Source organism: Phoenix dactylifera, chromosome 6 (assembly GCF_051530095.1).
Source record: "Phoenix dactylifera cultivar Ajwa chromosome 6, Ajwa_hap1_PhDact_Kaust_v1.1, whole genome shotgun sequence".
Taxonomy (NCBI): Eukaryota; Viridiplantae; Streptophyta; class Magnoliopsida; order Arecales; family Arecaceae; genus Phoenix; species Phoenix dactylifera.
The window spans coordinates 32530712-32591659 of record NC_143195.1 but is presented as its reverse complement, the minus strand read 5'-3'; the positions used below and the strand labels follow the sequence as shown (position 1 = coordinate 32591659).

General features: G+C 39.7%; 7 protein-coding genes and 1 non-coding gene across 16 annotated transcripts; 5 read left to right on the top strand and 3 right to left on the bottom strand.

The window, feature by feature from the left end:
- Positions 1 to 1802: 1802 nt before the first annotated feature.
- LOC148703225 (uncharacterized) lies at positions 1803 to 3054 on the top strand. Its single transcript, XM_088723331.1, has 2 exons — positions 1803 to 2909; positions 3022 to 3054. Exons 1-2 carry the CDS (start codon positions 1803 to 1805, stop codon positions 3052 to 3054), a joined length of 1140 nt encoding a protein of 379 aa, XP_088579457.1.
- A 2160-nt stretch (positions 3055 to 5214) lies between these two features.
- On the top strand, positions 5215 to 7788 carry LOC103722056 (cytochrome P450 71A1-like). Its single transcript, XM_008812488.5, has 2 exons — positions 5215 to 6260; positions 7082 to 7788. Exons 1-2 carry the CDS (start codon positions 5373 to 5375, stop codon positions 7691 to 7693), a joined length of 1500 nt encoding a protein of 499 aa, XP_008810710.3. The 5' UTR covers positions 5215 to 5372; the 3' UTR covers positions 7694 to 7788.
- A 2811-nt stretch (positions 7789 to 10599) lies between these two features.
- Positions 10600 to 14474, top strand: EMB2024 (NagB/RpiA/CoA transferase-like superfamily protein). Of its 2 annotated transcripts, none has more exons than XM_008812489.5 (5): positions 10600 to 10931; positions 11002 to 11137; positions 12067 to 12543; positions 13713 to 13763; positions 14308 to 14474. In XM_008812489.5, exons 1-4 carry the CDS (start codon positions 10747 to 10749, stop codon positions 13719 to 13721), a joined length of 807 nt encoding a protein of 268 aa, XP_008810711.3. In that variant the 5' UTR covers positions 10600 to 10746; the 3' UTR covers positions 13722 to 13763; positions 14308 to 14474. The 2 variants fall into 2 exon arrangements, with proteins under 2 accessions (XP_008810711.3, XP_008810712.3); XM_008812490.5 differs by having other exon boundaries at positions 10606 to 10931; positions 13713 to 13756.
- A 651-nt stretch (positions 14475 to 15125) lies between these two features.
- LOC113463743 (small nucleolar RNA Z102/R77) lies at positions 15126 to 15210 on the bottom strand. The gene has a single exon (XR_003388529.3). It is a non-coding gene; the product is annotated as a small nucleolar RNA Z102/R77 (small nucleolar RNA).
- Positions 15211 to 16633: 1423 nt separating this feature from the next.
- LOC103722061 (uncharacterized) lies at positions 16634 to 17271 on the bottom strand. The gene has a single exon (XM_008812494.5). The coding sequence runs from the start codon at positions 17228 to 17230 to the stop codon at positions 16769 to 16771; it is 462 nt and encodes a 153-aa protein (XP_008810716.1). The 5' UTR covers positions 17231 to 17271; the 3' UTR covers positions 16634 to 16768.
- Positions 17272 to 22359: 5088 nt separating this feature from the next.
- LOC103707730 (rab GTPase-activating protein 22-like) lies at positions 22360 to 29854 on the top strand. 6 transcript variants are annotated; one of them, XM_008792342.5, is made up of 7 exons: positions 22688 to 23324; positions 23410 to 23493; positions 24455 to 24590; positions 24679 to 24728; positions 27882 to 27935; positions 28251 to 28633; positions 28709 to 29741. In XM_008792342.5, the coding sequence occupies exons 1-7, from the start codon at positions 23197 to 23199 to the stop codon at positions 29506 to 29508; spliced, it is 1635 nt and encodes a 544-aa protein (XP_008790564.1). In that variant the 5' UTR covers positions 22688 to 23196; the 3' UTR covers positions 29509 to 29741. The 6 variants fall into 6 exon arrangements, with proteins under 6 accessions (XP_008790565.1, XP_008790563.1, XP_088579863.1 ...); XM_088723737.1 differs by lacking the exon at positions 23410 to 23493 and having other exon boundaries at positions 22602 to 23075; positions 28709 to 29854; XM_008792340.5 differs by having other exon boundaries at positions 28251 to 29854.
- A 3388-nt stretch (positions 29855 to 33242) lies between these two features.
- On the bottom strand, positions 33243 to 39598 carry LOC103707729 (cytochrome b5-like). 2 transcript variants are annotated; one of them, XM_008792338.5, is made up of 4 exons: positions 39463 to 39598; positions 39277 to 39366; positions 33962 to 34028; positions 33243 to 33784 (listed from the first exon to the last, which is right to left on the bottom strand). In XM_008792338.5, the coding sequence occupies exons 2-4, from the start codon at positions 39361 to 39363 to the stop codon at positions 33534 to 33536; spliced, it is 405 nt and encodes a 134-aa protein (XP_008790560.1). In that variant the 5' UTR covers positions 39364 to 39366; positions 39463 to 39598; the 3' UTR covers positions 33243 to 33533. The 2 variants fall into 2 exon arrangements, with proteins under 2 accessions (XP_008790560.1, XP_008790561.1); XM_008792339.5 differs by having other exon boundaries at positions 39277 to 39369; positions 39463 to 39559.
- A 4158-nt stretch (positions 39599 to 43756) lies between these two features.
- LOC103707728 (protein HLB1-like) lies at positions 43757 to 60818 on the top strand. Of its 2 annotated transcripts, XM_008792336.5 has the most exons (14): positions 43757 to 44615; positions 46070 to 46195; positions 46401 to 46470; positions 48016 to 48129; positions 49340 to 49423; positions 50178 to 50228; positions 52383 to 52412; positions 52570 to 52632; positions 52777 to 52842; positions 53025 to 53147; positions 56482 to 56517; positions 57817 to 57936; positions 59563 to 59748; positions 60442 to 60818. In XM_008792336.5, exons 1-14 carry the CDS (start codon positions 44191 to 44193, stop codon positions 60550 to 60552), a joined length of 1605 nt encoding a protein of 534 aa, XP_008790558.1. In that variant the 5' UTR covers positions 43757 to 44190; the 3' UTR covers positions 60553 to 60818. The 2 variants fall into 2 exon arrangements, with proteins under 2 accessions (XP_008790558.1, XP_088579862.1); XM_088723736.1 differs by lacking the exon at positions 56482 to 56517 and having other exon boundaries at positions 43854 to 44615.
- Positions 60819 to 60948: the final 130 nt, after the last annotated feature.

Genomic DNA, 60948 nt, shown 5'->3' with positions numbered 1-60948 from the left:
CACCAACCGACCGAGCCCATGCGCACGCGGGAGCCAACACCCAGCAACCGGCAAGCGGCCAGGCGCCCAGCGACCAGACGCCCAGCGCCCAAGCGCCCAGCGGCCAGGCCGACAGAGCCAAAGCAGCCCAAGGATCCAACCACAGACGCAGAGGTCAGGCGAAGGAAAACCAGGGCAACGCCTGGTTTGCCCATGCCAACGCGCAGCCCGCCAGACCGCGCGCGGCACGGGCAAAGCCAGTGCACCGGACCATCACAGCAGGGTCAACCCTCTGCAGAGGCAAGCACAGAAGAGTGCCAACAGCAGCCAACCCAAGCCTCTGCAGTAGCCAAAGCTTGGCCAACAGCAAGAAACCGCCGACATCCAAAACTGCAGGCCATTGCCAACAACAGCCAGAAACCGCCAGCAACCACCGCCAAGACAAGCAAGCAGCCAAACCAAAGGCAGCAACCAAATGGCAACCGAACCAAGACAGCAAGCTGTGCAAGGGGAAGTTCCAAAGGAGTTGCCACAACATGCCAACAGCCAGCCAATGCATGCCATTGTAGGGAGTCTACAAATAGATCCGAATTGAGTGGGGGGAGGGACTTTTGGACATTGAATAGTTAACCACTTGTAAGTGCATTCGGCCATTAGGCTTGGGTAGGCATATTGCCTAATTTCGGTCCTAAGGGACTTGGGCCAAGGCAGGGTAAATCAACCCCCCTTGGATTTGGCTAAGGAAGGGAACCATCAATCCCTCCTTAGATATTGTATTTCCTTTTCACTTTGAATCAAAGTTGCCTTTGATGCCTCTGCATTCTCATATGAGTTATCATCATCGGCCAACAAAGCTTTAGATTCCGAAGAGGAGTGCAAGACTCCATCCATAGCCGAGCATACTTGGAGTTTGGAGGAGCAAAGTACCGAATATCCCTTTGGCTGGCGCTATCTACATTCGGTCAAGGCGGCACACCTTGATTTGGCCAACGCCAAGAGCTAAAAGGGAACCCCTTGGTGTGGGAAGTGTATGACCGACACTTGGTCCCCACCAATTTGGTGCTTTCATTGAGAGATCTTCGTCAAGAAGAAAATCTTGAAGGTAGCGCCATTTATCTGAAGTCCCCTACAAGTAAGTCAATCAACCTTCTTCGAATTGCCATTTCCGAGTGGTAAAAGAGGGAAGGGTTACGTGAGGGAACCTTGTGGGTGTAGACCATTCCGAAATAGTTTTGCCCTTTGAATACCTTTGAAGGATTGTTCTGAATCTACAGAAAAATTATCATGGATTCCGAGGGTAACCAAAGGCTTGACGCCCTTGAAATTCAGTCCAACCGAGTGACCAAAGCCTTGGAAGAACTCTCCCATTCCATGGCTGAAATGAGGAGGGATACCAATCATAGTTTGGAGAGGTTGGAAAGGAGAGTTTCAAGTGGAGAAAAAAATACAAATAAGGAGTCTTGGCCGCATGCTAATGAGCAGGACCAAGGAAGGGGAAGTGAGGAAGAATTGGCAAGTAACCATAGTGGATGCCGGGTTAGAGAAAGAAAGAGTGAAAGAGTAAGAAGAGGGAGTCGAGTGGAAGGATTTGGGGTGTGTGTGGATCGATTTGGAAGAGGAGTTGAGTATGAAGAAACCTTTAGTGTGAGGGAGTCCGATGAGGAGCCCCGGATTGCCACTAGACTGAGTGGAAGAAGAAGAGAGGAGAGGGTGAGAATGCCCCGCCATGGTGATGTTGAAGAAGATGAGGGAGAGCCTAGAAGAGAAGTTAGAAAACCAAGGATAGACTTCCCTAAATTCAGTGGGGAGATCCTTTTGAATGGATGGACAAGGTGGAACAATTCTTCTATGTTTATGAAGTTCCACATAGGGAGAAAGTCACCCTTGCTAGTTTTCATCTTGAAGACAAAGCAAGTAAATGGTGGAGATGGTTGAGATCCATCTATGAAAAAGAAGGAAGGAGATTGGGATGGACTGCATTTGTGAAGGAGTTCATGATTCAATGGGGGCCTTCCCCTATTGTAAACTATCATGGACAATTGGCGAAAATCAAGCAAGAAGGAAGAGTGTGGCCCTATGTTGAAGAATTTCGCCACTTACAAACATTGGTGACAGGTTGGTCGGAAGAGGCCTTGATGGGTACATTCATTGACGGCTTGAAGCCTTGGATAGCCAAGGAGGTCAAGTTGAAGCAACCCAACTCCATGCAAGAGGCCATGCGGATGGCAGAAATTCTGGATGATGGCTTTCAGTCCGAGAGAAGATTGATCAAAGAGTCCATCAACCGAGAAGCCAAAGCCATGCCAACCAAAGTACCTTGGAAGGGCAAGGATGCAGTCGGTAGCAACCCAAAGAACCAGCCACAAGTGAAGCGGCTGTCAAGAGAGGAAGTCCAAGACTTCATCAAGAAAGGATTGTGCTTCAAATGTGGGGAGAAATGGGGCCGAGATCACAAGTGCAAATCAGGGCAAGCATTCCTAATTGAAGTCCAAGATGCAGAATTTGGAGATGCAGAAACCAACCATTCAAGTGATCATGATGAGGAGCAAACCCAAAATCAGCAAAGTCATATGCAGGCGGATGAAAGTGATGCAGAACTTTCCTTGAATGCATTAACAGGGGTGCCAAAACCCAGCACCATGAGATTACTTGCATGGGTCGGCCGGAATGAAGTCTCCTTGTTGGTTGACAGCGGGTCATCACACAATTTCATCAATGCAGCCATTGTGCCCAAGTTGGGATTACATCCTATGAGCATTCAGCCATTTGAAGTAAAGGTGGCCAATGGTGAAAAGCTCACATGCAAGGAAGTCATACAAGAAGTGAAGATGAACATTCAAGGGGTAAGAATCAAGGCTGATTTACATATGATTCAATTAGTAGGACTTGACATAGTTCTTGGAAATGCATGGTTACGACAAGTGGGAAAGGTGATCACTGATTTTGGCTCCATGACAATGGAATTCAAATTAGGTAGTCAAAAAAAGAAGTGGATTGCCATAGGAAATAGTGAAGTTAAACCTTGTGAGGCTTATACCTTAGAAAGACTTTGCAAGGGAGGTGCCCTATGTGTAGCCATTGTATTATCCACTCAAGACCAAACCGAACTAAATCCCATGAAAGATGAGTTAGAAGGAGTCCCTAGTTCGGTTAGGCCACTATTAGGAAGTCCACTATTTGAAATGGAGGATTATCAACCCACCACCCTTGAGGACAAGGGTGTTCTTCAAGAGGGGGGGAATGGTGAGGTTCCCCCTAATTCACCTCACCAAATCAGCCAAATCCTGAAGGCCAAGGCGGAGCAAGAGCAAGGCTCATGTCCGCCTAGTGGCCTTCTATCATTCCTTGGGGCACAACCGAGGTTCGGCCATCCTTGGCAAGCAAGGGCTGGACCATTGGCAACACCGACAGGGCACAGCAGAGGCGCGCCCAAGGCCGCAGACCTTCGGCCGGGGCACCACTGCAACCGAGCCAACCGACAGGCCACAAGGACCGAGCGCAAGGCAAACCCATTGGCCGGGAGGGCCAAGCCAGATTTCCAGCCGCGCGCAAGGATTGGATGCCTTGGGTCCAAACCATTGCGCGCGCACACCAACAGGCCACAGATATCCGGACAGGCACAGGCGCGGCCAAGGCAAGCCCAGCACAAGCCAAGGCACGCGCAAGCCAAAGACAGCCAACGGACGGCAACAGGCCACGCGCGCCAAAGCACAGCAGCCACGCGGTTAAGGGGGAACCAACGGGCGGCAACCGCCGATGCACGCCAAAGAAGCGCCGTGCGCACGGGCCCTTGGCGCCAAAGACCAACGCGCGTACAGGCCAGGAGCAACGGCCGGCAACCGCCAGCGCGCGCGGGCCCTTGGCGCCCAAGACCGGCGCGCGCACGCGCCAGAAGCAACGGGAGGCAACCGACGGCACGCGCAGGCGCGTGGCATCCAGGGCCAGCGCGCGCGCGTGCCATGCGCCGCAGAAAGCAACCGCCCGAGCGCGCCAACCACCAACCGACCGAGCCCATGCGCGCGCGGGAGCCAACACCCAGCAACCGGCAAGCGGCCAGGCGCCCAGCGGCCAGGCGCCCAGCGACCAGACGCCCAGGCGCCCAGCGCCCAGACGCCCAGCGGCCAGGCCGACAGAGCCAAAGCAGCCCAAGGATCCAACCACAGACCCAGAGGTCAGGCGAAGGAAAACCAGGGCAGCGCCTGGTTTGCCCATGCCAACGCGCAGCCCGCCAGACCGCGCGCGGCACGGGCAAAGCCAGTGCACCGGACCATCACAGCAGGGTCAACCCTCTGCAGAGGCAAGCACAGAAGAGTGCCAACAGCAGCCAACCCAAGCCTCTGCAGTAGCCAAAGCTTGGCCAACAGCAAGAAACCGCCGACATCCAAAACTGCAGGCCATTGCCAACAACAGCCAGAAACCGCCAGCAACCACCGCCAAGACAAGCAAGCAGCCAAACCAAAGGCAGCAACCAAATGGCAACCGAACCAAGACAGCAAGCTGTGCAAGGGGAAGTTCCAAAGGAGTTGCCACAACATGCCAACAGCCAGCCAATGCATGCCATTGTAGGGAGTCTACAAATAGATCCGAATTGAGTGGGGGGAGGGACTTTTGGACATTGAATAGTTAGCCACTTGTAAGTGCATTCGGCCATTAGGCTTGGGTAGGCATATTGCCTAATTTCGGTCCTAAGGGACTTGGGCCAAGGCAGGGTAAATCAACCCCCCTTGGATTTGGCTAAGGAAGGGAACCATCAATCCCTCCTTAGATATTGTATTTCCTTTTTACTTTGAATCAAAGTTGCCTTTGATGCCTCTGCATTCTCATATGAGTTGTCTTCATCGGCCAACAAAGCTTTAGATTCCGAAGAGGAGTGCAAGACTCCATCCATAGCCGAGCATACTTGGAGTTTGGAGGAGCAAAGTGCCGAATATCCCTTTGGCTGGCGCTATCTACATTCGGTCAAGGCGGCACACCTTGATTTGGCCAACGCCAAGAGCTAAGAGGGAACCCCTTGGTGTGGGAAGTGTATGACCGACACTTGGTCTCCACCACATGGGTGCCCGTTTTTACCTTAAAAACGAAAAACCCGTGCTTCAGTAGCCCCCATGCTGAGTCATTTTCTTATCGTGATAGAGTACCATACAGTCTGAAGATAACCATCACATCATCCGATTATAAAAATAAAAAACTATCGACGTGTCTTATTTCATAGCCACCCAGACTGGATGGCTCAAAATTGTACAACATCCTCCGATGCAAATAGCACGCTGCAGAAGTTCTTGAATTACAATTGGTCAGGGCAAGGACCTTAGTGCAGGTCTCCCACTGTAAATAGTGGAAAAAGGATTGATGCAGTGCTCCATGAACTCTCTACAACCCAAGTTCTGGACAAGATGTGCCTTGCAACGTTGCCGATCGGTATCCTCCTGGCAGCCCTCCTCATCTTTCTAATCCACAAAAGAGCCACCCCAAACAGATCTAAGCTTCCACCCTCCCCTCCCAAGCTTCCAATCATAGGGAACCTCCACCAGCTGGGAACTCGTCCTCACCGTGGCCTCCATGCCCTCTCCCAAAAGTATGGCCCCCTCATGCTGCTTAAACTGGGCTTCGTTCCCACCATCATCGTCTCGTCCGCCGAGGTGGCTCAAGAAGTCATGAGGACCCAAGATTCGATCTTCGCAAGTCGTCCTTCCTTGGAGCTCGCCAAACAACTACTCTACAACCGCAGGGACGTGGCCTTTGCACCCTACGGTGGGTACTGGAGGCAGATGAGAAAGCTGAGCATCGTTCACCTGCTGAGCGCCAAACGAGTGCAGTCATTTTCCAGCGTTAGGGACGACGAAGTATCGCAGGTGATCGATCGGATCGCATGTTGCTCCGCAGTTGGTCCCGTGAATTTGAGCAAGATTCTGAATTCACTTTCGAGTGGTTTGATCACCAGAATCGCTTTTGGGAGGAAGTTTCTTGGAGAGGAAAGGAGCAAGAAGGCGCAAGAGCTAGTTGAGGAGACCTCAGCCTTGTTTGGTGGCTTCTACGTGAGAGATTACTTCCCTTGGCTTGGATGGCTGGGCAAGCTGGGTGGCACGGATGGCAGGGTAAAGAGATGCTTCATTAACTGGGATGCCCTCCTTGAAGAAGTGATTCGAGACCATGAGGATCGTAAAAGAGATCAGTTTGGAGCTGACCAGAATGAGGACTTGGTCGATGTTTTGCTCGCACTTCAGAAGGATCGCACGGAAGGCTTCACCCTCGCCAGAGACGAGATCAAGGCAATCATTTTGGTAGTCTCTCCCACCTCCTTCGACACTAGCCAGTAGTTCTAGGAGTATGGATTGGCTTCAGTAAATCAAAATCCACACCAAATTTTGAGATGCATATATATTAAAAATGAATTAATTAGACTTTTCAATGGGTACAAACTCGATTGCAAATTATAAGATGTTAATAAATCTATCGCCCAGAATTTATTTCATCATAGTAAAACGAGTTTTTTTTTTTAAAAAAAAATAGTAGAGTTAGCAAGTATCCTAAAATTTGCAGCTACAGTAGATTAGTAATGATGAAGTGGAAAATTTTGCATCTTTCCTCTTTCTTTAGTAGCTCTCTATTTCACTTCATGGGGCAGCTAGCATGCAAGTCAAAAAAAACAAAAACAAAAAAACACTGTCAATTGTGGAAGGTGGTGCCGACTAATTGAGTCAGTAAAGTCTTTTGCGCTAGTGGATTTCATTAACCCTAGTTCTAACTCAAAAAAAAGGGGGGTTAATTTAATCACACATGGTCATCTGAATATTGATTAGTGGCAAGTGATTGAACAATAATCCACCTGCATTACATGTAGTATCCTCTCATCACCCCCAATGTTTGATGCATGGCGGATGTGATTGAATTGGATCCCCTTGGTGTCACGAATAAAAAGAAAAAAAAAAGAAGTCCTACACTTAGTACACGGCCTAATTTTGCTAACTACAATTAATTGATTTTAATTATTTCTATAGATTCAAGATTCTTTTAGCTAGCAAGCTATAAGTGACTCCGTGGAAATTTAAGATGCTAGCACGAGTATTGATCGCCTCCATTTTTTTTTTCCCTTTCCTTGCAGGAACTATTTGTCGCAGGAACGGACACATCATATATCGCCCTAGAATGGACAGTGGCAGAACTTGTTCGAAGCCCAAAAAGATTGAAGAGAGTGCAAGATGAGGTAAGGGAGATACTTGGAAATAAGAGCAAAGTCAAGGAAGATGACATAAGTAAAATGAGCTACTTGAAAGCAGTGATCAAGGAGAGCTTGCGCTTGCACCCTCCACTTCCATTACTAGTGCCACGAGAATCACTTGAAGCAACCAAACTACAAGGCTATGAAATCCCGAGAAACACAAGGATTCTTGTTAATGCTTGGTCCATTGGGCAGGATCCAACATCTTGGGAGGAGGCCCGTGAGTTTAGGCCAGAGAGATTTCTAAACAACCTAATAGATTTCAAGGGCAATGATTTCCACTTTATTCCATTCGGTGCAGGCCGAAGAATCTGTCCTGGAATGCACTTTGCTATCTCAACCATCGAGCTAGCTCTTGCCAATCTGTTATACAGATTTGACTGGAACTTGCCCAACAACATGAGTCCAGAGGATTTAGACATGGTGGAAGCTTATGGAATTTCGACTCGTATGAAGTCCAATCTTCTTCTTCATGCTATACCTTACAAGGCATAAAGATCGAACTCAGCTGATGTGGGCTGTTGTATGTTTGTAGTTGAAGAAAATGAAGGGATTAAAACTCGCCAATATATATGTTATGCTTCAAGAAATTTGATATAAGCATCTACCACTACAGTTCTGTTGCTATAGTATTGCTACAGTATTTTGTTGTGGTACCGTGAAAATCTATAGTTAGTAGTTTGTTCATAAATAATTCTGAGTTCAAGCTGATTAGTGTGTAATATTTGTCAAGCCTGCTATAAGTCGATCTTCATCCAAACCAAAAGTGCTTATATTCATCGTTCCTGCAAAGGTCGTGATGCATATGCCTTCTCAAGCGATCGAATACAAAGAAAGATATGTTAATGAACGATCATATGAAATTCAGAATTCGAGTATAGGTCGAGCTAGCCCTATCTAATCGGCCAAGAAATAACTGAGTTAGATTTTGTAGTTGAAGAAAATAAAGATATTAAAATTCCCCAATATGTATGTTATACTTAAGGAAATTTGACAAAAACATCGCTTGAGGAGGGCATGTTGTGTGCACCTTGCCATATTTATGGCATGGATCTTTATTTCATCACAGTCAATTACCACTTCGGTACTCTTCTATTTTAACTTTTAACTCTATAGATGGATCCTTTGGCCTACTAATGTAGCATGCGAAGTTGGCACTTATGAGCAGGCTATCAATGCTGTAGAGAGCATAGAAAAGATGATAAAAGGGCAGGTCGTCTTTGTGTTGTGTCAGAAACTTCTATAATTTCAGAATGCCTAAGCCAATCATGTACTTTTTTGCAAGTGGTTTCTTGGAGTTTTTATAACTTGTTTTTTATTAAGAGAGAAAAAGGAAAGGAAGAGAAACCAACCTGTATTATGATTATACAAATACTGACTTTTGGAGATGCACCATCCAAATGGAAAGTCTCTTCATGATCAACCTCAAATTCGTGATTAAATCCCTCAGATTCAGATGGGTTAATACCATATGCAGGTGAATGGCAGGTTTGAGAAGTAATGGGATGATTAATTGGTTTACTTCTGCAGTTGGTTATATGATTAATGAGACAAATGGTTGTGCTCATAGTTTCTTCCCAAAATTCTTTTGGCATGAAGAAAGACAAAAGTAATGCATGAGTAGTTTCCACATTATGGCGGCATTTTTGTTCAATCCCTATTTTGCCTAGGTGTCCCAAGATATTCATGAAAGCTTCAGAAACATATCCATCACCAAAGTTTGAACAAAAAACTTCATAGTTTTTGAAAATTGTGTTTTTTTTTTCATGTTTGAAAATTTTATATAAACTTTAAGAAAAATCAGACCAAGAACAAAGTAAAATATCTATAAACGAGAGTAATCATCTATGAATAGGATATAAAATTGAACTCCGCCCACAGAGGATACATAAAACAAGACATGAAAAAGGTGGAAGCAGTGACAGAATGGATACTCGAAAGAGGGAAAACATGTAGCTTATGAAGAATAAATAAAACTTATGCCCTGTCCCAACTTGCTTCACTGTCGAAAGTCCTGCACGAAATATCCAGAAATAGACTTCACTTTTTGCTGTTTCATAGTTCAGATATCATTTCCAACTTATTTTTGTGAACAAAGTTGGTTTGGTTATATCTGCTAGCTAAGAAATCCCAAACTTCTTTCGTGGTGTCAAACTTCCCACATTGCATACTGAGAGGAGGAGTCACAGTGTTGGAAATCCAGGTCAAGATCTTGTTATGTTTGATTTCAGAATATGCCTTATCTCCAGTGATATATTTCCAAAGGCTAGGCCCTTCCATTCCAATAAGCTGTTCATAAGAAAAGCCCAATTGCTATAACCGTTCTTGCCAATTTCACTAGAATGGGTTGGGAATTTGCCATGGCCATCATAAATAAATAAATAGGAATTGAATCAATTTAATAGCAGCAAGAATGACGATCATAGATAAATTTGGTGTTGGCCTTGGTATAGAGAAAATAAAAAAAACAGAAGGTAGGATAAGCTAGTGGAGGAGACAAAGAAATAGAGTGATTGATGGTACCAGAGTAATAAATGTTGGCTTTGGTACCATATTACGAAATACAATGAAGGTGGAGAACAATTAGTGATTCCTATATATTAATCACTTGAATAATTATCTGTTTAGATACAATGTAGGCCACCCATATACAGTATATTGTACAGGGAACATGTCGTATTTTTTTGATTAGTTATAAATGGAAATATTAGATAGCTGTACAAGTGAGTAAATATGGTAAATTTAGTTTATATTGTAGGAACAGTATACATGAAAGATTTTAATGTAATGTTATATAATACTAATAACATAAATTATATAACTATTGATGCTATGAGGACCATTGATACTTAACCTCATGCGCAAAATCCTATCTCACCAGCACACTTATCTTGATCCCGTGAACCCATGGTCTATATGTAATCTAACTAGATTTGGTACATAATTGTTCTAATCTCTTATTTGGTTCGCCAAAAGATTTTTTTTGCATTTTTTCTTTAAAAAGTTGATGTTGAGCGTATGATGTTTGGAAAAATAATCCTGTATATTAGTCGGTAAAAAAAAAAAGACATATTTTAAAATAACTTATATTTAGTTGCACATATATTTTTCTAAATAATTATATAAAACATTTGTAATATTTTTAATAAAAAATATTATCAATTTTATCTAAAAGTTTAAAGTTATTTTTGAAAAAAAAACTAATTTTCAGCCTCTAAAAATAGACTTTTCAATATCCCATAATATTTTTTTATAAAATATAAAATTTTATTTTTATTAAAAAAAAATTGTTTAGTTTTAAAAAATTAATAAAAATAAAAATATTTTTAAATTTTCTGTTGAGTTTTTTGTCTTCTTTTTCCGTTTTTATAACATTTCCGAATCCGGTGCTCGTTCGGATTGCACGTGAACCCGGATGTTCCAGCAACAGCAAAAAAAAAAAAAAGAAGAAAGAAAGCGCCTCGCTCTCTCACGCGGCTCCGGCCCTTTACCTTTCCAGCCAGAACCCCACTCCAAAGGCCAGGCGCGTCCGCCACTCTCGCCGGAGCATGGCATCCAACGCGAACCACGCCGAGTGCGCCAAAGGAAAGCAGAGAGTGCTGGTATCCGAGACCGAGGGGGAGCTCGCCGTGGCCTTGGCCAAGTACACGGCCGAGCTCTCCGACAAGTACGCCCGGGAGCGAGGCGCCTTCACCGTCGTCTTGTCCGGCGGCTATCTCATCCACAATATCAGGTAATTCATGGTTTATCTTGTCCGTATGGATTTTTGTTTCTTGATCTAATGGAAGGAGACAAATTTATAGGAAGCTGGTGGACTCGCCGTACAAGGAATCGGTGGATTGGGCCAAATGGCACGTCTTCTGGGTGGACGAGAGGGTCGTCAAGAAGGATCACGTTGATAGCAATTACAAACTCGCATATGATGGCTTTCTCTCCAAGGTGTACCAATCAAAACCCTTCTCCTTTTTCTATTTCTTGAATTTGTCGCTTTAAAAGTTGAAAATTTTCAATTAGGTTAATTTGGATCTTTACAACGTTGATTTTCTTGTTGAAAATTTCCTTGTCAAATCTGCAGAACTGGTTCGAAATTTTCGATTTGTTGATTTTTGGGTTGGAGTTTGATGCCATGTCGATAGTTTAGAGACTATCAAGATGGCAGGACATGTTGTATAACTATAGATCTCTCTCTTTTGTTTTGAATGGTATATAATTATAGATTTTTCTAGTTCTGAATCTATGCGGATATGAAATGTTTCTACATCTATCTTTACATGCGATGGTTCATTACCGATAAGTTGGATGGTAGTTGAATCTACAGGGTCATTATATGGATGGTAGTTGAATCTGTGATTGTTTAGGCTTGCAATGAGTTATCTATGTTCTGGGGATTTCGATTCCAGGAATTCCACTTTGGAGTTTTTTAGTCTCTAATACTTGCTCCCCAGCTTTAGGCTGTTAATTTTTATGGGATGTTCCTTTTACAATTTGTGAAATGAAACAAGGTGACCTATCAACTTTCTATTCAGCATCTTAAGTGGAGTCAGACATTTGAACTCCCCCTCTAAAACATTTATATTATTTTTATTTTCATGTCTTTTGGGTTGTGTTGTAGCATAAGGATAGCATTATGGGACTAACCAATAACTAATCCCTAGTTTCTACTCTAGTTCAGTAGTTTTTAAATCTGGCTCTTGGATCTGCTGCTGTCCAGGTTGAGAATGTGATGATGCATCCATAGGTTGCTGACTCTCAAAATGACTATACTTGCTTGAAAATTTTTATAGCTTCTGATCTTTGTCGGCACTCAATAATAGCAGAAATGTTGAGCATCTGCTTCTGACACCATCTTTCTCTTTGCTAAATGGAAGGTTCCAATTCCACCAAGTCAGGTATATTCCATCAATGACTCGCTCCCAGCTGAGGGTGCTGCCGATGACTATGAGGCCTGTTTGAAGCAGTTGGTCAAGACAGGAGTGTTGGAAGTTTCGGCATCCACAGGGTTCCCAAGGTTTGATCTAATGCTGCTGGGTATGGGTCCGGATGGGCACTTAGCTTCTCTATTCCCTGGGCACCCTCTTCTTAAGGAGAACCAGCGGTGGGTTACCTATATAAAGGACTCCCCTAAGCCGCCGCCACAGAGAATTACTTTCACATTCCCTGTAATCGATGCTTCTGCCTATATTGCAATGGTGGTTGTTGGATCTGGTGAAGTCGATGCAGTGAAGAAGGCTCTTGGGTGCAGAGATAGCTCATCTGATCTGCTGCCTGTTCAAATGGTTTCGCTTGAAGATGGGGAATTCACTTGGTTTACTGATAAAGAAGCAGTTTCTAAGCTGCAAAATAAGGCAAGCCCATGATCAACCATATATGTTTTGGAAATAGTTCTATTCTTAATAATTCTGGTGACATCTCTGCTAGAGTTGATCTAGTAATATGTGGTTAATGTTTCCAGCACAATTACATCTGCTGTCCATCTTGGTAACTGTTATACATATAAATTCCTGATGTTTGTTGGTCTAAATAACTATATGGGGCATATAATTTTTATGATTTCATTTTATAGTATTTGATATTTATTTTTTATTTAATTGGCATCATAATACCCAAAATATGGGTGACAGAGAGGGAGCATTAAAATTAGAATTAATAATACTCTGAGCCAGTGTGGTAACTGTCAACACATCGCATTCCAAAGTTTAAAAGAAAAATTCAAATATTTATAAGAAGTTTGATATGAACTGGAAGAGCATCACTTATATCTTAACTTACAACTGATGAACTTGTCTCGGATCTTAGTCAATTTGTGCCATAACTCTACCTTCAAATATATTTGAGAAAGAAAGGATCCTTTTAATATATTTCGAAAGCAGCTATGTTAATTAGATGTATAAATATATGGTAGTGACAGGGGGTCACCATGGTGTTAAGTATATTCTATATAGCACTACAAGAATACAAAAGATTACTCCTAACATTTGATAATTCCTTTTCTATTATCCGTGCAAATTTCTTTTTGAACCTTGACATATGTGAATATAAAGCAAAGTACCTACAGCATGAGTTAAAATTGGTGGAAATGTACATTACTCACAAATGAAGTGAATGAGGTGGAAGAATCAACCCTATAAAATATCAGAGTTCACTCCATATTGGTCAAAAGCAAGATTAAAGAATTTTTTGAGTAGTTCCTAAATACTGGGAATGCCTTAACTGTCAATTGCTCGGCTATATGTTATTGCCCCAAATGAGCAATTTTAATTCTCTGCTGCCAAAGTTTCGGAAAATCTTTCTCTAAAATTTTGTTCACATAAACTGTCATTTTTCTTGTTTTCAATTAAAAATCGTAGCGGATCTTCAAAATCTTTTGATGATATTTTTCATCTGTATTTGTATATTATGCTTCCCAAATAAACTGGGGACTTGTTCCGCATTGTCCATGATCATTAGTCATTTTCTTTTCTGATGACTTTTTCTTTTCTGATGACATTTTCTCTTTTTTTTTGTTACTGTTCAGGAATTCTGATTGCAGTGCGGAAGCATGGTTTGCTCCTAAATAAGGTCACAGGTCATAGGTTTATTCTTAACATATATTATGATAGCCTCGTTATGTTATGGAGAAGGTTTAACTATGTACCTGTAACCGTTGCTGTTCTATGATAAACATGGTTTCTTTTCCCACCATTCATGCAATCATTCTGATGCATGCATAACAATTGTAGGCACAACAAAGAATTTTAGGAGCAACTCATTTTGCTGGTGTCATATGTCTATCTAAAGCTGTGTAGTGCTATCCCAGCAGTGTAGCATCTCCAACAAGCCAATTCCCTGATCTCATTTAGCTTAATACATGTTCTTTTATGCATTTTGTGTATGCATACTAGTTTCTGACCCATTAAGCATGGCTCAAAATCTATATGAAAGCAGCCTGCCCCTCGTAGATTAGATCGCATTACAGACTGCAGATCAAGTAGCTGACTGAACACAAAAAAAAAAAAAAATCTTGCTTGATGACTGAACAAAAAAACTGGGGGCTTGTTCCACATTGTTCATGATCATTAGTCATTTTCTTTTCTGATGACATTTTCTTTTTTTTTTTGGTTACTGTTCAGGAATTCTGATTGCAGTGCGGAAGCATGGTTTGCTCCTAAATAAGGTCACAGGTCATAGGTTTATTCTTAAAATATGTTATGATACCTTCGTTATGTTATGGAGAAGGTTTAACTATGTACCTGTAAACGATGCTGTTCTATGATAAACATGGTTTCTTTTCCTACCATTTATGCAATCATTCTGATGCATGCATAACAATTGTAGGCACAACAAAGAGTTTTAGGAGCAACTCATTTTGCTGGTGTCATATGTCTATCTAAAGCTGTGTAGTGCTATCCCAGCAGTGTAGCATCTCCAACAAGCCAATTCCCTGATCTCATTTACCTTAATACATGTTCTTTTATGCATTTTGTGTATTCATACTAGTTTCTGACCCATTAAGCATGGCTCAAAATCTATATGAAAGCAGCCTGCCCCTTGTGGAGCTGATTAGATCGCATTACAGACTCCAGGTCAAGTAGCGGACTGAACAAAAAGAAAAAATCATGCTTGATGATGTAGTCAACTATAGATTTTTCTTCAACTATAAGAAAATAAATCAGGCAGAAAAATCTTGTCTTTCTTAAACAGAAGAATGATGCATGTACAACTGTTCCCCTTTTTAGATATAACATGCACCTTATTGCATTTGTAATACTTCCATTTGTAGGATAACAAAGCCTATAGCCATGTTATCTGTCTTAAGCTTCCAACAATCCTTTTCTGGATGCAGACCACTGCGTGGCTATTGAATGGTTTTGGAACCAGAGACTCAACAAAGGACATAGCGCTTATTATGATTTCTTTTGTTTTCTTTTTCTTCTTTTTTTTTTCCTCTCGCATCAGCTAGAGCTAATACAATGAAAGCCAGCACTCTAGCCATCAAATCTATAGAGAAACTAGTCATGATTATCATCTATGCTTGTTATGATTTCAGTATCACATTTCATGCATAGCTAGTGGAAACTTAGCAACAGAAACAATTAGAAAAGATTCCATGTACTTAATATGTTTTAATAATAAAATTATTTTCAGCAAATATTGTTGGGCATGCTAAAAGTGGTAGGTAACACTAGACCTGAGAGAGCTGAGATATCAAGTGTGGGGCAACAGGAGTATCAATCATGTTGATGCTCACATATCAGGTTTTGTTTGTATGACAGTTGTGGAGACGGAACCTAACAGCTCAGCCATCTTCCTGATACGAGAAAACACCTAACCACCATTCAGTACACTCCTCTTGTGGGGACTTTTTTTTTTCTCCCCCTCATTCCTGATAAGCTTTTTTTTTAGCACATTATCCATTCTTCCATCTCAGAAGGTTTGTCCTCACTTCCTCGTACCCTTCAGGTTCTCCAGTGTTATTATGAAAACCTTTTGTTTTTATTTGTGAAAACAAAACAACAACAAATGATGAATTTGGTACAACAAAAGTCCCGTACTCTTCTATTTCAAGGATGTATCATTGAATTGACTGACCAAAATTTGTGCTTGTAACATGCATGATTAATTGCAATGCAAAGCCACATGGCCATGTGACTGACCTAGCTCAAGATATGTATACCCTTATAGTCTATATTCATTTAGTTGGGAAGCAACCTTTTGTTAAGTCAGTGAGGTTGGTGTTTTTCTGAATTTTGGGATTTGAGGACCCTAAAAAATCTCTCCATGTCAAAGTAGCACTTATGATCATACTGCTATTAACTCCATTTATATTTGCGGCCATCCGGAATTAATTGCGTTACAGCTAACTAGATAAGAGTCATAAGACTCATGAAATACATAGTAGTTTTTATGCCATGTAAAAGAAAGCTGATGCGATGATAGGGCCTAACTACATTTAAATCAGAAGTGGGTAATTTGATGTGTGGGTTAGCATTTATCATGCCTTTCTTCAAACGGAACGAACAGAGATAGAATCAGATCGATTCCCGAAATGCCTTTTATCCCTGACTAACTCCGAATATTTGGTACCTTAATACCACTTCGGTACACTGACAAATGTTACTTCCAGAGTTAGCAACGAACTTTCTCCATGTCTCCATCTTAAATGAAAAAGCAAATTTTTGTATGGCAAGAGCAATTTTTTCTTAGAAATGTTTGCCGATGTTTTCTTATCTGAATCAACCTCGTCAGATCAAACCACATCCGCATCTTGGCATATTGACCATGATAATTTTTCATGCCCCCCGCCACATGAATGTTGCATAACTTACTTTATTATTTTTTATTTCTCAAAGAGGACAAAGTAGAGAAAAACTTGCATTGTATATATGCTATTAGCCAGCTACTCAAGAACAGGAAATCTTGAACTTGGGATGCTGACAATTTCTCTCATTGATCAAAGAAAACAGAACAGAAACATAAACATTGTCTTTCTTCTTGACGCAATATCCAATGCAAAAGAACCTTTTCTTAGTTCCAATGAATTATTTGCTCACGTAGAATGGCATATATACTAATAACAAAGAACTGCCAGTTTCAAGCACCAATCTCTCCCTCAATCTTCTTCCGCTCCTCATCCATGAAGGCCGAGACCGGGAAGGACCTTCCTATCCCCACTGCTGACTTGAAGTATATCTTCTTCCCAGCCGGGTCATCCATGATCATCTCGGTGATTGGTACCCACAGCAGCATCTGCTTGCTCCTCACCCCCGTCATCTTCTTCATCCTATTCTTCTCCACGTACGCCGTCACCACCGCCTCGTACCTCACTCGGGTATTCGTCCCTGCGAAGAAGTGCTCATAGGGGCCCTTCTGCTTCATCCACACCAACCCCGTCTCCCTCACCCCTCCACATTCTTCAAGGTCCTTGAGAGGGAGGACACCCCTCGGGAAGCCGAGCTCTTCGAGCAGCTCCACGCAGTGCCGGCGGCACTCCTCCCGTCCATAGACGATCTCGGCGCCTTCCCTCTCTTTGTCGGTCAGAGCAAGGGAGCCCATTCCTGTTGGTGTGCTGTGGGAGATAGGGAGAGGTTCTCATCGGGGGGTTTTAAAACAACGGTTTGAAGGGCATGGCGGGTGGGTGGGTGGCGGGAAGTTCAACTAACATGGCCGAGGTTGGGTCACCAATGAGAGTGGCAAGGGAGAACGGCTTTTGGAAGTCGTAAAATGGGGTCACCTAATCTTAGATTTATGAGGCTAGCAAATAAATGTTTTCGCCATGCACGTTGGATCCATGACCTTGATGTGTTTGAAGACAGATGCTGACAAAAGCATGACAACTACCTACAAAAAAATTTGGAGTGTATATAGGATAGCATTATATGTAGATTCTAATTAGGTTGGTTGGTCTCCATAGAGACATTGTTTTAGATCTGATAATAGATATACCACAAGTGATGTGTACGCAAAGATTAAGGTAATGGTAAACTAATACAATATAAATGTTTGCTTCATTAAAATGTCGGTAAACGTTAACATAGGACCGCCTTGCTGCTGCTGATAAGGTTTTCTTAGCTAATTATTTGAGGGTTTGTGGATCATGTTAAATGAGCTTTCCATTATTCTTCCAATTTTCATCAAAATGGCCAACTACTCAAGCAAAGGGAGGTGGTTATGTCACCATTCTGTGTCCTCTGAATCTATGATCCAGCAGCCTAAGGTGCTGTTTCGATGTGCTAAATAAAATAGCACCAATATTTCGTGTACTGGACACAGATCATGCTTGGAATTGGATGGTGATTTTGGAACCGGAGTACATATATTAATAGAGCACATAGCATCATGGAGTGGGTGCAGGTTTGCAAGAGCAGGTGTAAATCCATGGATATACCAGGCAGGGCACCGGCCTTGGACACGGGGAAAGATGAAGAGAAAATGATGAACTATTAAGGAAGCGGATAAACAATTCTAACACATCAAGATTAGCAGCTGTACAAGGGATGAAGAGTCCTCCTCGAAGCATAAGTTTCCGATCGCAAAACCTAATTTCTCAAGATTGTTTCCTTTTTTTTATGTTAGCTTGGCATTTCTTTGATGAAGGTCACAGCTTGCAAGTTATTGGCCATGAACGATTTGTGCTTGTTAACAGACGAATCCATAGTTTAGTGCATTTTCAAATCAGTATATTAAGTATTTTCCTAACTTGCAAATATATATTCATGTACATGTAATTTTCAAATACACAATGTTATCCTAGGTGGCCGAGAGTTCTAGATATGACTAGAAAACACTCAAAAATGTTAAAATATTTGCTATAAATTTTGGAAGGGACATTGCAACTACATAGGATTAATGTCACATAATGTTCATGTACATCATATCAACTACCACATACTCTTCTCTTCATGACTGTGTCACATTGTTATTGTCAGTGGGGACAATATAGAGAAAGGCTAGGTGCATATGGTATCAAGGAGGCCATCAATGAAGTGTGGATCAAACATTAATTTTTTACTAAAAAAACTAGAGGAGCAATTATTCTTAACCCAAAAGGGTAGTGTTTGGTTACGAAATAAATTTTTAATCCATTCCGTTGGAGGGATAAGAGCAAGCATTTAATGAGCATTGAATTTTATAATAATTTGAATGTTATCTGATTAGTGAAATAAAAAGTTAATGCATTAGGTACAAGTGCAACAGATAAGTGCTTGCATTTAACGTATACTAGATTTTATGACGGTAGATTTATCAAAGAATAAAACTACCTTTCCACTTTTTTTTGCGTGTTTAGAAAGCAGACTAAGAATAAAAAAAATATAATTGGAGGGGGTAATTTTTTTCTATTACATGGTACAAATCTATTCCACCAAATTATGGAATATAATTATACACTCTCTCCTATCTATTCCTTGTCAATATAAGGCTATTTCACCTGCCAAAAATGATGTTTAGTAGTATAACCATAGAAGAAAAGCCTTACTTTATGGTTACATCACGTACAAACACTGCTCAAGTGAGTTACATCTAATTATTTATATATTAGTTCAAGTCTCTGATAGATTTCATGATTTAGGAAGGAGGTCAATAGCAAATTTTTGAATTTGAGTTGTGTCTGGGTAGAAAAACAAAACAAAGAGAGAAATTCAACTTGAGACCTCTAAAGAGTCTCCTTTTATATAAGTCAATAGGAATCATTTTATCATGAATGAAGATATACCAACCTAAACAGAAGAAATGGTACAATTTATATGGAGTAGCAATATGATGTTGCTATTCTAGTAAATCCCAAATTCTTTTACTTATTTACAACTTATGGGCGAACAAAGCTGTGGAATAGAGAATTCAAGCATCAAAGGACCTCAATATTTTTAACCAAAATCAAGTTAGCCGAAATTTACTAGAAAGTTGTTAGTAGCACTGATGTTTGCATGTTGCTTCTTTCATAAATAATTTTGCTACACTACCATGCAAATGGATTAGCCAAATCGAAGTTAATTATCGTAAAGCTCCATTAGAAAGAAAAAAAGTTAGGGTGAAAGGAGTCAATATAGGTATGGTGCTAGTTTGGAGTTTCGTGAACCTTGAGCCCATGATAATAGTTTATAAACACAAAAGTTAAAATCCCTTGCGTATTTGGTGAGTCTCCTTAAAAATTGAAGGACCTTTATAGGTTTTAAAAAAGTTACCTCTATGAATTGTTGTTAACATAGTTTTCAAAGCAAGTAAAGGTGGCGGCCAAGATCGATAACCACTTATCCAATCTAAAATGGACCCAAACATGAAAAATAAATTCGATAAGCTATTAGGTTGGGCTTGGATTCCAAAATTAGGCCCGAAGTTATATTGGATTAAGTTTGGATTTAGATAGAATTTTTAATAGCTTGCAGTATATGTCATGCTTGCTTGTCCGTATATTGGTTCAACCTCTTCAAAATGCATAACACAACAGGAAATTATAATGCATTAATGTAGATAGGCTTCAATTATAGGCTCGAACTATTCGATAGTATCGAACTTACCTTTGCACCAGGTTGATAATCATCGATGCCTCTAAGTTATAAGTCATCAACCTGAATATTTAAAAAGTCCATAATAGGATGTGAACTATTGCATTGAAATACTATTAATTAAATATCGTGTTCGAGTTATCGCATTAAAATAGGAGGTTGGACCTCTTCAAAATGCATAACCAAAAACAAAAATCAGTCCATTAATGTAGATGGGCTTCAATTATACACTCTAAGTGTTTAGGGGTTTAAATTTAGCTTTGCACTAGACCTAAATTATTGCTACTTCCAAGTTATAACCTATCAACATGAATATCTAAAAAATTTCTAACAACATCACATTGAAGTAATATTTATTAAACTCATTTAGCATTCTATGTAGTTGTTGTATTGAAATAGTATTAATTATCAAATCTGAAATGTGTTACCGAATCTTCAAAGTGTCACATAACCATGTTTTTTTTTTTTCGGGGGGGGGGGGGGGGGGGGGGGGGGGGGAGAAATACCAAGGATTTGAACAAACCATACTAGCAGTTATTGGCAACATATAATCATATTACTTTTTAGGTTTATGGAGTGATTTAAAAAATCCATTTATTGGACACCGTAAAATATTGGCAATGCTTTCTATTAGAGCTTGAAGCATCTTATTTTACTGCATAGAATAGCTCCACATTTGAAATGTTAGACATGGGCTCTTATATGATCTTGGTTTCAAACTAACATTATTTGACAAGTTCAAGCGTGAACCAACCATGCTATTATTTATTGGCATCATATACTCACATTACTTCTCAAGTTATGGAGTGTTTAAAAATTTCACTTATTGGACCCTCGTAAAATATTAACAAAGCCTTCTATTAGAGCTTGAAGCATCTTATTTTGCCGCATAGAATAGTTCCACATTAAAAGGTTGGGCATGGACTCTTACATGATATTGATTTTGATCTGAAATTATTTCGTAAGTTAAAGCGATAATTATTAGACTCAAATCGGATCTTAGAGATAATCATAATATCATTGACCAAACTAGACCCATTTCCAACTCAGTGGGGTCTAGAGATACCAAAGTTGGACATAGCCCAACGTTATACAACAGACTCATCAAAGTTGAACAAATGTTAGATAAGACAAAATATTATCAACCAAGATAAAAAAAAACTAGTCGAACATGGATAGGCTTTAAATGACTAAATAGCAAAAGTAATCTATAAATATTGATATTAAAGAAGTTCATATCTACTCTAATCCGATGTTGAACTAAAAATGACTAATTCGTGCAGTTAGTAATTGCCTACAATACATATATAATGATTGATTCAGAATTGATGCAAGATCTATTCAGCTAGCCTAAATTAAACTTGATCAGATCAATCCACAAGCACTCTTTATTATTAAAAGAAGAAGAAAAGAAAAGGAAAAAAAGAATAGAGACAATGCTGCATGTTACCATTTTCCCACAATTGAGGGAAAGGAAGGGGAGTAGGGGCACCAAGGGTGGGTGGAGTAAATGTTGGAAGGGAGGAGGGCATAATTGCCCGGGGGTCCCGCGTCCCGGACTCTTTCCCGGGTGGTTCTATATACACCCCCCCTATTGCTAAGGACTCCTCCTCCCCATCCCCCACCTCCCCGTCCTCCTCCTCCGCCTCCCCCCTCCTACCCCTCCTGATTCCCCGCCTCCCCCATCACCCCTCCCCCTCCTCCTCCTCCTCCCCATCCCCCACCTCCCCGTCCTCCTCCTCCGCCTCCTCCTCCTCCTCCTCCGCCTCCCCCATCACCCCTCCGCCTCGTCTTCCTCCCCCCTCCCCCCTGCGCCCGCTTCCTCCTCCTCCCCATCCCCCACCTCCCCGTCCTCCTTCCTCCTCCTCCCCATCCCCCACCTCCCCCCCTCCTCCCCTCCACCTCCCCGTCCTCCCCCTCCACCTCCCCCTCCACCTCCCCTCCCCTCCACCTCCCCGTCCTCCTCCTCCGCCTCCCCCCTCCTCCTCCGCCACCTCCTCTCACTCCTCTTCCCCCACCTCCCCGTCCTCCTTCCTCCTCCTCCCCATCCCCCACCTCCCCCTCCGCCTCCCCCCGCCTCCCCGTCCTCCTCCTCCGCCTCCCCCCTCCTCCTCCGCCGGCGGGTGTTTTGGAGGGGAAGAGCGGGGTGGGGGGGGTTTGGGGGGTGTAGAGAGCAATTTAGGTGAGGGGGTGGGAAGGGTGGGGGGTAATTTAGGAATTTTTAATTTTTTAGGGTGTCCTTAGCAAATGGGGGGGTGTAGAGAGTATTTAATTTTTTTTTAATTTTTGGGGGGTGTCCTGAGCAATAGGGGGGGTGTATATAGAACCACCCCTCTTTCCCCTTTCTAGATGTTAAAGTGCGTCACATGCCACCACCCGCGTTTCCCTCTTTACAAAAGGAAAAGCGAAGCCTCCCCTCTCTCGCTCTCTCTCATCCATCCGTCCGTCCATCTTCCCATCTTTATCTTTTTCCTACACTTCTTGGGTCCACACCGACTCCTTCCCCCTCGGCTTCCTGTGACTTTGTCTCTCCCGAGCCCCCAATCTCGTCTCTGAGATCGATCGTTTTCAGTATTAACAAGTCGTCGGTGAGAATAAGAGCGATCTTTTTTTAACCTCGTCTCTACAGTGAGAGAGAGAGAGAGGGGGGGAGGTGGAGAGCGGAGGGGCGGCGGCGGCGGTGGGTGATGGTCGAAGGGGGATTGGGGCGGGCGATCGATGTGGGAGTGGGGCTGGGTGGAGCGCAAGATCGGCAGCTTGGTGGAGAAATTGGGGGCTGACGGCGGCGCTTGGGTCTTGAGGCCGGGAGGCAGCCGGTGGCATGTCGGCGTAGCGCTGGGTGTGACGGCCATGGCCGGACTCGCCTTGGCCGCCACCCTCGTCATCTCCTCCCGTAGGTAAAGAAGAGAACGAAAAAAAAAGAGAGAGAGAAGTCTCCACCCCCTTCTTCCCCGCTTCTTTTTCCCACCCCCTTTTAGGAGTAGGACAAAATAACGGAAATTTTTAGAAGAAAAATAGATGAAAGCTCTCCGAAGATCTCACACCTCGAATTCCTCCTCTTCCTCACCATCTTCATCGTCGACCATGTCGTCGTGGATCCATCTGAGATCGCTTCTCATTGTTGCCTCCTCACCTGTCCCCGATCGGTGAGTCCCCTTCTCTTTTTACCTCTTTCCTTGGTAGCTCATTCGTTGGCTTAATTTTTCTTTTCCGATTTGTTTGGAGTTCCAGTTCCGGACATCAGTTTGCTGATATCTTCAGTCTAAAGCCTCAGCCTTTGGTAATGAAGGGAGGCGAAAGAAATAGGAGTAATGGGTATTTGACTAGTTAATTTTCCATCTGTTTTGTTTCCTCTGCTGATTTGATCAAAGTATTCGATCTGCTTGCTGCTGGCTGTGTTAAATTCGGTGGCTTAGGACCTTCGGATCATTTATATTCTTTCTCTGTGACAATTTTGATGAGTACTTTGTATTCGGGTGTGTGTTTGTGTGCCGGATCACATTCTTTTATGGTAGATTGCGTTGCTTACCTTCTCATCATGTCTGTCGTTCAATTACGTGGATGGATGGATGTGATGATACCGATAGATCTATAGAAGCTGTTTCCTTCTTGTGAGCATCTGATCTATGGGAAGTATTTTCAGCACCATTACGGTGCTTCACTTCATCTTTAGTGTTTCCAATTTGGCAAAACTTTCCTAAATCCCAACATTGTGTTTGATGGTGTACTGAGCATGTGAGCATGGATTTCATAATATGACCGGTTCTTTTTGGTCCTCCATTTTGCCGGTAACGGTGATTCTTATCTTAGACATCAAAATGATGTCATCAAACTGATGTTCTCAGAGTTGTTTATCAAATGTATCATTCTATATTCTTTGCATGCACCAAATATGCTGAATGGGGTAACCTTCTGCTTTCTCTTAAGTGCTTGGTTCATTCCTAAATCATTCTGATTCAATCATTCTGATTCATCCAGTTATTGTCTGTGATTTTGATGTCTGATTGCTTCAGCATCATTTCCTTCTCTGTTTAAATTCTGGGAGCAACTAGTGACCTACTATGTAGTCAGACCACGATTAACATATACACATACAGTTCATTGTGGCTCTTAAATTTCTTTTCTATGTTAGAATGCGTTAAGAAGGTTCTGAACTTTAATGTGTAAATAGGATTTTGTAGGAACAAGTTCTTTAGAATTTTCAGTTTTTCACCTTTTTCATTAAGTTTTTATTCCTTATTGTATCTGTTGATAACTTGACTGCATATTTCTGCAGAGGTTCCCTTAAATCACCATGGTCTAGACGAAAAAGAAAACGTGCACTTACCAGGCATCAATGGTACAGTTTCTTTACACCAGAGGGAAAGCTTCGTGATGGAGGGTTGAAGTTTCTAAAAAAAGTCCGCAGTGGAGTAAGCACTGTCTATAATATCTTTTTCATGCTATTTGTGATCGTTCGAGAAATGTCCTCAATGATCTAATCATTTATTTATGGTTTAGGGAGTGGACCCAAGCATCAGAGCTGAGGTTTGGCCTTTCCTTCTGGGAGTGTAAGTTATCTCAGCTGTTGTTTTCAAAGGCTTCTATTTATTTTCATTTTAATAAAATATAGGGCCCGTTATATATTTACTTGATGGCTGTTGTTTTCATTTCATTGCAATCTGTTAATCAACCTATTTGTTTTCACTTATTATGGTTATAATTTATTTGTGCAAATCCAAATCCTGGATTTGAATGGTAAATTATTATGATAACTCCAAGACAGGCCCAAATATGGAACCAAAAATGGAAAGTAAAATTTAAAAGCAAGGAGGTTATAGATTTTTTTTTTTATTATTCAAGATCCTATAATTCCTATCAGATAAACAGGCCACAAAGGTTTCATTTATGATGATTTTTACTAACAATTTGGAAGGACTTCAGATAGGTAATATTAAAGATCATAGCCTCTCGTAACATAGTCAAAGTTATAACTGCTTACTTGAATATTCAAGGTGCTCTATTGATAGCCTATCTTCCTAGACATCTTGTCCATAATATGGTGTAGTTTATATATCAACACAAGCTATGTCATGGACATGAAATAAGGAATATCTGCATTTAATGCAAATTCAACTTTGCAATTTATTGTGCACTGTCGATTCCATCTTTCTGTTGGTGAGTAGCTGTACTGAGAGCACACATAATGGAAAACTATTCGCATACATATACTGCAAGCATTGCACTTATCGATCAACAAGTTGCTACTTTTATTCATAAGGCTGTAATTAGAAAATAATGTACAGGACTAGCATTTGTGTAGCATTCTCGTGCATATAGATAAATTGCAATTAGTTACATAAAATATTCGTCGCTAGCCACTGTTGTTGTTCTTTCTGAATTATGAGGTTGCCTTTACATTACTAAACTAGATTATCATCAGGATAAAAGAAACTTCTTCAGGAGGGCGAAAGGGACTTGAGTAGATAATGAATACTGAAGGAGTATCTGATGGATGCTTGTGTTTATGGAGCATTGCGTCTCAGCATAACTGAAATATCTGTACCATGTGAGTTTAAAGAGGAGGGAAAGAACTTGAGTTCTAAAGAGATTCTGAACAAAATTCTTGGGGCAAAGTTTCATCATGTAGAGTCTGATTGCATCTAGAAGTAGATAAATAGTACACATATATAGTTAGAGTTAAGATTGTATAGGACCTAAAATTCACTACCATATTGGGTATCAATCACCAGAGTTGAGTCATTTGAAAGGAGTAAATTCTAGACTTATGCATTGACTAAATCAATCAAATGTAATGGTTTATAAGCTGAATATTTGAGGAATTTTTTTCAAAATGAAAGGTATATGATAAAACTAGATGAGATGCAGCATTTCTTGTGCATGTGGGACACTGCCAACGGACTCTTGCATTAGGATTTAATACAAAATGCAAGTGCATATAGGACTACATAGTTTTGTCATTTCATGTAGAATCTGTTGATCAGATAACGTATATGTAACTCAAGCCTGTAACTAACATCAATAAATTAGCCAATTTTCCTCCTCATATAAAATTTTCCCAGCAATCATTTTCACTTTCTTACAAGAGGGTCTGATGGCTTATGGAGTCCCTTTTCACTTCTTTGATGTTATATCACCACTTTATTTGATTAATTTATAGGTTGGTTAACAAGCTTGCTTTCTTGATGGTTAATATTGATCTGTTTTTTCACCCCATTTTTTTGTTTTGCATCATATTTGTACAGCAACATATGGATTTTTTTTTGTTATTAATTTGTCGAATAACAAGGTTAAGAAAGCATCTTTCTTTTGCTAATTTCTCAGTTTGATATCAATATTCCATTCGATCATCACCCCTCTTGCTGCTGCACTCGTGTCCAGGTTTTCTCATATTTTGCTGTCAAAAATTGTACATCACTGCTGCTACTGACAAATAGGAATTGTTAATGTAAACCTAATCGCTGTTGAACTTAGTACTATCTGAACGTTATTGCATATGAGTTAGACTTCTCATTTCTGTATGTTCTCATGTCTATGACTTCTGCACTTGTGCTGTGAACATCTGTTGCGCCAGTATTGGCGAGAAGATGGAAAACTTGAAATTTGATTGGCAAAGTTATTGTAAACTGTCTATATTCTACACTTACAATGATGCAAGTGAGTTTTTAATTTGAATCAGATTGTACTCTTCCATCTTCAATAGATTAATAAGATAAACATGAATTATATTGCTGGATTTACTTCACTTGAGTTAATTGAAAATGAAAAGTGTTTGTGGACTGAATGGTTATGCCACTTCTTGTGTTTAGCTTGAGTTCCATATTCCATTTTAAGACAGTATGAAATATTCATCTATTTAAGTGCATTTTGTTCAAAGTTATAGTTGAATGAGGTAGATTACTGGAACATTTAGCTAGAAGAGCTTATGGGTGGATTTTTTTATGTTTGAAAGTATCAATTAAGATATAAAAAAATGATATTCATACTGTATTTTTCCTTTTCCTCCGGATTAAACTTTATGCAACTTTATTTGGAAAAGACAGTTATTGACCTTATTCATTTGGTTACTTATGAACTTCCTTCTGTCAATTCCAAAGCCTTGCCATTCTTTTCTTGTTTGACATTTGCCAAATGGCATGAATCCTCGGATATATATTGATCAGATTACTCCAGCTATTGTCTCATAAATTAACACATAATCCTGTTAAGGTTCTAGCTGTGATACTTTGATGCTTGCAAGGTTGTCTCGTTTCACATTCTATTGATACTGATTAAAGAAGATTTGGTGGCAGAAATCATAAATAATCACTTCTTTTTTTTTAATTTGTCAAGCTCATTTTCACATATGTTGCGTATATTAGCAGTGTTCGTGAATGTGACAACACGGTGATGTTTCATGCCATTCTGCAAATTTTAGACGTCATAAACTGTGATCTTCTACAAATTTGAACTTTTTGTGGTTATATGTTTAATTTGTGGGAGCTGCATGCCGTTTGTTCTCATTGTGACTTGATAGGCACGTTTAGAAACTCACTTACTGTGTTCCATTTTGCCTAGCATGCAGCATGCAAAGCTTTGTTGTATTCAAGGCACTTCAGTAAATTGATAGTGATGTGCATGATATAAGTGCTAATACTTTAAGACAGTATTGTTTATCTAGAGTTGCTAGAAGCATTTCATAAGTCTGTCATTTCATTGTGCAGCTACAACCTAAACAGTTCAAGGGCTGAAAGAAATGCTGTTAGACAACAGAAAAGGTATTTAGACTTGGTTGCTAATCTGTTTTCTAATCCATGGTTTTCTTCTTTGTGAGTTTAATTAAAGGTGATTTGAGAAATAACTTGTTTAAAAAATGTGTGCAACACAATGACCTTGAGGGAAAATGGGGATGAACAATTTGTTGTTCAACCTATCAGCTCCTCCATTTTCCCATCTGTCTGAATAGCATAGGATGCTATGCCACACCAAAGCTGTACTTAAAGTTGCACTAAGTTTTGTTTGTAATGTGAGTATATATACGCTACCAGTATTGGAGGCAAGATCAAATTCCGTTGTTTGGACTTCTAATACAGGAAAGAATATGAGAAACTAAGGAGACGGTGCCGGCGACTTCTAAAGCTAAGCAATGAGGGAGACAAGGAGTTGAAGGAAATAGTCCAAGTCAGTTATGCTGAAAGCCCCATTTTTATTGAGGGCCATGAATCTCCTGGCTCTGAAGATGTGTTTAGTGCCAGGGAGTCCCCCTCTGTCGATCGAGGAAGCCCAGTTGATGGCGGCACAGAGCAACCATCACGAGATGAGACCTCTGCCTCCAACTCATGTAATGTCGAAGAAGAAGACAAGAGTGGAATCACTCATGTCAATGATGCATCTGCAGGGGAGACTGAATCCTCCGATACTGAATCCTCTACTGAAGATGAACCTGAAAGCGATTTGATGTACTCTGCTGCAGAAGGTAACATGGAAACTGATCCTAAGTATATTAAGATTACTTCAATTAAAGGGGATAATCCTAAATCTAGTCGAACAGCTGAGGACTATGCCACATGGCAGCGTATCATCCGTTTAGATGCAATACGGGCTAATGTGGAGTGGGTCATCTACTCTCCAGCCCAAGCTTTAGTCTCTGAGGACAAGGCACTCAAGTCTGCTGTTGCTGTTGGTTTGAAGGACTATGACCACTTGGAGCCATGCAGAATCTACCATGCTGCACGCTTGGTTGCTATTCTTGAGGCATATGCACTCTATGACCCAGAAATTGGCTACTGCCAAGGTATGAGCGACCTCCTATCTCCCATACTTGCAGTCATGGAGGAGGACTACGAAGCATTCTGGTGCTTTGTGGGTTTCATGAGGAAAGCCCGGCATAACTTTAGGCTTGATGAAGTTGGCATACGGAGACAGCTGAACATTGTATCAAAGATCATCAAGTCCAAGGACTTGCACCTGTTTCGTCACTTGGAGAAACTTCAGGCAGAGGACTGCTTCTTTGTCTATAGAATGGTGGTGGTTTTGTTCCGCAGGGAGCTGACTTTTGAGCAAACTGTGTGTTTATGGGAGGTGATGTGGGCAGACCAGGCAGCAATCAGGGCAGGGATTGGGAAGTCTGCATGGGGGAGGATAAGGCTGCGGGCTCCTCCCACTGAGGACTTGCTGCTGTATGCCATTGCAGCCTGTGTTCTGCAGAGGAGGAAGCTGATCATAGAGACGTACAGCAGCATGGATGAGATCATTAGAGCGTGCAACAACATGGCAGGGCAGCTGGATGTCTGGAAGCTCTTGGATGATGCCCATGATCTAGTGGTCACCCTACATGATAAAATTGAATGACCTGGTGTTTATTCATTGTGCACCATGTTTTAGTCATCTCTCCCTTATTGGGTTCTTTGCTCTTTGCTCGCGTCAATAATACCAGTTGCTGTGATAAAGCAATACCACTGATGCCGTAGTGAAAGAGAATTTGGAGAACCCGACATTGGAGTCAATGGAGACTATCATGTTGTTCTAATACTTAAGAAGAATCATTCCAATTTATACTAGTGCAGTCAATTCCAATTCTTGCATGCTTGTTTTTTGTTTTGTACCTCTCGATTTGGTATTCGGTAAGCCTTGTAGGTGAATGGGTTGGCTAAATTTGCTACAGATGAATGAACTCAATGAAGATTTGTCATGTAAATTGCCTTTGTTGCCAGATTTCTTAAATATGTGCCCAACATCAGTTTCTTTATTCTATGGGATTACATTTTACCAGCAATACTCCAAGATCAGGAGCTGAGTAAATGTGGAGCACAACATTCTGCTTAATTTGCATATTTACATAATGTTTTGCTTAATTTGCAGAATCAAGGGGAACAACAACCCTTTTTTTTGCGCAGAAAAAGGGGGAAAATAACAGCTCTGTAGAGACTCACCCAATTAGAACAGCTAAAGAATGAACTAGACTGCAGAAGATCTAATTGATGCGACCCTGTCATTTAAGCCTGTTTCGCAAAAGCTCTAGTTGATCTACCAAAAATTCTATAGGCTTTGTATCATCCCAGATACATTGCAGATGGATAGGACCCTGCTCGATGCCTCAAAGATCTGATAGACGTGATGTCCGCTGTTTTGCATTTAACCTCGAGAATATTGGAGATTAAATTATATTGGCGGTCTTCGATTATTTTCATTAAAATTCTTTTGCTACAGTAAGGTGCTTTTGTGCATGCTGTTCCTCATTGCCCGACAGATTTATTATTCTATCTGGCCAATAGATTTAACCATGAAAGCTTGGGGCTATCCAAGTATGATGAAACGTTCTTCTTCTTCTTACTCCATGGGTATTTCATACTACATAGGTACAAATACACCCAGCGAAATCTGTAAATAATACTACATGGGTACGAATACAACGGGTATTTCATACTACATGGGTACGAATACACCTAGCGGAATCTGTAAACAGAAGGATCCAGAATGCACCAGGCAAGTTATCCTCACCAACCCATAAAGTGTCTCCTGAGTGGCTCGCAATATACGCCGCCACCTAGTTCACCGCCCCGTTTGTCTCACGATATACATGCATAGCCTGAAAAGTAAACCCCTCCCTCACCATCAACCATATATCATGGAGCAAAGGATGAACTCCTCCATCGCTGTGAGGGCCTTTTCGAACCTAGCTGATCACCGTGGCCGAGTCACCTTCCAGGAGGATGGAGCTTGCCTGAAGTATATGTTGTGCATACCGTAATCCTATCCAAGCCGCCCGCAGCTCTGCCCCTCGGACCGAGGTGTCAAAGATCTGACAATTCCTGCTGCTACCATGCTGGAGATCGGACCCCTAATAACAAAACCTGCTCCTCCCCTCCTGCCTCCGTCCAAGACTGAGCCATCAAAATTGACCTTGAGGAAGCTTGGAGGTGGGGGCTCTCAGGTGAAAAATACCGTATGAGAAGCTGCCGAAGCAGTATGGGGGCCCCAGGTGTCCCGAGCTGTCAAAGGTCTATGATCCAGATCTGCATGAAGGAACTCTGCTGCCTGTGCCCAAGCCTGCTCCATCACGAACCGTGGGAACAGGCTAAGCTCGCCGAAAACTCGGGCGTTCCTGGCCATCCATACCTGGTAAGCTATGCAGGTTGTCCTAATAGCCACAGAACTCATCTAGGGGGAAATTGACCAACGCCGGATCTCCTCCAGAAAATAATCCCTCTGGCTCCAAACTACCTCCAGAATCATGGACAGCCTCCAAACCCCCCTCGCCCAGACACACTGGAATAGTGCATGATCCACTAACTCGTCTACCTCACAATACTGGCACAAATGAGAAATGCTAACTCCACGTCGGCTCAGCGCCAAGCTCGTCGCCAAATTCTTGAGTTGAGTCAATAGACCATCGGCGGTCGGAATAATCAACCTGTGGATAAAATAATGTTAATATACGTAAGCTGGGAATAATGATACCACATTTTATGTACTTCCTTGATCCTAACAACTCGAGTTAGAAAAGTAGAAAATTCCCGCGGGGAGGTCTCGATATCAATTAATCCCCAGCGAAGGCTCCGTGCAGGCTTGTAAAGCAAACCCAAGCGACAAGCAATAAAACTGGAGCCGGATGATGCCTGAAAAAAGTTTACGAGGGCCGAGGTCGAACATTTCCATTCTTCTTTTCTTCCACGGACCATTGGATGAAAGATCCTAATCATATCACACTCGTACTATTCCATAATTGTATCTGCTTCCTACGTAGTTTTATTAACTGAAGTGAAAATTCAGCCCATTCGGTCCGACTCCTTCGACCGATAAGTAGGTGCAGCCCAGCTGCTGTGTCGCCGTTAAAAATGGATCAGTACGACTCGGCGGCACCGGTATTACGCCTCCATTGGGCGCTGGCTAACATATGATTCATAGTTTAACAGTTCTCGTCTCTAAAGGAAATGATTTTTCAAGTCATAACTCGCAAATAATTCATTAAATCCACTAAGATAAACTAATACACTTCAGTAACTTGATCTTAACAACTCAGGAAATCCAATGTCTCTAAGGACTTTCTAGGTTACACGAATGAAGGAATGATAAAAATCATCTATCTCTATTGCTGATAAAGCTACACTGGCATGCATGACTCTGGGACTTCATTTGAGGGGAGACCTGGTTGTACACCGACGATAGTAGTGCAAGATTCTTAACCGGAAATACATCTTACAACAAGTAGTTGTGGCTAAAATTAAGCCTATCACAAGTTGGCATGTAGTATAGCAAAGATCAGAACTCATATTCCTCAGCTGATTCAGATAAAATAACGAAAGCCGAGACATAGCTTTCCACTTGATTTAGAATGGTCCAATTCTAATAGGACAAGAACTCCCCACCTACAAAAGAGGCTCAGAATACTATATGTCTACATATGCATCGCAGAATATTCTACACTATTCTTCTCTCTCTTCAGCTATTTCCTAAAGCCTCGTCTCACTTCATCATCAAAGGGATCTTCCAAATCAGCTCTCACAACCTTCTTTTTCTTTTCTTTTTGTGTGCTAATCAGCATTTCTCTACAGAAAATCAATACTTCATACCCTTGACATTTTATGCCCTACAACAGATGGATCGATACATTTCAAACCTTCTATATGATCCGACCAGATTTTGGGGGGCAACACTAACCACATTCCATCTCTGGCCTTTGCTAGCTTAATAAGGTTCTGAAGGTGCATTCTAGTTTCTAGCTGGAAGTAGCCTTGCTGAGTCCACTTGCAGAAGCCTATTGCCTAACACATTCACTATCTAAATGCCAATGTTATTCAAGCAAAATTGTAGATGAGTGACTCCTAAACCATATGCTCCAAAGGCTTTTGAGATAACAAAAGACCATTCACCTTGATGTTTACAGAACCACAAATTAAGAGATTTCCATAAGCACTTAATAGAGAACGTAGAAGGACACCTAGCTCGCGAAAAAAACATGACAAGAGGAAGAAAAGTTTCAAAAGCCTAGAAAACAAGGTTAGCCATTAGATCTCCAGTTAGAGACCAGAAGCATCTCCAACATGTAAAAATAAATTCCTGCACTACTTAAACAGAAGGAAAGATTAAGAAAGCCTAGACAGCATTAGTTCATTATATTTTTTTCTTGCTGAAATTGTAATAGCTCAAAATTCATCCTCAGTTCACTTGGAGATGTTCCAGCTTTAACACAGGAAACTCCAAAGTGCAAATTAAAAGGAATCAAGATAACAATGAAGTTCTGACTGGCACACCACTAATTCATTGCGACCATCAGGATGGTTGAATGGTGTTGCAGTTTAATTACTTTAAATTATCAGATCCACCACTAAGGCTAAGTTTCAATCGAGTATGGATCATCGAGGCAAATGGAGCTGCTACTCTACTTTGGTAAAGTGTCGGACAGCAAGGGCTAAGCCCAAGATCAAGATGGGCACGAGGAACTGCAGTATTGTGATCATGAAGTCTGGAGTTTTATCAGCCTTGTAGGGAGCTTGTTGTGCGGGCACATAGGTGCGCTTAGCTTGAAGAGTCGAAGAATCTATATCCCCGATGCAGTACTTGGCCATCATCTCCCTAGCAGAGGTACTGTGACCAATATCTTCAAAATCATTGGTTGCATCCTTCCCTGCAAAGACAGTCGATGCAAAATTCAGCGCTGCAGATAGAGTCAATCATGCAGGACCACAGATTTTGAATGGTTTAATCATGCTTTCCTTTAGACGAGTGGAGGAAAATATGTAAAACATAAGGCAACCATCATGTAAAAAGAATAGGTCAACAGAAAGCCAAATTGAATAATTACCAGTTGCTGCTAGTAAGACATCATCACCGCCTGGATGCTCATCCATAAATGGGGTAACATCATACACCTGAAGTACCAATATATGTTGAAAATATATGTGAGTAATTTGCGATGAAGAAAACATAATTAGCATGCCCAAATTTCTATCTGGATCCTCAGGAATAGACATACAAGATTGATAAATGATCATATAAGACATGGTACCAGTTTTGCCAAACAAAGTTCCCACAATATTCATCATGACATGAAAATAATGAAAGCAACCAATTAAGTCCAACCCAAGCCTCGGAAATAAACAGAGAACAGTTGATCATTAAGCATCTTGTCCTTGTGCCAAGCATGTGAAATGATAAACACAGACATTCTTATTAACATATGAAGTTTTACAAGTTAAACAATCACTCTAAAGAAATTGTAAAATAATTCTTGAAAACAACACTGAACTGGGAATCATCTGTAAGTATAGTTTACTTCCTCAACAGCTCGGATTGAGGTATATTGACCTTTGGCATTCTATGACTAGCTTCAAATAATTATTTTTAGTATAAGTCACAAATAACCAAAACAGTTTACAAGCAGTTAACAGTTATTTCCTAAGCAGAAGTACTACCAACCAAGCCGTCTCTATTAAAAAAAAGACACATGTAATGGAAGATGACACCCATGTCCGCCCATAGTGACCTAGATTTCTAATTGTTCTCCTAGAGTTCTGGTCAAACATGTCCCTGCAAGTTAACACATATTAACTGTCCAGTAATGTTTTAAACTATTCATAGATCATTGTCCCAAATGTTAATAAGGGGAGCTTGTCAAGATAAAGATCAACCTGCCAAATGTTGCATGGGCTTAATGTTTTATAAACACTAGTTGATCTCAGCTAATGTCAGGAAGCAAACAGGGAAGATCAGTAATGTTCATGATTCTGTTTAGGTATGAAACATTGGATATGTTTCTAAGCAATGTCACATGATTCCCTACAAAGGATAAGGCTAGAATGAGCACTATCACATATTTTACAAATCTTTTGAAGTGCCTAAATAAAAAACAGTATTGAAGTCACCAAGAGAAAGGAAAAAGGGTATCTGAAGAAAAGATCATGCAATGGATGTCTTCTGGCTCTCAGACTTGCCGCTAAGGCTCTGGTCTACTACAGTTAACCCAGAGTCTATGGAAGGTCTCAAGGCCTGCGATCTCCTTCTTCCTGATGAGAGGAGGTAGAATGCTGATGTCGTTCAGCACTTTTTCGGAGATCAGCTAGCAAAGCCGATCCCTAGGCAAGGATCCCGATTAGGAGGATATGAAGGGTGACCGCCAGATCGAAGGTTAAAGCCAGTGACCTTTGTGATCTTTACAGAACCAAGCCAACCAAACTACTTGATGGAGACTCGATATGGAAGCTGTGTGTTCACCCTTGAATTACTTTCTTTCTCTGGAAAGTGGCTTAGGGTTGCCTCCCGACCAGGGATGTTCTGTGTAGGAGAGGATTAAGGCTCTTCCTTTCCTGTGTGGACTGTTCGTCGGAGGAGTTTGTGGCTCATGTATTGTTCCAGTGCCCAAGGACGGCTCAAGTATGGAGGTGGTCTGGGACCAACCTAATATTTCTGCAGCAGACGACACCGACTACAGCTTTCTTAGCATTACTGAAGGAAACTTTAAGAAGGCCAGCCATGGTCCCTCAAGATGTTAGGGTAGCATATGTTGCCTACCATATCTAGCTTGCTAGGAACGCCCAGGTGTTCGAAAACAAAAGGCAGCATCCTGGGCAAGTGGTGGGCAGAGGCTTACTTCATGCGCTCGAGATCCTCCAACCCTATTCTATTGGTGAACTTGGGATAGCAAAGGACATCTGGAACTCCCGTTTAGCTCCTACAGCAACTCGGACGATCCTCGTCACCTAGGAGTCCCCACCTCCGAGCTTTCTCAAGGTCAACTTCGATGGGAGCGTGTCTGACGACAAACACAAAGGTGGAGTGGGATTCATAATCAAGAATTTTGACTCTAAATTGGTGGCAGCTAGGGCAGGCGCATCTATGATACTTCTGTTCCTAGAGCGGAATTGAGGGCTATATGGGAGGGCATCACCACTGCAATGAGTATATTAAGAGCCGACGGCATCCAACTTGAGAGAGATTCGGCGATGGTGGTTGGCTAGATTCAGAACCTAGTGGGAGCTAATGGTAAGCATCCACTGTTGCAAGACATTTGCGGGATGGTGATGGCTGGTGCCGCCTTCTGAATCAACCATGTGTATCGGAAGGCGAACAGGGCGCCGACTGGATTGCCTCCTATATGACTCAGCATTTCAATGGGTGTTTGTGGGATAGCCTTGAGGCTACCCCTTTTTCTTTCTGTATTATTGTATCCTCTGACTTACGTGGAAGTACTCATACTAGAGTAGTATGATTTATCCGTACCATCAACAAAAAAAAAAGAAGAAAAGATCCACTTTTCTTCTGAGAGGAGTTGGTCACGCACAACCAATTTTATGTTAAGGATATAAGAAGTACAGAGAAGATCCACATACTCAACAAATTTGCAAGAAAGGCCACTTTCCTATTTTGCAAAATTCTTCACTTTGAATTTTACTCAGCCATTATACCCCTGATCTTCTGACTACTTATAAAAACATTTTGTGTGGATGAACTTGTATTGTATGTGCATCCACCAGTAAGTGCAACTGAGGTCCACTACAAAGAAGAAACTGAGTTTCCCCTAGTGTAATACATGGTGGACTTTGAGATCCACATTAGCCACCATGTAATAAGCATTATAGTGAAAAGGTTCCATGGGACACTAGAAATCTCAAAGCCTGCCATATATTGCAGGCTGCACTATGGTGAAACTTAACTTTCACTTCACAAAGAACTAATCCACAACCTTAGAAATATCAAATATGGTGGCATCAACTAAGATAAATATGTGTGCATTCATCTGATGACAGGGGCATAATGGTCAAGTAAAGTTCAAAGCAGACTTTCCATGAAAAAGTTAAATTTGGCTCTTTTATAAATTCTGAAAAATTACAAAGAAAAAAAATGCTCGGCTACACAACACAAAGAACGCAATTTTCATTCAGATCGGAATCTTGAAGTGAATGAAGATTTAAGTGCATAATGAGCATAGTAGAAGTAAGGAGATTAAGATATTTATTTGCAAAAAAGGATAAGGTTGGAAATGATTGCATAAAAGAAGCTCAATTGTTGCATTGATAATTGGATAAATATTGAAAAAACCAGTTGATATGGTACAGTCATGTGCAACTAAAATTAATGAAATAGAACTTGACATCTATTTTGATGATTACGCAAGTATATCTGCATATATGGGCATATCATGCACTATGCACCAGTTTATGCATGCATAGGACAACGAAACAAACCAACTTAGAGTCTAGAAGAGAATGAATGAATGGATCAGATGAATGAGCAATAAATGGTTGAAAGGAGTTCCCTTTGTGACAGTATACCTTTCTGATAGAAAGGATTCTCTACTCTATGCATGACATACAAATCCACAACCAATTTCTACTTGACTTCCCAAAAGTCAGGCTCTCCGGTTACTTTCATATGAACCCCCCAAGAAATGAAATGTTGCGGTAAAATTGTCCTGTTCTTTAATGAAAAGATTCAATCTTCCATACTTGGGATGCTGATGAGAAACTTCAGATCTTAAGGCACACAAACCACAAAATTAAAAAAGAAAGAAAGAAAGAAAGAAGAAAACTACAACCTACAAAAGGCAACCCACTACATTTTTTTAAAAAAAAAAGCCAAAATGATTCAATCAAAAATAGCACTATTCCATGACAACATCAACTATAAAAGAAAGAATAGTAAATACTAACTAGTGCCTACTAGGAAAGCATATCATTGTAAAGGAGAAGAGATAGTATTGATGGAGCCATTGAAAGTTAAGATGTAAATGCTGATTGTGTTCAATGAAACTTTGATGATTGAGGTGTTCATCAAAAGTGGATAAGGTCTTCTTACAGAAGCATGCTATGTGATGCTTGTAGATGTCCTGCCGCCATCTTATGTATTGTTGCTTTCTAGGATAAATATGGAATTGGGTTACATATAGTCATGTACACTTGCCTTTAATATCATATTCAGCTGTTAGGATTCTTGAAACTTCAAAGATAGGTGAATGAAAAAATCATGAACGAGAACTGCAATCTTAAGGCTTACTCCACACATCTAGCTGTGATGCTTGTGGGACAAAACAAGAAAAATTCTCTAGGACAGGGTAAAAATCCATGCGAATACAGTTGAGTCCCTTAACACATCCAATTTAACATTTATCTTATCCAACTATTTCAACATGCAGAAAAAGGAATATCACTATATCCAACATTCTTTTCTAGTCGACCATATTAGGGTTTTTTTCACTTTTCAGAAACATGAAGAAGGATAAGAGTGGATAACACTAAGCACCCGATCAGAAACCATTCATACAAATCTAATCAGGCAGGAAACTTCCTACCACAAAGAAAACTACATTCAAGATCTAGTATTATATATTATATTATTGAAGGTTGATCATAAAGTAGCTCTAACTTTATTTTCATTCCAGTCTAATGATCTTCTGGCGACCGGTCCTCCCAAACTCCCTATGGTCCTATATCTATATGTGCATGATTCCATAACATTCTTGAGTTGATCCCCGTTCCACCAACAATCACCGTCTAGTTTTCAATGCCAAAATATGATAAAACTTCAAGATTTTATACAGACAACATAGAAAGTATCAAACCTTCTAAATATATAAGAGAAACAATCAACCACTCGATAATCAGATCCCAATTTTTCAGTTTCACCAGTCAACCCTGGGTCCTGGAAACCATAAGTGGAAGTTTCCAAGAAGAAGAACAGATTTGAGATCAAAACAGCAATGGCAAAAGAAATCGAAGCAGTTTAACCTATCATCAGTCATACCCAGGTTTCTTTAAAAACCAGTCTCGACATCAGAACAAATAAATTCAAGAAGCTCCATTCAGAAGGCTTAAATCCAAATTAAAAGAAGGGGCCAAAAAAAACCCTTAATCACAATTAATCAATGGTCAATAAAAGAACCCCTCCAAAATCCTCATCAAAAACCCTACTTCGACCGATTCAAGTCCCAAAGGAACCTCGCTTCTCCCCTATCACCACACAGAAATCATCACAGTGAACCTGATCAAAGCTTATGCATGCAAATCTACTACCAAATTAAATAAACAAAGCACGGGAAAAAACAACGGTATCTGAAGGCAAGATCTATCTAAAAATTGAAACTGAAAAAGGTGAAAAAATGTAGATGACCAAGAACAGAGAGACCTTTCCGGAGATGATGAGCCAGCAATCTTTGGTCACGTTGTGCTTGGCGACTTCATCGAAGTTGTAGGTTTTGGGATCGGCGGCCATCGGCTGCTTCAAGAACCACGATCTTAGATCTCAAACCGATGAATTATAGATGGAATCACTAATTTTTAGGAGAAAATCGGAGGACAAGAGAGAATTTACCACTGAGCGAGGGGGACGGAGACCAGAAAAGACAGAACCTTTATTCGCTTCTCCACCTACCTCCCTCACCTCACCCGGCCTCTAACTAAATAGAAATAATTATTATAAGGTATTTTTTATATTTTATATTTGTCCGGGTACGGCCCGTTACGCGGTTCAGTGAATTCGCACGTGGAGTTGTCATAAATATTGCCGTCATTTGTTACCGTTTGGAGGCTCGATCAAAATGGATGGGATATGCACTTGGAATTACCGGGTTGTCTTTTATTTCTTGGCAAAATTACTGGCGGAGTTAATGCTCATTTCTTAACACGTGGATGCGGTAAATGGTATCTTCTGCACCTCATGCATCATCATAGCCGTACGCTACGCTGATCATCGAGATATATTTTTTATGGACCGCGAGATAAATACAAGATGAATAAAACCTGTAGGAATAAATTCCGGCATGGCTCATATGGTGCAGGATATTATTTCTACGCTGCGGTGAATAAAAAAGCGATGGGATGATATATATATATATATTTTAAAATGGATAATCCATATAATTTTAATTTTAGTACGAATAGGAAAATAGCAAATACTGGAGTGTTCTAGATATCTCCTCTTTTCCAACCTATAGAGTATCTTCGGAGTGACTGGCCACATACAAAATCATTCAGTATGTAACCCCATTTGCCACACTGAATATATGTTTAGTCTGAAAGGTCACATTGTCACTCGTCATGGCCCAAATATTCTGAAGCAAGAGATAACTCTTGCCACCACCGCCGGTGCCACCTTGAATTTATCCAATCACAATGGCTAAGTCATTCTTAAGTAGAACTGAACTTGACCGCAGCACTCGCTGAGCATAGAGATAGGATGATATTGGCTGGGATTTAAATATTGTGGAACTTTGACATACTATAAGTTGATTTATACTATATTTGACCTACAAAAACTCATTATTCTTCCAGGGCTTTCCTTCCATGTCTTTTCATAGAAGTTCAGTTTGTTATAGTGGCGACCCAAGATGTGGAAAACCCTTGGCTTTCTTATGCCAAATATTTTATGGAGTGAACCTCCATGACAAGGGCTGTCAATTTTGCTTAGTGGTTGTAGATATCTGAGTTCGACGAAGAAAGATTGGAATCAATAGACAGATGGCCTATGATGATTTCTGCTCCCCTTGTTGAACAAAGATAAGCAGGGTACCTCATCATCATTTCAAACGGCAACAGAACATGCTTTCAAGATGTTTTGAGGAGTGGTTTGATTAACTGAATCAAAATGTCTAAGGAATCCCCACCCAATCCTTGGAAAAAAAATCTGTCTCATGAGAAGCTCTTGCTTGTTAATCTTAAAACAGTTCACTAGGATTCTCCTAGCTTATATTTTGTTTTACATCAGTTATTGACCTGTTTTGTGCCCTTCAACACAATCTATATCAAACAAAGCCACATCTCTCCCTTCTTCCTTATATCTCCAATATTGCTTCATAGCATCCTAATCCACTTATTGCTCCACTCTTTCCACACTTCTTTCTCTCTCTCTCTCACTCTCTCTCTCTCTCTCTACACACGCATACACATACATACATACATACATGTGTCTGGAATTGCATTTTTACTTATGATAATGATAATTATGTTTATTAGTTTAATTTTGTTCGAATTTCTAAGAAAACAGTCCAATTTGTTTTACTTTCTGACTGTAGATATATATCCATCAATGTTTCCCTTCTGGTTCTGTGCATTCAACGCTCTACTCTCTCCTTTCTTAAACCAAAGACCCAACAGCAAGTTTGTCTTTGCTCGTCCAGCAAAAGTCACGTAGAGTCATCTCAGGTAAACCTTTTTGTTATTTTGCTTCCCAGACTTACTCTTATCTACAAAAACAATTTCATCGAATCCTAACGGATATTTCTCTTCTTCTCAGGTATATTCCTGCTGAAGCTATACAAATCAAATACGGTGGCCTGAAACGTGAGAATGATAGGCATAAGTCCTCACACAGGTGCACAATGAGCATATATGTGCATGTTTACGATAAATGCAGCTATCTTCCTTTGGTTGTTTTGATATCTTCAATATCTGAACAGTTCAAATTTCTAGATATCCAGTCTACTATGTAAATGAAAGAATATGGCATCAAAAATAAAGCTGTACTGCCTAGATACTACAACTCGCTAGCATGGTGAAGTCATTCCACAACTTCAGTGACTTTTGATGTCAAATATTCAATGATTCAGAATTCACTTTCCACCAGATCTTAGATTTAAAATATATATATTAAAATAGATACTCTATATATATTAAATATTTTTTAAAGGGCGATATTTTTAATATTTTAAAATAGCCTATGATGGCCTATGTGTGTGTGTATATATATATATATATATATATATAAACAAGGAGCTCCTTATCCTAGCCCAAAACCAACTTTTCTATGAATTATAAAATTGAAACTTGACTTAGTAGCTACATCACTATGCAATTAAAGATTTTAGATTTGATCTTTGGATAGTGCTTTCTAAAAATCTAGAGTTGAATAATTATTGCAATGCGGTGAATCTCATCTCTTTTTTCTCTGAAAAAAATGTTAAAGCTAACCCTAAATTAATTTGTTCTGTAGCTAAATAACTCAACTTTACACAAAATTTTCTGCTTGTCCCTATTAAAACCTATGCACATCAAACTCGTCTCTCCCTTTTCTCTTCAAACTCTCTCTTTATGTATGTATATATATAAATTCATCTTCCAAAAAACTGTTTTAGCTTTTTTAGAAAGCTAAAAACAGTTTTCTAAAATTTTTATCAAATATTTTTATTTTATTTAAAAGTACTTTTTGAAAGGCTAAAATATATTTTTTGGTTCTTTAAAAGTTTGCCTGCATACATCTTAGCCGCACAATTGGCAAAGTATAGAGAGCGGTGTGTTGGAGACTCATTCCGACTAGGGAGTCAGTGCTCTTACATCTGGCGGGAGATGTGTGCTCGAGCTCCTCAGATTCTTCCTTGCATCTCCTAGGCAGTGGGGGACGGATGTAGTATTGATGTTGTCGAGGATAGTTGGTTGGCAGGATTGTCGCTATCCAGATGGCCCACCATGTTCGACTCGGGTGCGACGGCTGGGAGTAGAGTTAGCGACTTATTAGTTCCAGGAAAGTCTAGATGGGATGCTGATCGGACCCATCGCCTCTTTGGCAATGATCTAGCTGAGAGGGTGTTGACTACACCCCTACCCCTGGAGGGGTTGGCGAACATGAGGGTGTGGAGATCGACTGGGAGGGTGAGAGTTACAGTCCGTGATCTCCAGACCATAGTGGACCCAGGGCCTACGAGACAACTGGAGAGTTGGATTTGGTGACTAGGAGTCCGCCCACGTGTGGCTTTGTTTCTGTGGAGGGTGGCATGGGACATTCTTCCTACCAGAGGGATCTTAGCTGAGAGGAGGATCCCAGTACCGGCTGATTGTGAGGGATGCCCGGGGAGAAGGAGACCATCCGTCACGTTCTCTTTACATGCCCGCGGGCACTTCAGGTGTGGGGCCTCGTATTGACCCACCGGCTGACATTCATCTTTACTGAGATCTTTCTAAGCGAGTTGAGGGACTCAGCTCGGAGATTTGACACGGTGGATAGGGCAGCAGTATGGGCTTATGTAGCATATCATATTTAGCTGGACAGGAATGCGAGAATCTTTGAAGGAAGGGGGTTTTATTCGAGATCTGTGGTTTGTAGGGCTCTTGCACGTGCAATTGAGTTGGCAAGCGCTGCAGCTGACATTACACCTGGAGATGATAGGGACATCTGGGGTTCCTCTTTAGCTCTTTCAGCACCTAGGTATACGATGATACTGATGGTATCCTGGGAACCCCCATCCTCTAACTTTCTCCAGGTAAATTTCGACGACAGTGTATCGGCCAGTGGTAGCAGATATGGTGTGGGTTTTGGGATCTAAGACCATGATTCTAAATTGATCATGGCCGGAGGTCGGCACACTTTTGACGGATCTGTTCCTGTAGTGGAGCTGCACGCGGCATGGGAGAGTCTCAGCTATGTTGGAGTACACCTGGGTGTTCAATGGATATTCTTAGAGGGTGACTCATCCACAGTGGTTGAATGGATTCGGTGCCGGCAAATTAGGCTGGACCTGCACCCGCTACTCCGAGACATTTGGAGTATGGGGGAGGAGTTAGAGGTATTTCGGGCTTCGCATGTCTTTCGAGAGGCGAATGGTGCTGCAGACTGGGTCGCCTCCTATGTAGCCCATCATTTGGATCTATATTTTGGGGTATTTGCGATCATGTAATGGAGGCATTAGATTGTGTATTGTTCTGTGGTTGCTTTGGGCTCTCCCGCTGACGAGTGCAGTGAGAAGCCGGTTCAGAAAAAAAAAAAGAAAAAAAAAAAGGCAATTGTTTGGTCCCCGGCCCAAAATTAAAGTACGGCCCGTCCATTCCAGAATTTCTGAGTCGCCAAGTTTGCTTCGCTTCTACCCCTTTCTTTGTCTGCTTCCCAGTTTGGGATCCCAATCAGAGTTCCTCTTCCATCTCGCGGAGGCGATTCTAATGATCCCAATATAAGCCCATATTTCTCCTCTTTCCTCGATGCCGAGGAGCGTGTCGTCTCTTCAGCACGAGAAATTTTTTTTTGGAAAAACATTAGAATCTATACCCTCCTCGCTGCAGCCGGATCTTCTTCCTCTGTTCCACGGAAGAAAACCCTAATTCTTCGATATTGGCCATGGAGGAGACCGCTCCCAAGCCCCGCGAGGAGACGGAACCCGAGACCGGCGAGGCGCCGGGGCTCCCGAACGGAACCGAGGCGGAAGCCAACGAGAGCGGGATCAAGCCCGACGAGGAGACGGAACCCAAGACCGGCGAGGCGCCGGAGCTCCCGAACGGAACCGAGGCGGAAGCCAACGAGAGCGGGATCGAGCCCGCGGGAGAGGCCGGGGAGAGCGCAATCGTGTCGGAAGGAGCGGAAAAAGAGCCTCCGTCGCCTGGCAAAGCCCAACCCCTGAACGGCGAGGGAAGCCCGACGTTTACGATGAGGGAGCTTCTGAATGATCTAAAGGAGGAGGAAAAGGGGCCGGCGGGAAAGGAGAGATCCGGATCCAACGTTAGAGATGCAAAGGAGGACACCACTGCGGCGAGCTCTTCATACAGGTTGCTCTTCTTCTTATTTCTCATTCGCCTTTTCAGCTTGTTAAGCTCGGAAAGGTAGATCTTATAGATATAATTTTATTTTTTGGTTATTTTTGAGGAAATTTATGGATTATCGAGCACTGAATTGATGCTTATAGCCTTTGCTGCCCGCCTGAAATTTAGCTGGTGATATTTGAGTAAAAAGACCGCTTTGGGTCTGTGTTGGGCAATTTCGAGGTCAACTTTTATGCGGAGTAATGAATTATGTCCATAAATAGAAGGCAGAATGTATCGATTCTTGATTCATTATTGATGAATAAAAAAATTGGTTAAAGTTTCAACGATCAGCTTTGCTCGTATTACCACTACAACTGGGAGCTGTTTGTTTGTTCGTTATCATGCATTGACTTCTAATTTCATTTGCTGTCGATTATTTCGTGTGCTTCTTGAACCTTATAATTCAGGGTGCATCAAGTCCAGTGACTGCATTCATGGAGATTGTTAGGATATCTTGATCAGTTTGAATAACCTTAGCTTTTGCATTAAGACTCTTGACCCTTTCAGCTGTCTTCTTATTTTCCAAGTGTTTATGCATGCCTGTAATAAAGACTGATCCATCGTATATTGATTTAGCACGCTGTTTGGGATTCAAACATATCATAAACCATAGAAGTTGAGCTCATAATGGCTTTCATACCAGCGAAAGGAGATTCATGTCAGCATTCTTAAGTCATTCTATACAAAAAGTTGAGGGCTAAGCCCGAAAAACTGTTAATAAACAACATCATTAACCTTCTTCACAAGCATTTCAAGTTCTGCTTTTGACAACTGATCTACTCAAATCACATGGATCGGGTAATAGTTATATATTTTTCTTTCACACAAGGCCATCTTCTTGATAAACAATCTTTAACATCGATTGCATTAAGATCATCAATGACAAAATTTCTAGCGAGCACATCGCATGTTGAGTGAGTTTATCGGTGCCATCAGGTTAGGGGTGTTTGAGCTCTTGTGTTTCCCTTTAACGGGAGAGCGCTTGTTTGCTAATAAATCATGCATATCCATTTGTTTTTAATTCTTTACCTGTCAACTTTCTGTTAAAAAATTCTTCTATGTCATCTATTATGTGTAGAAATGTGCATTTCCCTTAAGTGCAATTTCCATGACACTGGAGTACTTCAGGGTCGCCTTAATGATCTTTTTTTTCCTTTTTTTTGGGGGGTGGGGGGTGGGTTGGGGGGGGGGGGGGGGGGCGGCTTGTTCAACACCTATTCTTTATCATGTTATCCTCTTGATCATGTTCGCTCACATGTTTTCCTGCTCTCAGGGATTTATTATATCCTGTTTTTTCTTAATATGGATTACAATTAGAGGCTTGTTTGCCTCATATCCTGCATCATATGAAAAAATCCATGGGAAAAGGGTGATAGATTTACAGTTTCCTCACAATTTCCATTCTTATTACATTTCAGCCAAGATGGCTTACAACAACATTATTTAGGCCAGAATGATGTTGCCATGGATTTGATCAATAATGTCACTGGGGTGGATGAGGAAGGTCGCAATCGCCAACGAATTCTTGCTTTTGCTGCTAAAAGGTATATTTCATTATTATTCTATCATTTTGTTGTTGAAGTTCTAGCATCCAGTATCCTTTTAAAGTGATTCCTGTACAAGTGTCCTTTAAGTTTCATTCTTATCATGGTCTAAGCCTACCAAATTTACGGACAGCATGTCTTGTCTTAAATGGAATGTTCATTTTGATGCTTGAATTTAGTTTCTCACCGATCCCCTTATTGGTAGGTATGCTAGTGGCATTGAGAGAAACCCAAAAGACCATGACGCATTTTACAATTGGGCACTAGTACTCCAGGTATGGTTCTGAACTTCTGATTGCTTAAATTCTCCATATGCAGTACTTATAAGTTTCAGTAATAATTGATGAATGCATAGTGCTAGTATTATTTGTAGGTTTCATTATGGTACTTGAAGGTATTCTTGGGTATATTATGATGGGAAATGACGTGACTGATTAAAACACACACACAAGCCTTTCTTCTTACATGTATAACCATAACCATAACCAGAACCAGAAACATAACCATAACCATTAAGCTTTGCCCCATATTAGCCTTTTTGACAACCTACTTGCTTATGACATGTTGAACAAGTTTGTTGGGACATGTGCATGTAGCTACTTACTCTACATATTAGCATATGCCATACTGTTTTGTCATTTGTAGGCATAGAAATTAAATGGGTATTAAGCATGCAAACTTCAATCTATCATGCAGATATCACAAAAAAGAGAGAGCATGCAGGACGTATATTGTATGATGTATACAAAGGATACTCTATCTATCATAAGATACATATTCTAACTTTAGTTGAATGTGCAAATAAGTATTGATTAACAAGTATCAGCAAACTGAACCACTACTAACTAGTTCGTGAGCATGGTCTTATTTTGCTGTTCAATCTTTCAAATCATTTTTCTCCCATTTTATTTGAAAAAAGTTCCCATGCCTTAGTTGCTTGATGTGCCACCAATTTCATTCTATAGTCCAATGGATTCCTTAAGCTCTGTTCAATCAGATCTATTATGAATACTTATATAATACCTGTTGAAAATGCCTAAGTTTAATCTTTCTTTTACTAACAACTTCTGAGCTATAGATTTCAGGATCATACTGCTCTAAGTTTGTACAATTTTTTTCGCTAGTGGATGGTGAAGCTAGGTAATTAAATTATAACCTACAAAATCTGGATGTTGAGATACTAATCAACTAATGATTGTCTGCATCAGTGAAACATGAGATACCTGCAAATGAATGGGCAAGCCTAGTAACACCATTCATATGTATGTTGCTCTTTGTCACTTAGACAATGTTCCATTGATGAACCTTAATTCTTTTTTCTTTGGCTTTGAAAATCTCTTTCCATTTAACAAAAGATTCCCCATCACCGACACAAGTGGGTAAGGTTGGATCTTATACTGCAGTCCTGTTTCTTCATAGGAGGAGCTTTGGTTTCGATAACATTGTGCATTATTCTTTGCAGGCTTTAGTGCAATAATTAGCAAGCATAAAGTTCTAATATCATACAAAGCACTATATTTGATATTTCATATTCAATGCTCTATTACTAATTAAGCACAAATGTGAATGGATAGTATACCTGTCACTAGCAACTGTTATATAGTTGTAATAGATTAAAATGGGAATTGAAGGATGTTACTCTAAGCAAATCTCTGCACCATTAACTTTAAATAAGAAATCCTAGGTCACTTAGCCTTATTATTATTGTGATTGTCATTATTAGCAATTGCTAAGATTAGAAATGATGAATGCATTGTTATTTCTTTAAATAGATGTAATTTGTAAGTATACTCTTTATTTGTCATTCTATATCAATGCAGGAGAGTGCAGACAATGTCAATCCGGATTCCAGTTCTCCTTCTAAAGATGCTTTACTTGAGGAGGCTTGTAAAAAGTATGAAGAAGCTATACGGCTTTGCCCTACACTTCATGATGTAAGTATCTCAGTCCACTTTATTGTTATAGTCCCATTTCTAAAAATTTGCCTGACTTCACTAGCAGATTATATATTCAAGTTTCTTGAAATATTTGCCTTCTCCTGTTGATTCAAGATGTTGTTGCAATAAAATATTTATCATTAATTTGTCATAAACTGCAACTCCAGCTTGCACCATTAGACTTCCATATACTTATGGTCATTTAAAAGGTGAATAGAATATTAAGGCTGTCCCTGTATGTGTAAGTGTACAGACAGATTTACATATATACAGGCCATGGCAAAACATTTAACATCACAAGCCTGCACATATCTCTGACATCTTATAGTCGGTATGTTAAGTTCACGAGCGACTGAGACTGTGCTTTTTCAAACATACTCTATTAGTAACATCTTGTGTTAGGCAAGTAATGGAAAGACTTGGTGAGAAGAAAGGAATGTGCTTATGTTTTATACAGCTTGGAGAAAAACATATGATTGACTACCGTGACAGATAATCTGGTGGTCTTTATGTAGGTGTGGAAAAAGTTTACAATGTGATGACTGCTAATATTGCACTTTCCTTGTTTCCAAGTGAGGTTGTTCATGCTTTCAATAAACTATGTGTCACATTTTATTAAAGGGTTGTGTCTGTATCTATCTTCAGCTTCGAGAGTTCTTATATAAGAATGTCTTTTCTTTAGATTAGGGAATTTTCAGAGGAAGAATAAAATGTTTCATAGCTGCAGTCCTTCTCGTATGCTTGGATGTATCATCAGGGAGAAAAATGTCACATCATGCAAGTCAAGTTCCTCTTAGGTTCCCCTGTCTGGGCATGTTAATGTCCTAGCTGAACTTATCTATTTAATATCTTATCCTACTAGTATAACTTGTTGCTTTTGAGTTGTTCTGCACTGCTAAAATGTCATATCATGCAAGTTAAGTTCCTTTTAGGTTCCTCTCTCCGCACAGGCTAACATCCAAGTTGAACTTATCTATGTAGTATCCTATCCTACTAGTGTAACTCGTTGCTTTTGAGTTGCTCTGTCTTGTTACTGGTACAATCATTGGTTTAAATGTATTATAAATTCAAAACAAGCACAGATCTAGATGGTGACTGGCCTTATTTCTTAGTCTACATTTCTTTGTATACGTTGACCTTTGCATATGATCTGTTCAGGTTGCTTACCAGCTTTTCGTGTTTTGCTAAATCATTATTCTTTCATCAGGCATATTACAATTGGGCCATTGCTATCTCTGACCGGGCTAAAATGCGTGGTCGCACAAAGGAAGCTGAGGAACTGTGGAAACAGGTTGAACCTTATTGACATTTTAAATTTTGTACCATTAGCATTTTGGTTATTTAATTGCTGATAGTAAACACTTTTCAACCTTGCGATGTATATGTTCCTTCTGGATGACATAATCATGATAGTCATAAGTTGGCCATAGGCTTTTCTTACTGACTAATGTTACTATTGTTGCCTTTCTAATTTCACAAAGTGTCATTATGTCATGTTTCAATGCAATATCACAATCATCTTTTCTGATGATATTTTTTATAAACCTATTTATAAAATATCATGACCCAGACCTTTTTGTAATTTGTCGATGCAAATGGATCAAGAACCGGTGGGACCGTGGGACTGTGGTTTCCATTAAAAAATTGAACAATTATGTAGCTTTTGTCCATAACTTAATCGAGATCCTGCTCAAATTATGATGAGGAAAATACAATGTTATCAAAATGGTATATATCATCCAATACAGTATGATATGGAATAGTGCTTAGATCCTTGCTCAATCTCTGGCAATTAACATATAATTTCTAGGACATTAGTTGTTCAGAATTTCTGATCATTCAGTCAGATGTTACTTATCCAGTCCATTATTATGCTATGAGATGATGAATACTGCAAGTTTATAATTTTATGACATTGCGTTGGTAACTATTTCTTTATTGTTGTTCAGCCTGACACATCTATCCAGATTCCAGAGGATACTTCTTAGATGCATAGTGTCATAGTCTTTCAATTTCATTACTAACATCTGAATTTTCGGATGCAGGCAACAAAAAACTACGAAAAGGCTGTTCAACTCAACTGGAACAGTCCTCAGGTATGCTATATGCAGTCACCTGTCATCCTTGCATTGTTATTCTCAATTGTATTATTTGATTTGCATTTTCCTGTCTCTGTTTGTACTATGTTTTTCTTTCCATGGCAAGCTATTATACCTGGTATATGTAAAATTTAACTATATTCTCGTTACTACTATTTGATGGAGACAACGCTTATGAGCAGAGTTTGTCTCTGAAGTTTGTCATTGCATTTAGTGGTGTAATCTTATTTATCCAAGAAAATAATCTTAAATCCTTCTGGGTGAACAAGCTGAGTTTAATAGTTGACAAGTTTATATCAAAACTCTTTATCAAAGACGTAAATGCATATGAACTATTCATCACTGCATATGCCAATCTTATGCATGACGTTGTGCATAGAAGATAGGTTACCAGATATTGAAGTTGTTCCAAGATCTATTGAAACTTGAAATATTTAATGTTTTCTGTGTTTCAGTACAAGTGCCATGCTTATCTAGGTTCATTTTATGAATGTTTCTTTTCATGCCACTTATGAGATTCGACAATCATGCAGTCAAGGACCTGATATTTGTATTGTAGACATTATTCAGCAGGACATCCAAACCATCAAATTATTTGTGCCTGGTAATTAGTAGATCTTGTTTAGCATCTAATTGGGATAATGACTCTAGAAATTTAATGGATGACAAAAAATAAAAATAAAAAAGATATTGCAATTTTCCATAACAAAACCTCCAGTGGGGCTAAAAAATGCGGTACTTATCTTTGTGCATTCTTGAATCATGTATATCCTTCTAAAACTTATATAAACTTCCGTCCTGGCCTGTGCTGTCTGTAATCCTAGTAAACTTTCCATTTTGTCCTGGAGTTCGTCCTTGAGTAGAATTTGAACATTTTGTCTTGGAGTAGAATTTGAACATTTTAGCCAATGCTGAAGTTCTCCCATGGGTAATATATGTCAAAATAATATGAATGGAATTTGCTTTGCTAGAGTTTTGTAGGAAATTCTGTGTGCTTGAGCAAAATGCTTGTGAACAATCAAGCATTGTATTTCCACACTCATATGCATCACATTTTACTATGTAAACCCATTAGTAGCCTGTGAGCTTCACTGAAGGAGTGGAGTCAGAATATAACATTTCTATTAACCAATTTTTTCCTACAAGTGGCCAAAATGCTTGTATTCCATGTGATAAGAAGGCTTCCCAAGCAAGTTAAGTTTTGGCTTCTAGGATCCCATCATGACTAAGTTGGACTAAGAATATGAACAGAGCAGACAAGCTTTTTTGGTGGCACGTTGAACAATACTTGATTTGAACTATGGCAAGGAGCTTTGAACCAAGGAAGGGAGATAAAGCATCTGGTTAACAAATAATGTAGATTAAGAAAAAAATTATGCACCCAAAAGTTCTAAGTTTCTTACATTCCGTGGAGCTTCTAATCCAGCAAATCTCCTTTGTTTTCTGAAGTATTCCACTTGGTACTGATTTATTTGGTAATGAAAGGAAGTGGAGAACTTGGATATCATTTTTTGCATTTTGATCCCTTTCTGCTTGGTTGTGCATGAAGTTGATTCATACTAATGAAGTCCATGTGGGCTTCAATCATTACTTGCTAGTTATCAACAGAAATAGTGAGGATCAGTATGTTGCAGGCAAAACTAAACCGACACTTTTTGATACTTAAATCCTAATACATTCTGGTGAAATGAAACAAACATTTCTTACTAGTTCCCATGCAAGTTTCATATCAGTACTTGAAACAATCAGATATATTTCAGCTGAAACTTTATAGCATGGTAACATTGTTGGTATCAGCAATCATGCTCCATGAATTCAGACAATAGGATTGATAAGTGAGTTTTCATTCCTGTAGTTCCTGACATCATTTAGTTAGTCTTTCTAGAATAGTTCAACCCATATGTTGGCAACTGGGAGAAACTGTGTTCTTCTGCATGTATAGTGCTCAAAGTTGTGCACAAGATCTTTGCTTCTTCTTCGTTTGGTGCATTTTTTTTCTTTTCGATTAACTTTATTTCTCCATCATTTTTTTAGTACAGGTATTTCTCTTCAAAAAGTTTGACTTATAATAATTTAAGTGTGTACAATAATATTACTACTAAATTAAAACTGATGAACCCTTATGTTAATTCTCTTGTTCTTTGATTGCAGGCACTTAACAACTGGGGTCTTGCTTTACAGGTATGGTTATATTCTAGTATGCATGCATTATCTTCCAAAATCTATTAAGTTCTTGGTTGGAAGCAATTTTGTTAGTGGTTCCATTTTTACTATCTGAAATTTCTGAATTATCTTGTTATCACTTAGATTACTTTTAATTAAAATACAAGCAATGCAGGAACTCAGTGCAATTGTTCCTGTTCGAGAGAAGCAGACTATTGTTAGAGCAGCGATAAGTAAGGTAAAATTATCAACTTGAGGCACGATACCTAATTACGTACCTTGATTATATTCACCTGCAATTGCCTTTTTCTATGTATGTTTCTGATAAACATATTTTCTTGCTTTATTTTTCAATATTGCATCACTTATGCTATGTTGGCAGTTCCGTGCTGCAATCCAACTACAATTTGATTTCCATCGAGCAATTTACAATCTTGGGACTGTTCTGGTTAGTATCCAGTGTTCTATTACGATCTTTTGAGTAAATATCAGTGTCTTGCCTTGTAAGAATCCCTTGCTTTTTTTTTGATATACTATCACAATGGAAATACAAGGGCAACATTCTTTGTTTTTAACTGAGTTAGTTAATGACAGATGGATCTGATCTTTGTACTGCCTGTCATATTGCAGTATGGGCTAGCAGAGGACACTTTAAGATCTGGGAGACCAGCAAAAGAAGTCTCTCCTAACGAGCTGTACAGCCAATCAGCTATTTATATTGCAGCTGCTCATGCTCTGAAGCCAAATTACTCGGTAACATTCCTTCATCTTAAATTTCCTCCATTATTCTGACTATTTCTTAGATTGCAATAAGAAGATATGCAGTTTACATATAATCTTATACTAGTGGTGGGTTCAATTATTTAGTAGATCTTAGAGAATTTGTTTAAGCCTAAGGAAAACCTCTGAAATTTCACATTTTACTGGCATGGCTATTAAGTGAATATGAGGCCAATGGGAGGTATTCTTGGCTTTTCTGAAGGTGACAAAGATTGCTGTATTCTTGGAAGAACATCCATGTCGTATTCATAGGTTTGGAGACAGAGGGTAAGTCTGAATATAGTGAAAAAAGAATAAGGTACCTATTTCACTTACTGGTACCGGAATGCAAATACAAAGTGCCACATCCAGGTGCCCCTTTTATGTCTACAGCACTTTTTAGAGTAACTTGATGCATGGTGGCTATCTATGCAATATAAACATTTCATTTTTACTGTTACACTAAGTTGACTTGTCAAATGCATGAGTTAGTGAACAAAGTATATTTCATATTATCTGCAATAAATAGGGGGCCTAGCTCAAACACTTCGAGGGAATCTGTGATAGTAGGTGCGATTGATAACTGATGTATTAACACTTACACTTAGGTATCCCCTCAAGAGTTAATTTCAAATTTATATCAAGCTTTAACATTTTATACTTGTGTAAGTACAAAGATCCATTCTCGGAGTGACTAAGAGGGTTGTGACCATTTTCTGTTGTACTCGATTGTGCACAGGTGTTGCTGCACCCAGAACTTTCCATGAATATCTGGGGTGGCACTTCTGCCTTCAAATGCTTTATTCTTGCATTCCTTTTAGAAACTAAACTTTTTCCTTGTTCCTAATGTCTTGCGGAATGAGATTGAACTGGTTGAATTTTTCTACAAGTGAGTTTCAGCTATATATTTGGCTTATTCCTTTAATGGGATGTGTTGCATTTAATCTAATCCAATTTCTGTTTCTGGACTGTCATGAACTTAAGATTAGATACTGATGGGGTCATGTGATGTTCTCAATGTTTTACCTTAGCTGGTGTGCATGGTATGCCGTACGGGGCATACCGTACCGTACCAGCTCGATACCGGTATCTGGTACGGATAGTATACCGACACTCGGTACGTCAAAAAATTTTATACCATACCGTACCGACACTGTGCTAGTGTGGCACTGGTATAAGATCCGGTACTGAGACGGTGAACCATACTGGTGTGTTTGCCAAACCATGTTAATTGTTTTTTCTTTCCGGTCTACTGCCATGCCATTGGATAAGTCCTTGATTTCAAGGAAGGCTTTAGTTTGTTCTCTCTTGAGGAATCTGAGTTTGTTCTTTGATTGTTGATATGTTGCCCATTGTTCATCTGTCTTTTCTCTTCATGCTGGTGAAAAGTGATCAACTTGTTCAATTTCAATTTCTCTATCACTTCTCTCTTTTGGGCTACTAGAATATATTTTCCTTGATTTCAATAAAAGCTTTAGTTTGTCCTCTCTTGAGGACCGTGAATTTGGTGTTTGATTGTCCAAATGATGGCCATTTTTCATTTTCCCCCTCTTCTGCTGGTGAAAAGCAATCAACGCGTCCAGTTTCAGTTTCTTTATTGCTGCTTGCTTTTGGGCTATTGGAAGATGTATTTTGACTTAAAGTTCCATCTTGAAGTGTATCTGCATCTTTTTGTTAAAATAAAACCTTAGCAAGAACTTTAACCAAACTGACTAGCTATAGCTGGAGACATTTGGATCATACTGTTTTTTTTATTGCCGGTCCATACATAACCATCCATTCTTATCCCAACTATTTGGGTTCCATGGATAATGATTTGCTGGTCCATTGCTTTAATTACTTAAAAAAGATCATCATTTGATTTATTGAGACATTTTCCGACACGTTTGATCAGCTCTTGTGAATATTTCAGCACTTGCATATTTTCTTGGTTGTTTTTTTTCCAGCCAGCTGGCTGGAATCAGTACAACACTCTTTGTTCTCTTTTAAAGCCTCTTGTTTTGGCTGTTTTAGGATTCTTATTCTTTTTCGACCTGTGGAACTTTGTTCTATTATTCAAAAGAGTTTCAAGAGCAGTTTTCTGTTGTAATTTGGAATTTGAAGGTTGTTTGACATCTTCTCTATCTCTGTTTTTTTGGTTGAAGACCATTGAATTTTAATGCTTAACTGATTTGATTTTCACTGCTTCACCTTCTGGTTGTTGTGGAAACTACAAGGTCCACTTTTTTTTGCTTTGGTCCTATATAGAAGCTAGCATCTATGATTTTTCACAAATTCATTTGATCATTTCATGATATTTTATTAGTGTAGTCGGATCGTTGACTCTCTAAAGAATATTTCTCACCATTTTTTATGGTTAATGGTTTTTTCCTTCTGCCCATTTAAGTTTTATGTCATGATCTTTGTAAACCCATTGGATGGTTGCTCTTTAGTTTCATGAGCTTAACTTGCAAACAAAAATGGAAATCTCTATACTTGCCAGCTGGCTAATATAGGTTTTCTTCCCCTATTTTGCATAATTTTGCCTCTTCAAGGAATTCGACAGCAACTTCTAGAGGTTGATGTTAGGTTGACCACTGATCATAAATTCCGCTTTATTTTTCTAGAGAGCCTTCTTAGATCTTTTCTGTATAGCCAGTTTCATATGATGATAATGTCTTTTTGCATTGTTTTTGGGTTTGGTTGTATCCACCTCAAGTTGTTGGAGGGTATTTGAGAAAGTCTAATTGTTTATTCCCTCTCCTTGATATATATGTTAAGCATGCACTCCACTTATGCAATCTTTCATGTTTAAATCTCTTATGGACTGTATCATGTAGAGTTTATGCACAGTCTCTGTGCTTGCACCACTTAGAGGGTTGTTCTCCTTCCTGTGAGTTGCTCTCAACTATTTGTGTATGGCTATGCTATAAAATGGAGCAATGCAGTCACTCAAACACTTTTTAGTTTCATATAGCAAGTGTGTTTAAACCATAGCTTTTCTTTAAACTTGATATTACTTCTTGCTGGTAGTAACTATGCAAGTTCATGTTCTTGGAGGACAACATGCATTTCATGATTGGGTAGTGTTTTTGCCCTTCTATTTGCTAAAAGAGAAAAACCGTGCTGTTTCTTTATAAACAAATCAATACTTATCATGGAAACTATAACTATAGCTAGGTGCTCTTTAAGTTATTTTCATTTGTACGACAAATTTCTGAGCTAATTTCTTTTTGCAATTTCTAATTGAAGATTATGACCATATTATGAAAAGCTAATTTGTTGTTGCAGAGATTCTAATTGCCAATATTATATTAGACTTCATTTTCATTTGTTTACATCCATGCAGGTTTACCGCAGTGCCTTGAGACTAGTTCGTTCTATGGTTAGTAGGGATTCTGCTATTGTCTTTTTGAAATTATCTTATTCAAGCATTCATATTTATATGCTAGTCTTAATACATTGCTTATTCAATTGACTACTACATAATAGCATAATTACCATTTAGTTTCTGCTTAATAAAGTTAGACAAAAACACCCAAGAGATGGCTGCATTCATCTATTTTTTTTTGTAGCACTAAATATTCGTGTGTTAATTCCTCCACATTGATACTTGCATGCTAGGAAGCTCTGATACCGCAAAAAAACACCCAAGGCTATACCCAATAAGTATGGGATATGGTTACAGCCTTGATATAGATCCAATACATGCCCCATATAGACAAGAAGTATCCTGAATTTTCTATGGTTAAAATAGGATTTAGATGCTCCTCAAATGTGTCCAAATACTTTCTGGATATTTCTAGGATATGTCCAGAAACTTCTAGGATACCTTAGGATATTTCTAAGATCAAGGTTTGCTGTATTGACCCATACCGTACTGGTAAGGTGCTGGCATAGTACTGAGGTTCAGATTGGTAATGTGCTTGATAATTACAGAGCTTTCTTTCATGAAGGCAAGCAATCAGCTGAATGGATTGCTGGAGTAAGTGTATTTGAGGGAGATAATGACAACCGGTGGACTGACCAACCCATGCATGCAAAGAGAGTTGTGCTCAGGCTGATTGCAATTGATGTATGTATGTATTCCTTGGAAATAATTAGAGGGGCTTAGCCCCACACTGCTTCCAAAAAAAGAATCGAATATTATTGCCATGTCTTCAGGTGAGGAAATGAAACTATAATATGTTTTTTAATGTTTGAAATTTTATATCTGCTATAAGTCAGACCAAGGTTGAGCTAGACTTGGAGCTTCAAGGATTTGCAAGATATAATGTATACTGTGGCTGCTTGAGATGTTGACTGTTTTTTTTTATGTGCGGACATATCTACATGCCTGGGTCCTAAATTCCTGTTACTGAATTTGCTATCTAGTATTATAGAAGCCTACTAATATGATTATCCAATCAAGTATTTTCAACCCTTGATCCAAAAAACAAGCCTTATTTTTTTTATTATATTTTCATTTGCACAATTTGCCAGTTCTAGTGACACTTAAAATCATCACAGTTCATACCCTGTAGTAAGTCCTAAAGCCTGAATAAGTTGTAATATTGTTATGTCTCCCATTTAGTTTGGAAGATTTTGGGATGCATCAGATGTTTATTTCTTGTGTAGCCATTATGGTTCAAGTTATGCCCGTCTTTGATGTCTTTTTTTTTATCATGATGTGTTTTCCTCACAGCTACCTCTGCCCTACCTAAAAGTGGGATATTTAACTGCACCACCTGCGAAGAACCCCATTGCACCTCATAGAGATTGGGAAAGATCCCAGTTTGTTTTGAATCATGAAGGACTTCAACAGGTTAGATTGCTTTTTTATTCTAAATTTAATAACAGATTGTTGAGGGCAATGGAATCTGTGTAGATGTTCTTGCCCAAATTCTTTTTATATTGGAAGCTACTGGTACTGTGTTATAAGTCATAGAAAAAGGTCTATTTTCTTATGTTTTCTTCTTGGTTTGTTTGTTATATCAGAAGTCGAGGCTATTCAGTTGCAATTTTTTAATTAAAATAACATACCCCCATGTCAGTTCTTGCCTCTGCCACTGTTTCATGATATATGTTTATGTATTTTAGTTGCCCTTCATAACATGTAAAAAACTGAGTTGAATTATTAGTGCAAATCACATCAGTGGTTCTGCATGTGATTCAAGTTTTTCTATTATCTCTAATGAAAATAAATAGATACTCATTATCTTTCTAGCGAAAGATTGAGAGTCACCTAATTAATTTACATATTTTTACAAAACACTTATCTACTGCCAGTAAATAGCAGTAGAATGCTTCTTCCCCTAAATGACGGGAAAACCATAGAAATGATGGAAGAACTACTCCTGTCAAACACTTAGGAAAACGTATCTCAGGGTTTGAACACAGGACCTTCATTCAGTAGCAGAAGGTTGCAAGTATTGACTATAGCCTCATCTGCCAGAAGAATGCTCTTTTAATCTTCAAGCAATCCAAGTCAAAGTTTCTAATTGTTCGTCAAGCAAGATTGCTGTAAAAACTAAACTAATAGAAAAATTTCTGCTTTTTGTTGAATAATTGTGCACACGTAAAGAAAGGAGTAGATACCTCTCGAATAAAGCAAAGCATGAAGATGTGTTCAGTTGTTTCTTCCATCGGTAGGCATATGTCATATCTTTCATATTGACCCTCTTTATATGAAGTTACAATTTCAGATTGTGTTTATCCTGCGATACATTTGCTATGATACATCATCTTGTCAGGAAAGTGAAGATCATGACTGAAAATTGCAGTTCTCATTATGCCTATGAACATTAACATGCATTACTTTGCTTTGATGCATTAGCATGTCTGGATATGCTAATGCAGCGTAACATCAATATTTTCTCAAGCAAAACATCATGAGCTTTTTTAAATTTTGTAAACCCTTTTTAGTTTCTGGAACAAACAAAGACCCAAGCAGAAGTGACCCAATAGATGGATCAGGTCCGCCAGTATGTGGAAATTTTAGGAGATGGTCAAAAAAGCAGAAAAGAAGGAAATTCAGTCAGCCAACTAACTATAAATATGTTTTTACATATTCTCCTAGTCTTTTAGCATGAAAGAAATCATGTCATGTTTCTTATCTTAATGACTTTTCTTAATTGAGGAAGTGTTGTGCTTTGTTGCTGATATTGAGCTAATCATTCTAAAAGTGCTGTAATTTGTGACTTTATCCACCTATAATTTGATGTTGCTTGTAGTCAATTTGACTGAGAACTTTGGCAGATAATTTACTAGTCTTCTGTATGAACACAAAATATTGGGAACTCTTATTTCATTGTGTTTCCAGGCAACAGGTTCTTTCCTTATACATGCATATCAGCATCTGATGATTTCATAAGGAGGCAGTAATTTAGAAAATATTTTATAGAAATGTTTATTTGGTGCTAATGACTGCCACTTATATTCCAACTTTCAGGTCACTAAGGGCGACAAACAATTGTCACAAAGCCCCTCTGCCAGGCTGCAAGGATCTGCACATGATGATAAATCACTAGTTAAAGTTGATATTCCAGATATTGTCTCTGTATCAGCATGTGCAGACCTAACCCTGCCACCAGGTGCAACCCTTTCTATAGATACAATTCATGGATCTGTATATCTGGTAAGAAATTCCCTCCAAATGCTGCTAAAAGCTCTCAGCATTTAGATAATGAATTTGTTTCATATATTCTCATTTTGTTCGTCCTCCTCATGTAACCACCATCCTTGTTTCTCTTATGTCTGAGAACTGAATTCCATTTATTTCTGTGCAAGTGTCTGATATGGTTGAATTCATGGTCAATTCGACTCACAAGCAGTCTCATTTGTGTGAATGTGAGAATAGTTATGGTCCAATTCAGATCTGAATTTGATGACCATAGGATCAATAACCTCATACTTATCTGCTACTTGTATGCATGATATTTTGGTAGCTTTGCTTTAATTTATGCACAACAACGCAGATTTTATACTATTAAATAATTAAGGACCCTATATATTATTAGGTTATGATCTGCTAAGGTTCAATTCATACCTAATAAAAAATTTAATGTGGTTACTGGATAAGATTTATTGCTGATCCAAATTTAGGATTTGACAAAAGATTGTGACCATCTGGCTAAATCTCATTTAATCCTCAGCAGTCATATCACTTGAAATGGTTTCAAGGATAAAAATTTGTGCATTCTAGGGCTAGAAGTGGCTGGGCCACCCTTGAACAAGCACAAACTCTGGCCTTCATATTGTTTTGTGAAGGAGATCATCTTTTTTTCATTCAAGTGTGAATACTGATATGTAGCAACTATTCTGATACCAGGTTGCTGACACATGGGAGTCTCTTGATGGATGGTTAGATGCAATCCGGCTTGTTTACACCATTTTTGCAAGAGGAAAGAGTGATGTTCTCGCAGGCATTATAACTGGTTGATTCTTCGGTTTTGCATCAGCTAGACCTGAGATGCCAAGTGATTTGTGTCCATTTTGGTGGTTTAATGATGCTTGAATATTTGATCATGCATGTCTTCTACAATGGTTTTTGGATGCACCGGTAATTTTGTATACTTTCCCGCTGTATTATAGGTGAAGGAATGAAGGGGAATACATAGTGGTAAGCATATCATTGAATATTTATACAGCAGCAGCTTGGGGATTTGATTGAATTAAAGCTAAATAATGATTTATTTCACAAAAAAATTGAGAAAGTTTGCCTAGCTTTATGCCCTGCAATTTTTAGTGATGTCTTCGTGGGCCATCTTATTTTGTGCGACCATGACTTCTTTTTGCTAGTGACACTGTGACAGTAGCATTACTGATGAAATATCTT

What these genes read in the sequence shown, in the direction of transcription:
- LOC148703225 (XM_088723331.1), top strand. Translation starts at nt 1,803, where the DNA reads ATGGACAAGGTGGAACAATTCTTCTATGTTTATGAAGTTCCACATAGG. An exon ending in GGTTACGACAAGTGGGAAAG is followed by an intron (nt 2,910 to 3,021) that starts GTGATCACTGAT and finishes CTTATACCTTAG; the next exon opens with AAAGACTTTGCAAGGGAGGT.
- LOC103722056 (XM_008812488.5), top strand. Translation starts at nt 5,373, where the DNA reads ATGTGCCTTGCAACGTTGCCGATCGGTATCCTCCTGGCAGCCCTCCTC. An exon ending in AGATCAAGGCAATCATTTTG is followed by an intron (nt 6,261 to 7,081) that starts GTAGTCTCTCCC and finishes CTTTCCTTGCAG; the next exon opens with GAACTATTTGTCGCAGGAAC.
- EMB2024 (XM_008812489.5), top strand. Translation starts at nt 10,747, where the DNA reads ATGGCATCCAACGCGAACCACGCCGAGTGCGCCAAAGGAAAGCAGAGA. An exon ending in TATCTCATCCACAATATCAG is followed by an intron (nt 10,932 to 11,001) that starts GTAATTCATGGT and finishes ACAAATTTATAG; the next exon opens with GAAGCTGGTGGACTCGCCGT. An exon ending in ATGATGGCTTTCTCTCCAAG is followed by an intron (nt 11,138 to 12,066) that starts GTGTACCAATCA and finishes GCTAAATGGAAG; the next exon opens with GTTCCAATTCCACCAAGTCA.
- LOC103722061 (XM_008812494.5), bottom strand. Translation starts at nt 17,230, where the DNA reads ATGGGCTCCCTTGCTCTGACCGACAAAGAGAGGGAAGGCGCCGAGATC.
- LOC103707730 (XM_008792340.5), top strand. Translation starts at nt 23,197, where the DNA reads ATGAAAGCTCTCCGAAGATCTCACACCTCGAATTCCTCCTCTTCCTCA. An exon ending in GAAAGAAATAGGAGTAATGG is followed by an intron (nt 23,494 to 24,454) that starts GTATTTGACTAG and finishes ATATTTCTGCAG; the next exon opens with AGGTTCCCTTAAATCACCAT. An exon ending in GCTGTTAGACAACAGAAAAG is followed by an intron (nt 27,936 to 28,250) that starts GTATTTAGACTT and finishes CTTCTAATACAG; the next exon opens with GAAAGAATATGAGAAACTAA.
- LOC103707729 (XM_008792338.5), bottom strand. Translation starts at nt 39,363, where the DNA reads ATGGCCGCCGATCCCAAAACCTACAACTTCGATGAAGTCGCCAAGCAC. An exon ending in GGCTCATCATCTCCGGAAAG is followed by an intron (nt 34,029 to 39,276) that starts GTCTCTCTGTTC and finishes TTGGTACTTCAG; the next exon opens with GTGTATGATGTTACCCCATT. An exon ending in TGTCTTACTAGCAGCAACTG is followed by an intron (nt 33,785 to 33,961) that starts GTAATTATTCAA and finishes CTGTCTTTGCAG; the next exon opens with GGAAGGATGCAACCAATGAT.
- LOC103707728 (XM_008792336.5), top strand. Translation starts at nt 44,191, where the DNA reads ATGGAGGAGACCGCTCCCAAGCCCCGCGAGGAGACGGAACCCGAGACC. An exon ending in CTGAGGAACTGTGGAAACAG is followed by an intron (nt 49,424 to 50,177) that starts GTTGAACCTTAT and finishes TTTCGGATGCAG; the next exon opens with GCAACAAAAAACTACGAAAA. An exon ending in CTCTGAAGCCAAATTACTCG is followed by an intron (nt 53,148 to 56,481) that starts GTAACATTCCTT and finishes ACATCCATGCAG; the next exon opens with GTTTACCGCAGTGCCTTGAG.